This window comes from Lemur catta, chromosome 2, assembly GCF_020740605.2.
Source record: "Lemur catta isolate mLemCat1 chromosome 2, mLemCat1.pri, whole genome shotgun sequence".
Classification (NCBI taxonomy): Eukaryota; Metazoa; Chordata; class Mammalia; order Primates; family Lemuridae; genus Lemur; species Lemur catta.
The window spans coordinates 43,743,381-43,812,470 of NC_059129.1; the positions used below are offsets into that span (position 1 = coordinate 43,743,381).

Here is a 69,090-nt window from a genome sequence, read left to right on the forward strand (position 1 = left end):
TCATGCCGCACGTTGCAGGGCGGCTGGGGACTGTGGGGCCCGGGCTGAGGGGCAGCCCCGGCAGCACCACACATGGCAGAGGAAAAGAGCAGGCACGGAGAATGAGTTCTTGCTGATTCCATCTCACAGTGCTGTGTGTCACTTCCATGCACATGTCATTGGCTAAAGCAAGTCCTATTGCTGTGCCTGATTTCAAAGGGCGTGGCGGAAAGATCTAACCTTTCCTTGTGCCAGGAATTTTGGTAAATGGCCTCAGCGACTGCTCTGCACATCAGTTGTTCCTACCCCTCAGGGCCACCCAGGCTCCCAGGACACCTCTTGGGCACTCGATCTGAGTCCAGTGTGGAATGTCCCTCCACTGCCACCTGGGACCCGCGTGCCCGGGTTTGGCCTGGGCTCTCTCCGTCTGGTCGCAGCGCTGCACCCTGCCTTTGGGAATCGCTCCTCCCCCGCACCGCTGTGATTCTGACCAGCCATGAGCACCGACCGTCCTGTGCCCTGACCCAGGGGAGGCACAGGGCTCCGTCCTGACCCCACAGTGCTCCAGCCCCAGGCACTGGCCTAGCGGTGGGTCCTGGCTCACTCCGAGTCCTCCCCTTCTCTCCTCCCTCGGAGGTGTGTCCGCTGGAGGAGCCCTCTAGGAAACGTGGCCCTTAGGCAGCCCCGATGCCTCCCCTGCCCTGCCTCGCCGAGCCGGTGCATCCACCCCGTGCTGCGAGTGTCTGAGCTGCTTCTCTTACTTTCAACCGAACAGCGCCGAGCACTGCGCATGCCTGGCGGTCCCGTGCATTCACCCTGAAACTTAGTGTCTTCCTGGGAAAAAATTCCATCGAACTAGACACACACACACACACACACACACACACACACACAAGTGCGTGTAAAACTGGTGAAACCTCAGAAAGGCCTGTACCCGAGTTGATAGGATTGTATCAAAGTCAATTTCCTGGTTGTGACAGTGTGCTGTGGTGACGCGGGATATTATTAGGGGCAGCTGGGTGAAGGGAGCACGAAAACCCTCTGTACCATCTTCCCATCAGCTTGTGAGTCTTAAACTATTTCAAATTAAAAAGTTGCACTAACAATATAAAGTTAGTGGCTTAAGACAATGATAACCACTGTTTATTTGCTCGTGACTCTACCATTTGGGCAGGGCTTGGTGGGGACAGATTATCTGTTCACACGGCGCGGCTGGGGCTGTCGCAAGGTGGCTTCACTCACACATCTGGCGTGTCAGCTGGGATGCCTGGAACAGCTGGGGCTGGCCAGGCGTCTCTCCCCACACGGCCTCCCCAGCAGGGCAGCTGGCCTCTGGCTGTGGCGGCCTCGGCCCCAGAGGGAGGAAGTGGAGGCAACAAGGCCTCTCGATGCCTCGGGGGCAACTAGCCAGCGCCATGTTCCATTGGCCGAGGCAGTCACGGGCCGCCCTGACCCAGGGGAGAAGAAAGACTCCACCCTTTGCTGAGAGGAGTGGCGAGGACATGCAGGTCTTCAGCTCACTGTCATTGCCAAGTGTGTCGGAGGCTTCTGGGTTCGCCATCCTGGATCTAGTCCAACTTCTTCCCTTGGGATGAGGAGGTGGGGGCTGGAGAGGGGAAGAGGACCAGCCACACGGAGAGGGCCACGGATTTAGGGGCAGAGCTGGGCTCCCAGCCAGGGCTCGTTCACCCTCACCCCGTCAGAGCCCTGGCTCTGCAGGCAGGGCCACCTCACCAGCCTGGCATTGCTGCTGGGTTCTGTTTTGCACACACTGGTGTTTGCAATCAAAAAGTTCAGCGGTCCTTCCAGTGTGCTTAAATTAGTTCCGATGAAAACCAAATCATTTCATTTGCAGAGAAGGGCTTAATTGCAAGGGGAGCGAGGCAAAGGGAATTCTGCTGGCTGTTTTCATTGAAAGAAATTACTGTACTTTCCCGTCTCCTTCCGAAACAGAAGCAGCTTAGAAATTGGGCCGGAATCACCAGGGTCACCTCCTCTACCCTTTCTCCTCAGAGCCGGCGGTTCCACTCCTGCCCTGTCCTGAGACCCTGCCCAGGACTACTGCCGCTCACCTCCCTGGCCCGGGCAGCACTTTTGCGGTTGGCAAAGGGCTGTCCACACCTGGAGTCTCCCTTCACCCTGCGATGTGAAGACGATCGCCCTCGACTTCATGGACGGACCTCAGCGAAGAACCGGACTATGCCCTTGGCAGGAGAATCATCCCAGCCCTTTCCTTAGAGATCAGGTTAAATCTGCCCCAAGCTCTCACGCGCCAGGGCTGGTGAGAAATCACACTTCGGGGGGCTGCCCGACCAGCGTCTTACACAAATCCTGGGTGTGTCTGGTTTGGTGCCTGGTCGAGGGGAGGCCCTGGCCCCTAGACCGTCTTCTCTGCAGCTTCCTCCGTCACACGGGGCTGGGCGCTGGGCAGATCCTCAGGGCCCTGCCAGGTGTCCCACTCGAGGAAACATCGTAAACACAGCTGCTGCTGTCCCACGTCTCCGGCCAACCTGAGAGCCCTGCCCCAACTCAGTTCCGCCTGGTCCCCTCTGTGGCCAGAATGAAGGTTGTTTTCCTGGGCTGGGGACGTGGACCCTTCAGGGAGATGACCTGCAGGGAGAGGTGGGTGCTGCCAGGCAGTGAGGAGTGCTGGGGCCCATGGCAGATGGGAGAGGGTCCCTCGGGTCACTCAGATTGAGAAAAGAAAAAACAAGGAACAAAACCAGCCTGAACAGAGACCTTAGAAACGAGTGCCAGGCTCTCCTGGGATGGTGGTTTCCCTTTATCTATCTCTTGACTATTTATTGAGTGCCTGCTGTGTGCCTGGCACTGTTCTATGCTGGGGACAGCACTGAATGAGAATGGGAGTCAAGGTTCACGCCCTCGAGGCACTGGCAGGCGAGTGGGGGTGGAGGGACAACAGGAATGAGTAAAACATGTAGTGTGTGGGGTGTCAGGAGAGCGGGGGAGAGCAGGGGGGCGCTGGGCCCCAGAGGGCATGCGGGGTGGGGGTGCAGTCACAACTTCAGACAGGGCACCAGACCTGAAGGACAGGAGGGAGGGCGCCCATGGAGCTCTGGGGGAACGCAGGGCAGGCAGGCCGCAAGTGCAAAGGCCCTGAGGCAGGAGTGGGGCGGTGAGGGCAGGAGGGCAAGGGGCGTGGGCCCAGCAGAGCGGCAGCAGAAGGGCGGCCACAGGGTGGTGGTGGTGGGGGGTGAGATCCTGGCCTTCCTCTGGAATGAAGTTGTTTATTCAGGCAAATTACGGGAGCAGCATGAGTCTGAGAGCAGCCCCCTCCTTCCTTCGGGGAAGTGGAGCGTGCGAGGCGGAGGCAAGGCTCTGGAGCCAGGTGGCCTGGGTTCTGACGCTGGCTCCTCTCCTGACTCCCCCACATAGAGGGGATGACAGTGGCACCTACAGCATGAGGCCAGGGCTGTTCTGAGGAGTCCTCAAGCCGCAGCGCACTAGGAGGGAGTAATGATGCTGTCACGCGTGGGCTGATTTTACCATTTAATGCCTGCCCTGGATACAGGGTAAAGAGATTTGCCCGAGGCCCCAGGCGCTGAAGGGCAGAGCTGTCCTGAGGATGCTGAGCCCGTGCCTCCAGCCCTCCGGCACAGCCCCACCCCTGGGAAGGCCTGGGGGCACCAGGTGGCACAGTGCCCAGGGGTCCGGCCACCCCAGTGGTCACTCTGCCCTTCTCCTCCCTGGCACATCTCCTGTCTCTAGTGCTTTCTCTGGGGACAGCGTGGAGGGGCTGGCCTGGCTGCCCAGGGCGACTGTTTGGGAACAGTTGGGTGACTTGCCGTGGAACTGCTCCCCTGCCCCTCCCCTCTGGGGGAGGCCGACAGGATGACGGATTTGAGTCCACGCACCTGCCTCAACAAAGGCTTTCTTTTTGAGGCTCAAAGTCAATGGTGTATTAATTAAGGGGAGCAGCTGCTACCGCAGTTCTTATGAGTCAGTGACAAACGGCCGTGTTTACCTTTTTCCTGAGTTGAGACTCTGGAAGGTGGCCTGGAGCGCCTGGGTGCATGTCCATGGCTGAGATTTGTGGGGTACAGCCTCTTCCTCCCTCACCCCCGAAGCTTCTTCAGCCGAGCCCATGGAGGCTGGGAGGGCTATTTGTCAGCGAGGAAAGACAAGTCTGCCACTTGGGGAGTGCTCAGAAGGGATTTGGGCAGAACAACTGGAACTTAACAACAGCTCCAGCCCCAGGATGGCGCGGGCCCCTCCCTGGACAAGCCCCGCCACCCCCTGCTGTCTCTTGTGAAATAAGAGCTACTTAAAAGTGAGACTTGGCCCTTCAAGGCAGGGAGGCTGCAGGGCCTGATCTGAGCCGGCTGCAGCGGGGCTGAGGACGAGGCTGAGGACGCACCTTTGAGCTGAGGACGCACCTTTGAGCCGGCCTCTGTGTTCCAGAAAGGAAGGAGCGGGGCTGGCGGGGGCCTTTTGTTATTTGGTTTATTTTGATCTCTCTCCTGCTCTCCAAGCAGCTTCACAGAAATAGAGCCGCACCAGCTCCCTTCTGAGCTCAAGACGAAGCGTGGCCGAGGGAAGTTCCGCTGTGGAACAGAAAGGGAAAGATGGGCTCATTTCCCGCCCCCCACCCCCACCCCGAGTTGTTTCCGGGTCCTTTGCTGGACTGTGGACCCAGCTGTCTGAGGAGCTGGTGCTCGCTGTGGACAAGAAAGGCCACAAATGGGCAATGCAACCCCATGGGGCACAGCAGGGTTCACTGATCTTTGGGCCCCTGAAAAAGGAGGGCCCAGGCTGGGTGTTGGCGCTGTCCCAAATGCCTGCAGGGCAGGGCCGGCACTGGTGGGCAGGGCGGGGGCCTGAGGCACACGGGGCAAACCCTGCCTAGTCCTGCTGGGCCCTGCACATGGGTGGCCCCGAAAGCCACCAGGCTGCACAGGTGGGTGGTGGGTGGTCTCCTCAGCGGTTGGGACCCAGGGGAGACAGGATGTCTGTCTCCTTAAGGGACACAGCTGCTGGGAAGCGCCACCAAACTTTGCTCTTTCTTCCTCCGCCTCTGGGAGCTGGTGCTGAGCCCTCCAGGGGACTCTGTGGCCGCGGTGGGAGCCAGAAATGGAGCTGAAGGAAAAAGGCCCCATTGGCTCCCACTTCCAGCCACCCCTCGGGGCCAGGCAGATACCCTGCGAGTCGCAATCCTCACAGCCACCCTGCAGGCCAGGGTCATCACGCCGTGTCACAAACGTGGAAACTGAGGCTCTGGGGACTGGTCACTGAGCAGTGGAGGCCCAGACGTCTGGAGGAGCCACGGGGCCCTTGTCCTGCTCAGCCCTCTCCCCGAGCCGGGGCTGAAGGACTCCGCACACCGCCGTTCCTTAGATGTTGCTTTGGGGGAAGGGAAAGGACCACGGACGAGAAACCATCCATTTTTAATAAATAGTTTATTCATCCAGCAGTTTCAACCCTGATACTGGAGCCCGTCGTGGTGTTTCTTCCTATTCTGGCCGGAGCCTGACTGGAGGACGCGGCCTCACCGCGGGCGGCACTCGGACTCCAGCCCCGCGGATCGCGCCTCCGCCGACATCAGAGGAAATGAGAGTATTGCTCAAGTGAGGGAGACTGGAGCTTTATTACGGAGACAAAAAATATCAGTAAGACCAGAGAGGGGTGGCCAATGTCTTCCGGAGGCAGCCACGGCACCTCCTGTGTTTGTTCCTCCTCTCCCGCCTGCTGCAGATGAGGACATACGGGGAGAGGCTGGCCAGAGCGGCTTCTCACTTAACTAATAAGGCCCCGCCGCGGTGTTTCTGGAGCCTTCCTCCCGCCAGGCCAGGCGGGCTGGGCAGAGCCAGCGCAGAGCCGGCGGGAGGGCTGGCGGTCTGCGGCAGCGCCGTGTGGCCAGCAGGGGGCAGCGTGCGGCCACCGCGCCTCGCCCGCCCCGGAGCCGCAGCAGCGGGTGGCACAGAGACCGTCGCTGTGCTCAGTTCTGGTTAAACAGCCCCGGGTGGGGAGGCTGTGTCACAGTAAAACAAGGTGATCTTCGCACACGGGAAGCGCGAGGCTCCAGCTGACGCGGGACCCCAAGGTCCTGGAATGCGCGTCTCGGCCTGATGCGATGCCCGGCTGGCTGCAGGTCCTGTCTAAAGTCGCCCCCTGGGTGTGAAGCACCACTGCAGAGGGCCCACCCTGGCCCTGGAGCCGGACCCTTCCCTCTGCTCTCAGCCTTCCGGGAAGCCATGCCAACAGCTGCTCCTCCTGACCTGAGGGCCCCTCGTCAGGGCCTGGTGTTTCTAGACAGTTCCCCTACAGTCACTCATTCTAATTTCTAGCATCCTCCCCCTTCAGGATAAAGAGGCGCATCCAGCCAGAGGCCAGGCTCACCCCTGAGCTCCCAGGTAACGCCCCCTGAAGGCACATGGACCGAGCTGCTCCTGTCCCCCAACCCCAGGCCCTGCCCCACCTCCCGGGCCCAGCGGACTGGCCGAGCGGGCAAGCCCCGGCGCGTGCACCCACCCTCACGTGGCTCTGCTGGGTCTGACAGCTGCTGCTCTTTTGTCTTTTCTATTCATGAAAAACAAACCCTTCTCCCCTTTGCCAGCAAAACGGGGCAGAGGATGGGCCCTCACCCCTGGCTTCTCCCCTCCACCCTCAAAGGAAGCCCACGCTGCCTAACTAGCTGAGCTCCTCTAGAGTCTTACAGAGAGAAACCTTTGGAACTGTGTCGGGAGGAGGATAAAAAGTCAAGGCAAGTGTGAATTCAGCACCGGCAGGTCTTGTGACCCTCTTGTGCCCCTGGAGGGGACAGGCTGACTGGAAACAGGTGTCTGTCCAGGCTTATCGCTCGGAGTCGGAGAAGGAGGAGGGCTTAGTCCATCTCCACACCAGCATGTCTTCTCCGGCCACGCGGTGGGACTCGGTCTGGATCCGGGACTCGTTGGAGGCCAGGAACTCCACGGCGCGGTCCCAGACCCGCTTCATGCGCCTCCTGCAGTGAGAGGGGTGGGCTCAGCAGGCCAGTGGCACCCTCGCCAGCTCCGCCTGGCACCGCTGAGAGGCGAGCTGGCCCACGGACGCCCTTCTACAAAGGAGACAAATGTCCAAGCTCCAGCACGGAACTTATCTAGGGGAGGAAAAGCTGTCAGGTACTAAATGACAACTGCAGAGCAGAGCAATGTCTTGGGCCACGGAGAGATGATCCCTCACCCACTCTGCTCCAAAAGCATTCAAGTAAAGGGAGCTGCAAGGGGCCGAGGTGTCAGGAGCACCCCAGTCCCCAGCGAGAAGGGCCGTGCTGGGCGGGCCCCACCCCCAGTGCGGCTGCACCGTAATGCTCCGTGGGTGCTCATGAAGGAGAGGCCGCCGGCCGAGTCCTGGCTCCACAACACCACAGGGCATGGGGATGGGCTGAGCATCGGACCCAGAGGCCAAGACGGGGGAGCCACTTGAGGGAACCGGAGCTACCAGAGAGGCCCTTCCAGTGGCCAGAGTCTCTGCTCCACTGGGTCCCTAGGGCCTGCACCCCTCAGACAGCCCCCTCCTCACCCTTCCCTCCTTTCAGACTAGACAGGAAGGTTCCAAGGCTTCTGGGGAGGGCCGCTGTGACCCTCTCTCTTTGACGAGCCTGGTCACAGAGACCTCAGCCTTCTCTCAGCACCGTAGAGCCCGTGACGCCGCGTGTGGAGAGAGAGCGAACGCGAGTGTGTGTGGGAGAAGAGGCACCGGGGAGGACAAACAGAGGTGGCGGTGAGTCAGGAGGCAGGGTGGGGGTGTAGGGGCTTTCCTCCCCTGGGTCAGGCCCTGCCACCAACCAAACCCCACGGCCTATTCAGCAGCCCCCACTTGGCTGGTCTGGCCCAGGCCATACTCCCTGGAGACTGAGCTCCGAGGACAAGGATGCCCACACCTCAGGCTGGTGCCCTGAGGCAGGAGCACTGGGTGGGCGGCGCCTCACCCCAGCCCCAGGCTGCCCACCGAGAAGCCCACCGACAGGGATGCGCGAGCCAGCCCAGGGCCAGCTGCTCCAGGCAGCCCCCCGACCTTCTCCCCGCACACGCTCTTCACATCTCCCTCAGCCTTCCACAGGCAGGCCCTCCACCGCTGCCAGCCCCGACGATCCAGCCCACGTCTCCTTACGTGTCGCGTGGCCTGGGCTGACTGGGTGCCTTGGGGGATGAGTCGAGACTGACTCACGACAGGCTCGGACCCTGCAGGGTGGCCACCTGAGCACAGCTCTGGCGTCTACGCTAGAGCACAGGAGCTCAGGGCGAGTGTCCCTGGCTGTGGGCAAGCTTCGATGCCACCTCACACTCTTGATTTAAGTGAACGTGTGCTGGAGACATCGTTTAAGCCCAAGTAATAACAGCTACCCTTGCATGGGCACTCACGTGCTAGGCACTGACTCAGTGAGCTTCGAGGTCACCTCCCCAACACCCATCCCCCCTTCCTTTAGCACTTGTCACTCACTACCTGACATTACATATTTTCCTTAGCACTTGTCATCTGTCACTTTCCCTAGAACAAATGGCCCACTTTCCCTAGAAAACAGTGCCCACTTTCCCTAGAACAAATGGTCTGGCTGGACAGGGATTAGAGCTTCCTCCACTCCCTGCTGTCTCCTTGTGACCCAGGACAGTACCTGGCCTGGAGCAGGTGCTCAAGGAACATTTGCTGAGTGAATGAATGAATGAATGAATGACAGCTCTCTTCAACACAGTCCTCGGCAAGGCAGCAGTTTCCTGTGTTTGGGATGAGGCAACTGTGGCTCAGAGAGGTTGAGTGGGTTGCTTAGGTCATGACTCCCGTCAGGGCCAGGAATTAGGTGGGAGTCTGAGCACGTCCAGTGGCCTCCCCTGGGCTGGAGGGCTGTGTGACTGCCTCCTGCTGGGGACCAGCACGCGCCCTACACTGCTGTCAGTCTGCGCTAAGCTTCTTGCCTACCACCTTTGCACGGGGTGGGTGGGCATGAAAGTTACCAAGCACCTTCATGTTTAAAATAGAACCTTAAATGATCTCTTCTTCTGCTTCCTCTTGGGCTGCAAAGAAGGGGGTGATGTTGACAGTACAGCCTGGTGGCAGGAGCCCAGAAATGCCACTAGCCATGGGACTCTGAGCACGTTCCTTAACCTCTCTGTGCCTCAGTTGCCTCATCTGCAAAATGACGGCTGTGGGTGAGGACCAAGCGAGTAAGTTTGTACCTACGGAGAGCTCCAAGCAGTGCCCAGCTCCCAGCGAGCACTCAGCAAGAGTGAGCTCTTAGCACTATCTGAAGATGACAGCATCTGGCCAGAGACCACAGCTAGGTCTGCTACGGAAGGACCACAGTCTGAGCCAGCACTGTGATGGGCCCCGCTGGCTGCCTCCTGGGACTCTGCCCCTCCCCACCCGAGCCTGGTTTTATCAGGACCATAGCCCCAACTCCAGAAATCAGTGTGCAAGGTGCCCTCGCAGTTGTGCATGACAACGCCCAGCCACTGCTTCCCACTAAGCCCTGTGCCCTGGCAGCTGACCCCACTCACCACTGTGAAACTTTACTTTCAATTACATGCACACGCTTGAGTGTGAGCATATATGTGCAGGAACTGGACTATTATATTGTAGATAGTATATGTTTCAGACTATGGGTCACAGTTGAAAACTTTAAAAATCTCTTCTTCCTTGCCAGTGATTGATTCACAAATAGGCAAGTAACCAACTCTGGCCAACAGAGCCTCCAGGAGCGTGCCACTGGAGGCTACCAGGAAAGTTCTCTCTTGCTTGTGAGACAGCAACAGGAAGCCCACTCTCCCCTGCTGGCTGAGACAAGGTAGACACTGCTCCAGCTGTTGGCCACTATCTCGTGACCATGAGAATCACAAGAGAAATGGAGCCAGAGATCTGACAGTTGTGTGCCTGGAGCCCACACCACTCTGGACTTCCACGTATGGAAACACAACAGATCCTTCATCACTCAAGCTACTGAGGAAGGAGGACTCTATAACTTGCAGCCTAAAGCATCCCGATTGGTGTCACCACTGGCAGCACTATCCGTACAGAGGAGAGGGCCACGCTTTCACACGTCTTGTCTAGCTCATTCTGCTGTGAGAGCTGAGCACGCTGAGGAGCCACAGGAGGTGTGAACAGTGCCCTGATTTGTGCCCTTGGGGGCTGAGCTGCCCTCTACTGACAACCGCCAGGAGGCTCTGGGCTTCCTTCTGTGGAGCTCGAGGTCGGTGGGGCCAGACCTCACCCCACGCCCAGCAGCCCCAGCCAGGGAGGACTCACCGGCTCTGTGGAGGGATGAGGGTGTCGCGCACGTGCAGGATGCCCACGTACGGGTAGCGCTCCATGTCCTGCTCCCAGTCCACGTAATGGTCCTGGACCACATCTGCAGGAGAGAGCACGCTGTTTAGGGCAAGGACCTTCTGGCAGGTGTCAGGCAGCCCTTGTGCCTGGGCCACGCACCTATAATCTTCTTCACCATCTCATACATGGCTTGTTCCTCCTCTTCCAACTTCCTCCACCGGTATCTCAGGAGAATCAGGAGCCCCCACAGAAAAGCCAAGCCTGCGAGGGAACAAAACACCGTTAACCCCTCACATCTCCTTTGGCTGTCAGACACTCAGTGGCTCTCACTATGGGCAAGACACTGCTGGAGGCTGCAGGGCATCTGCCAATGTGCTCTGAGTGCCTACTGTGTGCCAGGCACAGGGCTGGCATGCAGGAAACAAAGGACGCAGAAATGCAGAGGGAGGACAGGCTGTGAAGTGATCATCCTCCTCCCACCGGCTGTCACCACAGAGGCAACCCCAGCCGTCCAGATCTGGGCTCCTCCCAACCTCATTCCAGGGCTTTCATCCCCTCCCTTGTGAACCAGAACACAGTGTTTCATACATATATACATGTGGGGCCCTTTGTATTCCGAGATGCTGCTGCCGATAATGATTTCTATGCCTGACTGCGTGGGGGAGGGAGCTGTGCACATCGAGGTCTGTGATTTGGAGCTCGGGCCATCTCTGGAGAGCCTGCGGTTTCTGTGACTTGGCCTTTCGCCTTCAGAGACACCCTGAGGTCTCTGCTCAAAGGCAGCCCCTGATGTCAGGAGATAGGACCTGTGCTCTCCTCTTCAGCCCAGCACCCTGGGTCCTTCTTGCTTTCATCAGGTATCTGTAACTCTCCAGGAGATGTTTACATTTTTCAGGAAGTAAAATTAGGCCAGGCCCCCACTGTGCCTCCTGCCTGGAGCCAGTCTGCATACTGGGATCCCCGCAGAGCCGCCCCAAGGGGCGATGCCTGGCTCTTGCCCAGGCCAGGTCCCTCTCAGGGAAGCTGACGGTCCCCTGCTCTGATTCAAGGACATTTTCTAGTTATCCTCCTGCTCCTGCCACCAATCTCCAAAGGTAAAGACAACCCAGGGCAGAGGCTGGCTTGTTCATCTCCTCTGTTTTATTAGGCAGACCTCAGGTTCACCAGACAGAAATGAACCATCCGGGCCTGGAATTTCTATAGCTCATCACTCATGCCCAGGAGTGCGCCTGACTGCACGGAAGGGGAGGGAAGGCAGCTGAGGACTTACACCAGAAGAAGATGAGCACGTTGGTGACAGCAGTGAGCAGGGCGCGGCTCAGGCGGCAGCCAACACCCATACGGGGACGGGCAGATTCCAGGCAGACCACCTTGTCCACAGTCGTCACCAATTCAGACTGGTCTTCCCCTTTCAACCTGTAACAGGACATGGGGCTCTAACATGCTGAAAAGCCCTGAGGAGCTGCAGTCTGAGGCCCACTTCAAATAGGAGCAGGCGAACGAAGGAGAGGCCTCGAGACCTCTACTTGCTTATGGAATAGGCTTGGTATCCTGGTTGCGCTCTTTCCAGAAATTTCCCACGTTGGCTACTTAGAAAGAATAAAGCTCTAAAGACGGCAGCAGGCTTGAACCCCTACTGATAAAGTGACGTCCCCCTCTGTCAGGTCTTTGACAGCCTCTCTCAGCGTGCAGAAGATTAAACTGTAAATTGGTTTCCCACCTCCCAGCATAGAGAAATGGAAATGTTTACTGAATCACTAGCTTTGCAATTGCGTGGCAAGAAATGAAAGGCAGAATCCGGGAGGTTGCCTTTTTCCTCCGTGACGAGGAGGCACATAAGCTGTTTAAGCGTAAAGATCACGGGGCATCCGGGAGGTTCACAGGGAATGAAAACTACCAGGCTCTCGAGGCCAGGCCCCTGCCACAGCGCCTCCATCCTGGTCCCCGCAGCAAGGCAGTGTCAGGACCTGTGGGGACGCTGATGCCTGAGCCTTCCTCCAGCTAGGTGACCCAGGGCACAGTGTCATGCTCTGGAAGCCGTGTGCTGGAATGGCTGGCATCAGAAGTGTCCTGATTTGGATTTCTCCCGACCCACTTTAGCACTGGCCATCCGAGGCTCGGCCGCCCCCAGGCAGCCTGCCCCCACAGGAAAAGGTGAGTGTCATCACTCCTCTGTGTTAGCAGCTTCGGTGAGCACTGCTGAGGATCACATCCGTATTCTCCCCGCCTTTTCTAACACAGGAAAATCACTCAGCCACTCAGGGCAGCTTTTTTTTTTAAGCCAACGAATTTTAATCGTGCCACGCATCCAGTTATCAAGCTTTAGGTTGAGCTGCCCGAGGGGCTTCTGCTGGATGCACTGCTGATGGAATTAGTAATTTGGGTGGATTAGAGAGGAAGAGAACAAAACCCTGGAGTGTGTTTTAATATCAAGTGCTGTAACCTGAACAGAGAGCCTGACAAACACCACCGAGAGCTGGGGAGGGAAGGGGGAGGGGCTGTGTGACGCCTGCTCTTCAGCAGGGACAGGTCTCTCGGACAGGTCTCTAGGGACTGCCGGGGCTGCCGGCTGGTATGCCCCACGCCCTGGGCTGAGCAGTAGACGGGCTTTTCAGCCTTGTGAAAGGACCTGCCATCTCTACTACAGTGCTCACCGGCTGACAAAATGAGGCGGCAACTGCCTGGTCAGAATAAAAATCCAGTATTTCCTTATGCAATTTCCAAACTGAGTAAAACCAACATATAGAATCATTTCCTCTGCAAATGAAAACTAGCACCGGAGGAGAGGAAATACAGAAAAATGCCTTCTCCAGCAAAGCAGGCGAGGTCAGTGAATTGCAAAGGCACAGGCTGAGTTTCTCGAGACAAGATTTAGCTGGAACACGAGGTGAACAGGCTAACACCTGGATTTTGTGTCGCATCTTGAAACCCCCCTTTCCACTGCATTCCAAATGCTTCCTCCTTCTGTTGCCCCGCTGCAAACCTAGCCCACACGACTCAGCTGGGAGGCCCGGCCTCCGACTGCAGACCTGAGACACCTCTGTCAGAGCACAGGTGTCAGCTGCACCGGAACGATGGCCGCGAGTGCCCATGCTGTGCTGCCCTCTGGTGCCGCCTTGCCCACACTCACCAGATGCCCACGTCCTTGTTACTGCTCAGTATCCAGGTCAGAGCAGCTTCAAACTTGGCAGAGGAGCTGCTGGTCACATTCTGTGGGAGGGCGCGGGAGAAGATTAGGTCTGCGTCTGGGCGGAGCAGCTGGGACAACATTATTCTGTTGCTGGATTAAGGAAGCCCTCGCCCGTGTCCTCCACATCCCCAAAGGTCCGTTCCGCTAAATGCACAGCAAACTGGCAGGAAGGGAATCTGGGCTTGATGAAAGCCAAGGAAGAGGCTGTAACCGGAGAAGGTGGTGCGGAAGCACACGAGGGCAAACAATGTGGGTCTGAGGAGGCCAAAGGAGTATAATTTCCTCAAGGACTGAAGCTTTAGGCTGGAGAGCTGGTGGTTAATCTTGGGGCAAAATGAAAAAGAGCGTTGGGGTTGGGGATGGAGGGCCCAGCCACCAGTCCCAGCTATGTGGCCTCAGGCAAGTCCTTGACTCTCTCTAGGCCTCAGTTTTCTCATCTGTGAAATGAAAATTGAACTAGATGACCCGTAAGGTTCTTGCCAGCTCCAAAGTTCCATAATTCCACCCCACAGTATCAAATGGACCGAGCAGTCTGCATGGCAATCAGAAGGGGAAAGAATGGACACGTTAAACATGAACCCTGAATGCTGCTGAGAGAAGGGAAGTGAACCATGGAAGGAGCAAGCACGGGGCCCCCCTGTGGAAGGGGCTAAAGCTAAAGCGTGAACCCCACCTGCCCACACGGCAGGCCCGACTCGGCACAGCCACCACCATGGCCGCCTTAACTTAAGGTAGCCCAACACTCCACTAAGTTTAAAGAAAAGGAAAAAAAAAAAGGCCACAAAGCAAACACAAAAGCAAAAGGAAAAAAAACCCTGTAGGGCTTGAAAGATCAATACGGAAGCACCAGGCTCTCCCGGGAAGGGATAAGCACCGGGCCTACTTACTGCTATGTATTCCTGGGCTTCCGTAACAGGAATGCATTTGCTTTTGAGCTTCTCTGGATTTCCACACTCAAAATTACCTAGAAGAAAAAGAACACATGTTCAAACACAAAGAAAAGGTAAAATCACTCTGAAACGGACTAAAACTGCAGCAAGAATCAAGCCATCAGCTCTGATAAGGAGATGTGGCTGGCGGCTCCCCGGCTTCTGTGGGGCATCTTCACTCCGCAGCAAGATCAAAAGCCACTTAGCTTGGATCGATTCCAGATCATTAAAACCTGACCTGCAAAGCAGTGCAGCGATTTGCATTAAATGACTAAAGAGCTGCCCAGTACCAAGGTCTCTTGGCAATTGATCCCTAAAAGGATCAGACAGATAGCTTCGGAAGATACCGGAATGGCACTATAAATAAACATGGCCTGGGAAAAAAGAAAGGCAGGGAGGCTGTGGGTACCACAGGGACAGTGACTCACAACACAGGCAGGCAGCCTGGAGCGCCGGGCCCATTGTTTTGAGGGGCGCTGTGGAGGAGGAGTGTATCTGTATGCTGTGAAGGGGGCCTCAGCATGGCATGCCAGGGGACAGCTCCCTCTGAGCAACCTGGGAGGACGGTGCCCATAGGATGGAGCTGGGAGCCTCCTCTTCGTCCTGCCGGCCCCGCAGGCCCAGCCCAAGGGGCACTTCCTCTGGGAAGCCCCCAGCCCATGGAGGCCTCTCACTTGGCCAGATCACTCCAGACTTGGTGGCCTGTCACAGCCCTCGACTCTCCATCACGTGCCGTGGTTTACCTGCCACGTGCTGATTGCTGTGAGTCCACCAGACTCCTGAGATCAGGGATAGCACAGGGCTGGGCACACACAACGTCATTAACACTCATGCATGGCCTGACTGCCCTCAACCTGGCACGGCTATTCTCTGCGCGGGCATGCGCATGTGTGTGTGTGTGCATGCATGCGTGTGTGTGTGTGCACGCACGCGTGTGTGCATGTGTGCACACATGTATGTGTGTGCGTGTGTGTATGCATGCATGTGTGTGCGTGCATGTGCGTGTGTGTGTGTGCATGTGTGTGTGTGTGTGCACACACATGTGTGTGTGTGTGTGCGCGCGCGCATGCTGGGGAGGAGGAATCAGATGAAGGTGATATTAAACAATCTGGGGAATGCACTGAAGCCTGTCCCTCTACCTCCAACAAAGCCAAATCCTCCTCCTTCAAAGTTGATCATGACCCTCTGGGCTCCCCAAGAGGATGCTTCTAGCATCCTCCTGCCCCTGCCTGGACTATGCCTGCCCTAGCTGGGCCTGCCTGGACCACCTCGACGGCCTCCTATTTGGTTTCTTCCTGTCCCCTTTCCAATCCATTTGTTTTCTCAATAAAGTTTTAAAATGATTCTACTTAAATGACACTGTGCCACTCAAGCTACTGCCACATTTGCCTTCCTGGCACCGGGCTCTCAGCACATCACTTCCCTGATGCTCACTGCCTGCCGGATCAAGCTTAACACCACAGCTGTCCCCGGCAGGGCCCGACCAGCATCTCCAAACTTCATTCCCTCTGTTTCTCCTTCCCCCATGAAGCTGGTGTTTCCCATCCCTGACCTGTAATTGTCTCCTTTTCGGCTTTCCCCTTCCCACCCCGCACATAACCAGTCCTATCCGGGCTTCCTGGCCTGGCAGATGCTGCCTCCCCTGCTCCAGCTAAAAGGCATTAGGCCTCCCAGAACGTCTCGCCTCTCGGTTCTTATCTAATTGCATCTTAATCACCCAGTGGTCAGGGAGGGAGGTGGTCTCTTCTACTGGACCCCAAGCAGAGTCATCTCACATCCTACAAGGGCCAGCACAGTGCCCAGCCCGTAGCTGATCCAAAACAGGGGGTGAAGGGTGATGGGGTGAAGGGAGCGTGGCCTTTCAGAAAGCGCACACTCCTGTCTCAGTGAGACCTGGACCTTTAGGGCTGCCCCCCACCAGGCTTGCCAGAGGGCAACACGTGCCAGGGCCCTCGATGGCGTACGCCAGGACCGCACATGGAGGGTGGGAGGGAGAAGTATCTACCAGGACCTAGTTTTGAGCAAAGCTTCTCAACTTTAGGGTACACACAAATCCCCTGGGGATCTCGTTAAAATACAGACTCTGTCAATGGGTTTGGGATAGGACCTGAGAGTCTGTTTCCAATAAGCTCCCACGTGATGCTGTTGCTATTGGTCCTAGGACCACAACTGAGATGCAAAGGTGTGGAACACCCTCTAAGGCCAGTATTTACATCCCAGACACCTGAGAACAGAGGAATTCCCACGACGACTGTGACACTGCAAGCAGTGGCCCCAGCTTCTGCTTCTCCTCCAAGTGCTCACGGATGCCCCCCTGACCATCTCCAATCTCCCACCTTCAAGACGGAGGAGGTAGGAGAGCTGATGCCCACGAGACTGACCCTGATGACTGAGGGCCCTGTACAAGTCCACTCAACTGTCACTTCCCAGTGAAACCTCAGACAAGGTTTCGCAAGCCTAAGACCTGCCCTCTGACGGCAGAGGTGAGGGGCACCCCTCGAACATTTGTTAAGACTGAACCACTCTGTCTGGTTCTTGTGCCAAGTATATTTAACACAAGGCACAAGCCCTAGACATTTACCTATGTTAGCAGCAAGTGATTTTGAGAGCCTGCTAGATGCTGGGGTGGGGGAGGACACAATAATGTAGGTGATCTATCTGGCCTTAAAAAACGAGTTCACCACATCAAACAGTAGAGGACCCTTCTGCATTAGTTTTCAGCAGGCATTTTGTGGGGGTGCTGAGAATGCCCTCCCCTAGAAGACAGCACTGACTTTCATTTTGTAGAGAAAAGACAGACCCAAGATCACTTGGTCAGATGGGGAGACAGAGGCCCTGAGAGGATCAGGGACTTGTCCAATACCCTGCAGCCAGATGGGGAGATCAGGACCAGGGCCCCCCACGCAGACCACCTGCTGCCTGCCTCTCCCCCAGCCGGCCGACTGTCCGGTTCAGGGGGGCTCTCCAGGGCAGTGGACACAGACTCTCACAAGACCTGGGGCCTGGCCCTTTCCAGGGCTAACATGGACCCCAAAGCATCAGGTGGTGGGCATCCCCAAGAAAAGCGAACATCTGCTGAAATGCCCGTGCACATGCCAGGATCCTGGAATCCTTAAACAGGAACAAGAACCAAGTATGTTTTGTCCGAACACAAGGCCTATCAAGGATGTCTGAGTGGGGAGGTGAGAAGGCTAGGTTCGGCTTTTGAATATGTGTTTAGGGAGACAACCAGGGAATGTCTCAGCTGCCTGCCAGCCACCCGCCCTAACCAATCAGCCTGACTGGTCGGGGCAGCAGCCCACACCTTGCTCAAGCGGAATCTCAGGACTTCTGCCACCTACTCACCAGCTTGGATGGCCAGGAAGTTGTACAGTTCATGCAGCAGCTCCAGCAAGGCCGCCTTCTGCTTGGCCTGGCAGAACTGAAAAGGCACAGGACAGCCAGTCAGCAAGGGGAGCGGGGAGGTCTGTCCACTTCTACCTCTCCAGCCATACTGTCAGGTACTGCGCAGCAAGGAACATTTTATACTTTTAAGAAACAGAAAGAAATTCTGCAATGTGCTGGCCTAGGGCGCAAGATGATAAATACCAAGCTAGCTGCCTGAGAAGGACACTGCAGAAGTGGAGGCAGAGCCGAACTAAGGGGCTGCATCCCAGGGGCTCCCTGCCTGTGCCCCGCAGCCCCCTGGAATAAAGGCCAGGAGGAGGGCTGTGGGGCAGAGGTGATGTGGTTGGAGGTTGAATGCAATCGCCCAGCTTCCTTGGAGGGAAGAGCAACCGCTGTCGGAGCTTACAGAGCTTGGAGGGGACAGCACAGCATGTCAGTGGCTGCTGTCTTGTCTCCCCCTTTAGATACAACCTCGGGGCCCTCATCTGGATGAGGACTGTGGAGAGGATTCAGTGCGAGCTCACACACAAACCACTCAGCATAGGCTAATGCCACCTAAAGGAAACAGGAGGACAGAAGGTACCAGATAAGGAGACAGCCCAATTAAGACAATACACCCACTCCCAGCCTGGCCCCACGTTTTCAGCAGGACAAAGGCAGAAAGGAAAAAACACAAAGTGTCACAGTCTTCAATGGCTAAAAAGGGAAAGAACACATATCTGAAACTCAAATGCCCGTCTGGGTTCTCCGTGAGCCTGGAGCTACATAAAAAATGAGACATTCTGCAGGAGCCTCACCAAAGCCAAGAAGCACATCCCAACCTGCTGCTCCGTACATGCCAAGGGCACCAGGAAATCTCAGCCTAACAAGCCTATGCTGAGACGGCCCGGACCCTGCTTCTGCTCTGATGCAGGCTTGAATGGTTATACATATCAAATATCTGTGCATGAAGCCTGCCTGGCAGGTGCCGGACGCCGTCTGCTCACTGAGCACATCTTTGGCGAGGACCTGAGGATGCCTGTCGGGGCTCACTCAAGTGGGGCGTGAGTGTGTCCAGCTCTGAGGAGGGCCAAGGAGCAAATGCATCATCATTCACCTGTGAGTCCGATACATTCAAAGATGTGAAGGACCCAGGAACAGAAACCAGGGAACCCTTTTCTAATTAAAAGACAAACTAACAGCACCAGAGAAGTCTTACAGAAAGCTATCTTTTCCTGTTTTTGTTTTCAGTCTTCAAAATTCTAGTTTCCCCTCTGGCTGCTTATGTTTCTGGGCTACTTCCTCTAAGCATCAACTGCAGTTTTTATGATGGAAGGCAGATTAGGCTTATTATGGATCTGTTTTTACAAAACAATTGGGAAGCAAAGACATTAGGTGGATGAATGCAATAAATGGCTATAATAAAACACCCCCAGCCATGACACACCAGGATCTGGTTATCTGCGCCAGGACGCCCCTTCATGAGCCTGGGTAAGAGTCAACGCAGGGGTGTCCAGATAACCATGCATCTTTTCTCTCCGGTCCCTGGGCTACCAGAGATGTTAACTAAGGGCTCAGGAGGCCTGGCATTGCACACTTAATAATCAGACTACTAAGTCATGCCCTCTGGCAGCACAAGACTTCTGGTAGGATTTATGACCTGAGAATTTACTGCCTCGTATCTTCTCCGGACTATCACCAGTGCCAGCACCCTAGCTCCGACCAATGCTGCTTTCATGATTCATGAATAGGTGGGACTGCTTGCCTTCCCCAAATATTATTTATAGGGAATGTCAGAGCTTCACAAAACAAATATAAACATGGACTAAGAGAGCTAATTCTACTTAAGATGTGTTTCAAATAAACTCCTATGATGTTTCCAATCAGAACACTATTTTCAGAGCCACAGACGTAGCACCGAAGAGGAGAATGTGGAATTGAGAACCTGGCCTCCTGATGCTTAAAAACCATCAGCCCTTCCGATGCAAGGGAGCTTGAGAGGTCCTTCAGCAACAACCCACTGCATCCCCCTAGACTGACTCAGGCAGAAGATCAAAGTCCCCAATGCTACAATTGATGGGAGAGCTTCCGCAACATGCCCAGGGGTTGGATCTGGGAGCTCAGTTTTCTACATTTTAAGCACTCCTTCACTGTCACAGTTGAGTCTGACACAAACATCACAGAACACAACATGATTCTGGTACATTATAGGAAGCATTCCCTGAAAAATGATCCTGTTCTTTCTGGGGAAGTTTACCTCCTAATGGAGGCTAATATCCTCAGGAGGAATAATAAAAGCCAGAGAAACTCAAACTCACCTCGTCTGTTTTTTCCTCACAGTCCACTGGCAATAATTTCACTGAGATCAAGAAAAGAAACACAGAGGAAATTAAAAGTGTGGGTTGAGGAAAAGAATACAGAGACCACTCTCAAAATTCAGGGGGAATAAAACATTACCGACCCAAGGGTAGGGATTAGAAACATGTCATCTAAATAGGTAGTTTTAAAATGTAGATGGTAAAATGTAAGGATTGCTAAATCCTGGATTAGGAATTAAGATAGCTGGGGCCTTATTCCAGCTGAAAATGATTAGTCAAAGGTTCTTGGGCAACTCAACCACTCTGAACCTCCGTTCCCTCATCTGTAAAATGGGTTAAATAGGCCATCCCTTCTTAACTCAGGGAGTTAGGCTCTAACAAGACAACATATACAACAGTTTTGTAAACTGTAAACAGCAATATGTTAAACGGGAATAACATCATCATGGGAGGGGAACTCCACGTAACTCCCAGTGTATATCCCAGAGCTGTGTCTTAAAGCAACTCAGCAGTGAGTTCGAATGTGATACTGTTTGACGTCACCAATGCAGTTATAGTACCTACAGTACCATCACACTCCCAGGTCTGCTTAATTTCTCTACTAAGTCAACAAACTATCTACACAGTTGACAAACTGCTCTCATAGTGGAGAAATTGTTTGGTTGTCTGCACAAGACTGTAATCCTCATGCTCACAGACTTGTACATACCCAAATAACCATCTGCCACAACAGCTAAGACATAATTTAGCTTTTCCCTCTATTTTGGTTGTTCCTGCTAGGCATGGAAAGATGTGGCCTTGGCTCAGGTCTGGGAACAGTATTAATCACATTCGTGCTTTGCAAAGAATCTTAAAAGCCGGTGAACTACAGTGTCACTTTATGCCTAAATTTGTAATGAAATGATCTCTATGTTATTTTCTGCTCAACTAGAGCCCAGAGTTAATGGAGAAGCAAACTTCCCTTTTAGAAAACACACAGATCCTCAGCTATTCAGGAGACATACTATATCCTGCAGACCTCTCATTGGCACGTTTAATCATGTAACTAAGGACGGCTTAGTGGACAGAAGGACGGCTGGGAGCGTCCTTGAATCACAGACCCGCTCCTACGCTCCATGAGGATGCTGCAACGATAAATGCCTCCCATTGCTATCAGTTTAAACTCTTCAAAATGTTCTTAAACACCTGTCTATACTAGTAGGTAGGGCTAGTATATTCTCCTTTTGCAAATGAGGGCCCTGTGGTCCAAAGAAGTGGAGAGCGGCCTTTTTAGTGCTGCAGAGTGGGACTCCAACTAGACCCCATCTGTGGGCCAGTGAAATCTGGGGTGCTTTCAAATGGGCCCTAACGTGTGAGTGAGCAAAAGATCAAAAGGGAAGAACTGAAAAGGGACGGGTGGACCTGTTTGTTGGAGAGAGGAGTGGCTTTCTCACCAGAGAGAAAACCAGAGGCTGGGGGGAAAGAGACTGCAGATGGAGACTGTTCCCTGCTTGTGGGTGAAAGGGAGACATCAGGAGGGAGGGCTAGGACAGAAAAGGACAAAATGAAGCCAAAACTTATTACAGATGCAAGGGCCCTGGCCCTCTCTTCCCACAGCTGGAAGAAGGAAAGCGAAGGTCTGGAGGTGAGAAGACGGAGGCAGCTGACAAGGCCGGAGTGCGAGGCCTGGCGCCGAGAAGAATGAGTGGTTGTCCCGGCGGACACACGCGCCCCCAGGGCCCTCCCCTGCGCCGGCCCGGGACGTACTGTTGTCCTCTGCCTCCTGCGGCGCCGAGGGCTTGCCCATCTTCACCCAGAGGATGCCCAGGAACGCGAGCAGCAGCCCCAGGCTGGCCCAGAGCAGCAGCCTCGCCAGGCAGCGCTCCAGCCGCCGCCCCACCTCGGGCCGGGCCCGCGCCGCGCCAGCAGGGCCCGCTCGCGTCGCCCGCAGGCCCGGGCGCGGGTCGGGGCCGAGGGGGGCGGAGGGCGGCCGCGCCGGGGCCGGGGCCGGGGCCGGGGACGCGGCCCACCAGCGGCGGGCGGCGAGGCCCTGGCCCTGCACGGCCCTGTCGAGCGTCCGGGCGTCCTCGTCCTCCTCAGAGCTGCCCCGGACCGAGGCGCGGCGCCTGAGCGGCGCAGAGCGGGCGGAGTAGGCGAGGCCGCGGCTCCCCACCCAGGAAGCCGAGGAGGCCCCGAGGTCGCCGGAGGCCCCTGAGGTCGTGCAGGCCGAGCCGGAGGACGGCTGGGAGAGCCAGGGCTCCGCCCGCAGAGAGGCCGCCGCGGGCCGGGCGCGCAGCGGCGCCTCCTCGCGTAGCCGGGCCTCCTCCCGCAGCCGCTCCTCGCCCCGCGCCCGGGCCTCCTCCCGCAGCCGCTCCTCGTCACGCAGCCGGGCCTCGCCCCGCAGGCGGCGCAGCTTGTTGCGGTAGACATCTCGAGTGGTGTCGGTGATGGGTCCTGGCTGGAAGCCCAGGGCCTGCAGCTCCCGCCGCAGCTCCAGGTCCGACAGGCCGGCCATGGCCAGGACACCGCCCCCGCCCGCCCCCGGCGCGCACCGCACCCGGAACTGCTCCCTCCGGCTGCCGCGGCTGAGCGGGCGGGGCCCCGCGCCATGATGGGAAGGTCGGCAGGGGCCGCCATGATGGGAAGGTCTGCGCCTGGCAGACGGGGCAGCCATGTTGAGGAGGTCGGATTCGGTTTTTCAGGGTTGCCACTTTGTGGAGGTCGATATTACTTTTTTATTTTTAATCTTCTCCTCTTGCTCTGTTGCTGCCCAACCGAGTTGTATTTCCCGCGGCACAGAAGAGGCAATACACTGAGGCAGTCAGGGTTGCAATGGAGAAAGGGTTTAATTCTGGGGGCGCTAAACTGGGAGACGGGAGGAATTTTTCACATCTTCCTCCCCCAGAATTTGGAAGACAGGATTTTTAAAGATAGTTTGGTGGGCAAAGGATTAGGCAATTGGGTTTGTTAATTGGTTAGGTTCGGGGCAAAATTATAGAGGTGTAGAAACCATCTTGCATTGAGTCAGTTCTGGGTTGGGGTCACAATTCCAATTGAGTCAGTTTCTTGGGATGGGCTGCTGGTCGGGGTGGGTCAGCCAGTCCCCTGGAATGGGGGCCTGGAAGGTATCTCAGAAACTACCTTTAAGTTTCTAGAAGGTGATGCAGCAATTATAGAGAAGCAAACAAGGACGGTGGCCCATAATTATCAATATTTTTAGCTAGGCCGGTCCCTTTGCAGAGTGTTAGGCCCTTACTGTAGTTCTCGCCTTGCACTCCTTTGTTGATTTGTAAAGGGCGGTTTCAGTTCCACCCTTCCGCTTCCCTTCCTTAGACCAAGCAGTGTTTACTTCATAATCTTCTAGTGCAGTCCCTGGTGCTGCACAGTAAGCATTTAATAAAGTCGTGTTGATTTAATGGATGAAATACTTAATGATGAAAGACAAGCCACTGCCACATTGGGGAGATGCTATCCTCCTCCTCTCTCTCTGCTTGGGAACTGGTGTGTGATCAGGTTTTATTTGGGTGGTGGAATAGGCCCCAGTGTGCTCCGAGCCCTGTCCCTAACTTTGGGCTGGTTCACTCTGCGGACACTGAGCACCAAGTGGGGGTGGGCCCTGCCCTGGGACAGAAACTGGCCCCCAAGGAGCTCCCGCCTGCAGGGGACACCACATCCACTGTGGAGGCAGAAGAACCAAAGGTGTGCGGTTGAGGCTTCTTGGAGGAGGCTGTGTGACTCCTGCACAGTGGAATTTTCATAAGGAGAGATGGGTAGGGGAAGACTCCAGAGACCCACAGTCTTGCCATCCCTTGTGGTTTAGGAGGTGGGCTTTGGGGCCAGACAGTTTGATTTCAAATCCCAACACCACAGCTATTAGATGTGCAAGCATATCCAATTGACGTTTCTAGCCTGTTTGCCAGTAAACCTCGGTAGGGTTGCTGTGAAGATTAGAAGAGGTAGTTTGTGTAAGGTGCTTAGGACAGTGCCAGGCACGTGCACACAGTGTTTGTACCTAACCTGCATCTTTGTCATTGCTGTGTAGAGCCCACACAGGGCAGGTGATTTGCCTACACAAAGGCTCTGAGCAGGAAACCCATAGGGTAAACAAGGGAAGTTGTGGCAAGTGAAAACAGAGCCATAGTTCATAGTCTTCCTTCCACCTGCCTCCCCTCTTTGTATTCCTTCCACATCCCTTCCCAGCATTTATTGCCAGCCTCGTAGTTTCTATCTCTCCCCCCAATTCTGCTGCCCTCACCTGCTTCCTGGGATCTCCCTGTAGCTTTACCCAACAGCCCCATCACCCACCCCCCACCTGTCCCTCCTCTCCCTGGCACCCTGAGCGATGCTTCTCTGTTGGGGTTTGGCTGCCTGCCACTTGCTCTACCTCAAGGGCATTCAACACTGGCCACAGTTGCTGGGAAAATTACAGCCTCAGCTTGGTCAGGCTTCCGGTGTTGGGATCCCCATCTCCCCAACTTAGCTGCTCCCATGTGGTGCGAGTTCTCTCACCAAGTGTTGTTTTCCTTTTCTCTGCCTGTGTTTGCACGGAATGCCATGAATTTGATATAGTGATTGCCTAACACATATACCACATAATAGTATTTTATTTCTTTCTGAAGCACTGTTTGCATGACAAATGAGTTGGTAACATTTGTGCAACTCCTTGCAGCTGTGCAGTTCAATATATAAAGAATGAGCCTTTCGGCATCAATACTGGCCCTGTGTATTCTAAGAGGGCTTGAAACTAATGCTTAAACAAAGTTAACATTACAGCATTTCACTGAGTTATGGTCTATTTTATCACAATGGATCTCAGGGTGATTTAAAAATATGGACTGAACTGGAGCCACCCCCACCGTGGTACGTGGTGTGGGCTGTGGCAGCCTCCCTGTGTTCGGGGCTGCTGGTTAGTGCTGCCGCTGCGGCTGCACACACGCGGGGCCAAATGGCCCAGCCCCTTCCCCTGAGCCCTCTTTCCTCCCTCTAGCACAGAGCCCATTGTATTTGCAGCTGTGGCTGTTTGCCACCCACGGTCAGCCCCCTACCTCCGTGGTGGCTTCTGGCTGCAAATGGCCTTGTCCTGCTGGGTCTGACAGGCCTTTAGTGTGTGCACCAGTAGGCACCCAGGCCCTGGGCCACCTACCGCGTGTTTGCAGGTTGATGCCCCCTTCCCCACCGCCTCTGAGAAGAAACCTCACACGTCAGTCAACTGCCGGTCGTTCCTCCCAGGTCTCAGCCTTTCTGTTTTCCTCCTGAACTCCCTGCTCTAGTCTCGCCCCTTCCCTGGATTTATATCCCCGCCTCGTCCTCCGTCAACATTCTCTGCCCACAAGGCCTTTTTGCCCAGTTTAGTAAAATTGGTTTGTTGCTTTTTACTTTCCTCCGCACACTGCCCGCCCCTCGGAAGGGCTGGGCCTCAGCCTCAGCGCTGCTTTGCCACTGCCGGCCCTTCGGGAGCTGCCCACCAGGCCCCAGGCCCCTCAGTCTGCCTTTCTGTGTCGTCAGCGTGGCGCTCCTGCTGGGCCTGTCTGAGCTGGGAAGGCCTGTTTTAAAGAAAAGGGCATATTGCAACGTCAAAGCTGCCCTGCACGCCCTCCTCCCTCATCACTTCCTTGTGGGTTTTTTAAAGGTGAGCAGCTCAGGCTGTGGTCGCTCTTCCTGATTTATTAAAGGCAAGAGAGGAAAAACAAGCTCCAGTGTCTCAATCTACTTAGTAACCACATCCACACCGTTAGCACAGGTGAAGGGCTGCTCGGAGCACGTGCCGGATTCCCGGAGGGCTGCCACGCTCCCTTCCGCCCCGCTGACCTCTCTCTGTCTCCGCCAAGCCGTGTAATAATAACGGCCATAAATCTTTTAGTGGGTTCCACTCTCCTCCTGCTGCAAAAAGCCCTGGAACAGGACATCTGTCAGGTCCTCAAAGATGCTCAGCGACCGTGGACTTGTCCTTGACCCACCTCGTCAGGGCCTCTGGGCTCCTCGGGGCTTCCTTCAAGCCACGTCGTGGGTGGCATCACAGTGGGGACGGGGCACTGGGAGAGTGTGGCTGAAAAAGGGGTGCCATTTTGCACCCAGATTTTGACTGGAATGATCCCAGGAGCACGAGGTTTCCTGTTGCCTCATCTCAGGCCCTTGAGGAAGAGGAGGTCACCTTCCTCATCGCTCTCTAAGTTTGGGGGTATGTCAATGTTGGGGGTCAGTAGAGTCACAGAGAAATGCCACAGTGGGTTTAATGGGCAGTTATGCCACCTGCTCTTCATAATCTGTTAAAAATTAAGCAAAACTCTCACTCTTTTGACAACTCTCACACTTTGATATCGGTGGGTAGGAGTTCCTTTAGAGACATGGAATACATTACCCAATGTCAATAACAAATTGTGTATGAACAGAAACGTAATGCTTTCAGAACATTTTCTTTTGGTCTTTGTTCATGATTAGATTATACTAAATTACAGCGTGCAGATATCAGGCAATTACTCTTTGCTTTTAACTATTCAATTTCATGGCAAATCCACATAGCTCAGTAATTCTAAAATCACACCAGTGTGTTTACTGAGAAAATACCTCATCATCTGCATCTTGTGAAATGAAGTTCGAGTTGCCCTGCGATTACCTTGGTCCTGTTAAGCATAAAGAGCATTCCGAATGCAGACAGGGTGATCTGTGCCTCTCTGTGCTTGCCGGGTATCTGCAGAGATTCTTGCAGATTTTGCTGGATAAGCCTCAGTGAGATGTGCCCTGCTGTTACTCTGAGCACCCTCCCTGTCTCTGATCCTGGCTGGTTTCTGGTCCCCCTCATTCTATAGCTTTTACCAGGAGGATGTCTCTCTTTTCTTCTGTTTTGTGAAAACATGGTCATTTTATCTTGGCTCAGCTCACAGAATCCTCACCAACCTCCCCCCAATTTCAATTTCTTCCAGGGCTGTGCATGTCCCGTAAGCAATCGAGTCTGCTGTCCTGGAAACTGGAGGAGCTCATTGGTGAAAAAGAATTATTTCAGCCGATTGTGAGAAATCGAACAGCGGCAGGAGGAGGAAAACGAGAAGAAAGGAACCGACACATCTAAACAAGCGCCGGGGCACTGCGCATACAGATGTAGGCGGTAGCTGGGTCTCTGTTTCGGCTCATTATCTAGAAGCACATCAGAGGGGTGAGGGTCAGGGACACTGGGGCTGTGGTGGGGAGCTTTGAACGGGCCTTTTCTGCAGAAAGGACAGTACCCACACCCTTCCCCGGTGCTGTGGTTGCTGCACCGATTCCCATTTTAAAAAATGCAGACCACCTGGAGCGAAGTCTCCTGGGAGCCCCATTTCCCTCCCAGCAGGTATTTCAACACTGCTCTCCAACACCCAGGATCTCGGGAAACTCTCCAGCCCCAGAAATGGGCACCCCCTGCTGGTGATGGGGGAAGGTGGTCTCGCTACAGGGGCAGGTCGCAGCAGAGGGTGAGGGAAGGACGCTAAATCTGTCTTCCACAGGAAAGAGACTGTGAGCATCTTGTTTTTCTGCTTCTTGTAATGTGTTGCAGATAATGGGGTGAACTGGCATGGGGGGCGCGGAAGGGCCAGGAGGAGTCTTGGCTCCCGCTCGCACCAGCAGCATGCGTTACAGATTTCTGTGTCCTTCCCCCCCTTTCCTCCCTGCTGCCCCACTGCAGCAGCCCTCTCTCTATTTATTACTGGACGTCTTGGCAGCATTTCCCGGGAAACTGCAGCTGCTCTTGGTTGATCAGTGTGCACACTGGAAATGTGTGTGAACGTGCACGTGGCAGGGTCTCGGGCCCGTGGAAGGTCTGGGTGTTCCTCAGGAGAATTCAGAGCACCCCAAATGAGGGTCCTTTTTAAGGGTTAGAATGTTATTCTGGCAACTGCTTTCCGTGGCTAAGGTCTGGCAGCAGTTGGGGTGGGTGGAAATACAGGTCGGACACTGTGTCTAATTGGTGACCTACGGATGGAGGGAGCTGCGGTTCCTGTATGGCCCCAGTTTATAAATAAATGAACATTCATTAATGTAAAATTAAATTAGAATGAAATTCTCCATCCAGTTTTGTTTAGAAGGCAGAAATCAGCGGGCTGGCTGTGTAACCTTGCTGTGGATGCTGGAGCACGTAGCCACGAGGTGATAATAATAACAGTGATCTGCTCTTTGCTGGTACCTCAGTCCCCAGGTCTCCGGGCAGATATCACCACCTGCGTTCGCGAAGCCTCATTGAGGTTAAAGGGCTGGTTGGAAGTTGCCCAGCAAGGGCTTGTGGGCTTAAGGCCCTCTGGCCCGTTAGACCTGCAGCACATCAGTGAACAGAAATCCAGTAAACAGGAATCAGACCAGGATTCAGGAGACCCGAATTCCAGCCCCTGCTTTGCCACGGACTCCGTGTGAGGGCAAAAAAGGCCATTTCTCCGAGGCTCAGATTCCTCTCCTGTATTGGAAGGGCCAGTGAGAATCTTCCATTTGTCCAGATCTGAGTTAATATTGGAACGTAGGACTCACGAAAGCCACACGCTTTGCTACCGTGTGCTCCACTGTAGCCAGCTCCCTCCGAGCTTTACTTCCCCCCTTTTCCTCATGACCTGAGTTTGCCCTTTGGAAATTAAAATATTACATAAGAGTCCTTTCTGTGTATTTCATGCTTTATTTGCTGGAGGGGATTTGCTCTGGAAAGGGTGTTTCCTTCCCAGCCCCGCTGGTGGGCGGTGCGAATTTCTGCAGCCTGGCTCCGGCGGGAGGGGCTCCCAGACCTGTCCAGGGATCTGTGCCCCTTCGCAGAGCAGAGCGGGGCTGTCACTTGGCTGCTGGGGAAAAGCCAAGGGTTGCAGCTTAGTACTGTCAGCAAGTTTGCTCATGAAACTGCCCTCTAAAACCTGCCTGCAGGTGGGGGAGGAGGGGCCATTCAGGCAGGCTGGGGGCCTGGGAGGTGGGAGGTTTTGCAAGGAGCTAGGAAACTGGCTGCAGCCCGGGGCAAGTCATTTAACCTCCCAGTTTCTCCATCTCTGACACTTCCTCAGTGTCTCTCTCCTCTCCTCCTGGGGACTGTGAGAAGTAATTAGTGGCCGTTTGTCAGAGGAGATCTGGCTTTGCACAAGTAACTTGGGCAGACCTTGAACTCTGCAAGGCCAAATAGGGCTTAGGACTCAGGGTTTCCTTCAGAGCAGCCACCCAGCCTTGGTGGTGTTGGGAGGGAATGGAAAGATCTGGAGCAGGGAAGGGTTGGGTGGGTTGCTGTTGATTTGTGGTGGCCCTCTGCCAGAAGGGCCTCTGGGAAACGGGTCGGAGACGCCCCTCCCTGCAGACATGGGAGCCCACCCCCTGTGATTAGGTTCCTCTCTGGGGAGAAAGCTCCACCGTTCTCAAGTGCAAAGCAGAAAAACAAATCGCAGCCCTCAAACGCTGCTCAGGCTGCTGCTGGAATACTAACCCCGGGTGGGCCACGGAGACACCCCCGCCCTGCGAGCGCCGTTCTGGGTGGACAGCAGCTCCTCTCTCAGCAGCCCTTCCAGGGCAGCCCGGTACTTTTCCAGCTGCCTGGAATTCATCCTCATTCCAATTTCCACAGGAGCAGTCAGCTGTGAAATAAGGCCAAGTTAACAAGAAGGGAGAGGTGTGGAGAGGGCCGCTGGGCCCCGGGTGCCCTACAGGTGGTGGGAGGGATCCGGCCTCTAGGGCTGGCTGAGAGTTCTGGCACCTTCCCCCAGTTCCAAGCAGAGGGCTGGATCCTGCAAGTCTCGAGGAGATCAGCACACCTCCCCTAATGGGGAAGCTGGGACAAAAGGGGTGGGGGTGGCTGGAACCCCCTGGGTTTTCATGTGGGGATGGAACTTGCTCCCCGCTCAATGGTAACAGCCAACATGGAGGAGCCTCACCATGTGCCGATGTCATTCTAAATGCTCTATGCAGATTAAGCCTCTCAATAGCCTAATATAGAGACTATTAGTTTCCCTTTTTTACAGATGAGGAAACTGAGGACAGAGAGTTTGAGTAACTTGCTCAAGGCCGCACAGGTAGTAAGTACCAGCCTGGCTCCAGGGTCTGGGCCCATGACCACCAGGCTACCTTTTCCCTCCCTGTCTGGAGGCTCTCCCCCAAGAGGGGTTCTTGCGGCCTCAGGGCAGAGCCCAGGGTACAGACTGACTTCCCTGTCGCCCCGGAGCGTCCTGGCTCGGTGGTCTTGCTGCACAAAGTAGCTGGCAGACCCGGAGATTCCTGCCCCTGTGGAGAGTTGCCATGGAGGAGTCCCAGCGCCCACTGCCCCGCCTCCCACAGGGCTCCCTGGGTGTGGGGAGTGGGTCCTCTAGGCCCTCGGGCACTCAGCGTGTGAGTCCTGCCTGTGCCACCCCCTTGCGGTAGTTCTGCCTCTCCCTAGGCCTCCGTGTCCCCACTTTACAATGGGGGGCTGGACTGGGTAATCCAGAAGGGACCTCCCCGCCCCGTGAGTCATGGCTCTAGGGAGATGGAAAGGGCACGAGAGGTACCGCTCCCCAACCCCCCCCAAAAGATGACACTGGGTGTATCATGTCCCATGGAAACCTTGGAGTTAGTGCCTCAGCTCTGCCCCAGGTGAACTTAGAGGGCGATTCTGAGGAGCTCCCCCTTGCCGGCTGCAGGACTCACTCCCAGCTCCCTCCTCGTGAGCCCAGGGAGGTCAGGGCGGATGTGGGGAGGAAAGGGCCCCACCCCGCTGAGTGCAGTGACGGCACCGAGGTCACTGTCTGTGGCCTGAGTGTCCAGTCGGGGGAGGCAGGAGTCCGGCCTGGCTCTGCCCTGGCTCCTGTGTGGCCTTGGCAAGGTCCTCGATCTCTCCGGATGCCAGTCTTCTCACCCCCAGGCTCTTTCACATGGGGGTGCCCACACACAGGCCTGGGGGCTCTCCTTCTCCACCTGCACCTCCTCCCTTCAGTAGCTCACCCAGTCCTGGCTTGAAACTCCAGCCAATCGCTGGTGGCTCCCGTATTTACACCTCCAGCCCTAACCTCTCCTGAACTCCAGACTTGGATGTCCACCTGCCTGTGCAATATCTCCACCTGGATGCCCAAGAGCATCTCCTAATCCACAGGTCCAGTCTGACCTCCTGATCTTTTTCCCAACAACCTGCAACCAACCACAGACTTACATTGTCTCTGTGTCAAATCCATCCTTCCAGCTATTCCAGCCAACACCCTTAGAGTCAATTTTTGCTATTCTCTTTCTTCATATCCTATATCCATTCTTTCAGCAAATCCTATGGGCTTTTACCTCCAAAGTATTTCTACAATCCAACCACTTTGCCCGGCCTCTACCATGACCATCCCAGGCTGGGCCTTTCCCTCTCTCTCTCTTTCTCGCTGCCTCTTTTATACTAGAGCAGCCTCCTCAGCGCTTTCCCTAATTCTGCCTTTATCCCTTCAGTCTGCTCTCAGCACAGCAGCTGGGGAGACCCCTTTAAAATGTAAATCAGATCATGTCCCTCCTCTGCTCAAAATCTCCCAAGGACCCTCACCCCAGCAGAGTGAAGTCCACAGTCCGGCCTTCCCCCAGCTCCTGGCTCCCTCTGCTCCAGCCTCTCCAGCCTCCTCACTGCTCCTGAATGCACCGGGGCCCTCGTGCTCCAGGGTCTTTGCACTGGCCGTTCCTTCTGCTTGGAGTGCTTCACCCAGACGTCCTTCTGGTTCACTGCCTTGCTCTCTCCAGGTCTTGCACTAATCCCATCTCCCCGTGAAGCCTGCGCTGTCACCCTGTCTAAAACTGCAGCCCTCCTAGTCTCCTGTCCTGGGCCTGCTTTGTCCCCTCCATGGCACCTGTCACCACCGGCCATCCTACAGAGCTTGCTCGCTCCGTGTACCTTGTCCCTGGTTTTCTCCTGCTCCGGGATCCTGTTTCTGCTTCCCCACTGGAGCGTGAGCGCCACAGGGGCAGGGATTTGGTCTGTTTTGTTTACTGCTCTATCCCCAGTGCCTGGAACAGTGCATCGTACATAGTAGGGACTCATTTGTTCATCACTCAAATAAATGAGTGTGTGAAATAAAAGAGCTGGACGGGACAAACTCAAGGCTCTGTCCAGCCCTGACAACCCACATGTCCTAACGCGGGTCCTGGGCGCTGAGGCCCACAGCTGTCTCCTGGGTTCCAGTCCAGGAGGGGGTCTGGTGTGCTCACCACCTCTCCCAAGCACCGTGCCTGCCTCCTGCCTGCTCTCCTGCCTCCACTCGTGCTGCCCCAGGCCTAAGTCGAACCGGCAGTTTCCCTGCTTTGGACCCGTGGTGACGCACCAGGCCCTGCCCACGTCTTGCCTTCTCTTAGCAGCCCTGCCACCGGGGCCTGAAACCCACCAGGGCTCCTGAGCACAGCCGCTGCACTCACTGTTCCTTCCTCCGGAAGGCCCTTGCTCCAGTCCTTTGCACAGGTGGCTCCTTTTCATTCAGGTTTCAAATCGAACGTCACCTCCTCCGAGAGGCCTTCCCTGACCACTCCCCTGGACAACGCAGTGCCCAAACCCCACACAGTCTCCCTCTGTCCTACTTCCTTCTTTGGTGCCTAAAATGACCGATTTGCCCCACTGTTGGCGTCCGTCTCTCCCTCCTAGGATGGCGCTCATTGCCTGGGCGTCTCTCTCACAGCTGTGTCGTAGGAAACCCCTGGCTGACGGTGGCTCGTGGGCCCTGCCTCCTGGCCAGGCCGGGGAGCCACGTCCTACGCCCAGTTTCTCGCCATCATCCCCATTGTGCTCACCTTGATCACCTTGTTTCCTTCTTCCTCCGTGGGCTCCATGGGGCCTGCAGGACCTGGCTCCTCAGACCTCTGCCACACACTCAGGGACTTCTTGTGCCCTTTATTCCGCTCCCTTTCCTGGGGCAGAGCACAAAATTGCAGGAAACCGCCCTCCCTCAACCCACCGGTCGGCCCCTTGCCCGTCTCCGTCCGCCCAGGGTGCTAACTGCATGGAGCTCCCCGTAGGCTGAGGGAACCCCCTCCCCAGGTGCCCCCGAATGAGGGGTCTCAGACACCCACTGGCTTAAGGATGGCCTTGGGGTTGCCCACCAATGGGCCAACTTGAAGAGGAACCCGTTCCTTGAACCCAGATTGTTCCTGTTAATTAAGTTAAAAAGCTGAAAATTATGGCCACGCTTCATGCATATTAAGTGTGAAAATGCGTCTTAGCAGAGAGCCTATAAAAAAGGTAGCGAGACAGCCTCGCCTGTGAGGCGCCGTGGGGTGGCCTGGGAACTCAGAGTCCCTGGGAGGTGATTTATAAGAGGCAAGACAGGAGATGAATTATGGAGGAAGGAGTTTGCAGCTTCTTCATAAAAATCCCCGTGCTTGGCAATTACGAGGAGCAAAACCAAGGAGCAGATTAATGCAAAGTGTCCTTTGGTTGCCATTTTGCCAGTTTATATTCCACTGAGCTTGACTGTCCCTGTCCAGCCCCAATCTTGCCTGGCATGCTGCTTGCCAGGTCCCTGAGCACAGAGACCAGACACACCCTATTCCTTTGGTTTCTCTAGTGACAGTCTTGGCATTCTGCTGTGGGCCTGCCCCAAGACGTGATTCTGCTGGGCATAGAGAGGCAGTGGCGGGGGGAGAGGCGCGTGGGGCCTGCTGCGGCGGCTCCCCCAGGCCCGCGTCTGCCCCTGAAGCAGAGGGGCTGGGTTCAGCCTCTGAGGAGGGCCCTGCTCTCTGGGAAGGTGGAACCCGCCCATGCCGCCTCCCAGGGAGCTAACTCATGTGCTCGACCCTATTGCAGGCTGGGTCTCAGGCTGGGGGGGCATGACAGTCCCGGTTCTTCATCTCTTTGGGTTAAAGGGAAACAAACGTCTGCACAGACACTCGGGATCCCCTAAAGCCTAAAGGAGAAGGTGCCGGGGAGACAGAGCCAGCAGCCCAGTTCCCGGGAGGCCGCGCTGCCTGAGTTCCAGCAGGCCTGCCTTGCTTTGCTCTGGGCTCTGAAGAGGATGCTTTTGCCACTGCTACGTGGAATGCCGTCCTGTGTCCCACCTCCAGGCGCTGGCTCCCATTGGCCCCTCACTCCCGGTCTCTCAAGGGCCCCCGCTGAGTGTCACCTTTCCCCTACTGGCTTCTAACAAGCTCCAGCCCCCAGTGACTTCTCCCTCCTCTGAACCTGTGTGCTCGCCATCAGCATCACTGATGGCAATTCGTCGTGTCCTGTTGTGACATCTCTCTTTGTCTTGACTGTTAGTTAATTTTTCATATGCTTGTGTCGTGGCACCCTAGCCTGCTCCTTGGAGATGGGCAGGTGCTGAGATTTCCGTGCATGCTCTGGCCCATCACCCAGGTGGCCCCTTGTACTGCAGAGAAACTCGGTAAATATTTATCAGCTTGTTAATTTAAAATTTCCTCCAAAGAGTGGGCAGGGGTGAGAAAGATGCTGCCACTGACAGCTCTGAGTGATGGGGGTGAAGGAGTGGAGGCGGCCAGAGTGACGGCTGGAGCCCGGGGCATCTTGGGTCCTGGTTCTTTGCGCTCTCCTTGGTGTCACTGGCACAGGTAATCAACGCGGGCTTACCAAAGGAGCATGCACGCTTCAGAGACACCAGTCACTTCAGCGCTGAGTGGGGCTGTGAGTTACCCCAGCCGTGTCGGCGAGGTGGGCAGTGGGGGTCTCTTACCTGCATCCTCTGGAGTTCGCCGTAGGTGAAGATGGGGACAAAGGCTTCTGTCTGGGAAGCCAGCATGGCGGCTGCATGCACCACCAGCAGGGCAGCCACAGCCTTGTGGGACACCATCTTGGAGCTGGACAATGACAAGGAACTCTTGTCACCAGGTTTAGGGCAGAGTGGGGGACGGCAGCACTGGAGGCAGGAGCCCTCAGCTCTGGTCCATGCCCCACCTACAGCTGTGTGATCTTTAGCAATACCTTGGCCTCTCTGGACTCGGGTCTAGTATCAGGGCTTTACCAGATGAGCTCTGAGCACCCTCCCTGCCCCAGAGCTGTGACAGCTGACCAAGCTCCTGGGAAAGGCCACCCAGACCCCCACCACACACCAGGGAAGAATCATTCCACTTGTCAGCCCTTCCTTTTGTTACAGGAGAGGTCTTCTGGGGCCAGCTGGGCTCATACTCCAGGAGGAACCTCATCCCTCAGAGGAAGATCTCTTAGATTCTCAACAGAATCATGCTCCAAGACCCAGAGAGAACTCCCTGCTCCATACACTGATTAGAATGATGAAAGGTATGGACCCACGCCAGATGACCAGGGCTCTACCTGGGAGCACCAGGCCAAGACCCTGTGTCTGTAGAGGGAAAATTCTGAGACCCTTTGCCCATGTGGAGGAAGAGCAGATGGAGAAATGTAGTGTGGTGCTGCGTCCTAGAGCCCCCACACCACAGGGGCTAGCGCTGGCTCTGGAACAAGCCCCTCCTCGGCTCCAGTGTGTCTAGCTGCCTGCTGGCCACTGTCCAGACACAATAGGCAGGAGGCCTCCTCTCTGCAAGCCCGCCGATGCCCTGGGACATGGTGAGTACCGACGGGGTACTGGCGTGTGTGGCTGTGTCTGGAATGGCTGGCAGGATGGCAGACCGTGGGGCGGTTTCAAGGCTTGGGTCCTGCCAGGGAGCACATTGGCACAGTGACTGCAGGCTTGAGAGGGGGGGTCTGTTGGGCAGATTTTGGGCAGGGACAGGGTGGTCCTGGGGAAGGGGTGGCTCCATGTGGCTAGGTGCCAGCCTCAGTTGACTCACTCAAAGGCAGCAGGAGCTGGAGCCCTGGACTTCTGAAGCCTGGCGCATTTCCCAATACCCAACTTCCCTTTGTCTTTGTCCAGGAGAAGGAGAAGGAGGGCGTCGAAGAGGTTAGGCCTGTTGAATGCATCTTGGGCACCGTTCCTGTTCTGGGTGGACTGCTGAGTGCTGGGTCAGGCCTCCAGAGCAGGGAGGAGAGACCAGGCGGCCTCCATGGCAGCAGCGGTGGGGTGGAGGTAGTTACAGGGTTTCGGATAAAGAGCTCTCCCAGCCCTCGGGCAGCCTGGATTCTGGGGGTAGGAGAAGGCTGTGCTCTGGGCTGGCCTCACGGCTTCTCTGCAGGTCTCAGCCGGGCTCTCCCTTTCAAGAGCACCTTCCCAGCTGTGAGCTTGCATCCTGCCTCTCAGCCAGGACCTGTCTTCTCAGCCATCCGAAACCACTTCTACCGAGCAGGACAAGCCTTCTGCCTCCTTGCCATTCCTGCTCTCTCCCCCGCACCCACCTCTCTTCCTACCCCTTCTGCTTTCTCTCTCCATTTTGTTCAAACTCCATAAGCAAGAACACGAGAGCTCAGGCAGCCAGAGTCCCCCCATCCAAGCCGCACACAAATTCCCGGCAGGTTGGAAGGACCACCTGCTCGCCTAAGACCACCTGGGAAGCCAAGGCCCTGCGCTGGGTGGGGCCGGCAAGCCCCAGCACCGTTCTCCCCTCCTTCCTGTCCTCTCCCTGCGGAGTCTCTGGGGCCCATTTCTGCCCAGAAGAGACGGATGTCACATTTATGGCATCCCATTTCCTTCATGGACATGCTATAGATCCCTTTTCATTCTGGTGTATTTAATTCACTTCATAAGAATCAATAAAAACTTAAAAAAAAGCAAAATCCAATTGCTGCTCATTTTCTTGATCCAATCGGCAGTCGGCGTGTCACCTAGGTTCATTTGTGTTCTGGCGAGCTGGGCATGGGAGAGGCAGCTTCCTACTGGACCATGAGGTGCCTGCGACCTCCCTTTCCCACCGCCAGAGCAGGGCCCCAGCCCTCAGGTGCTCAGCTGTGCTGGAGGGGGCTGCTTCCCTGCGCCTCAGCAGCACCAGGCCAGGCCAGTCTTGCCTTGCCATGGGATCCTCCTTGGGACCTGCTTTTCCTGAACTTTCCAGAGCCAAGCTGCCTGCCAAGTGGGGCCCTGCATCCTGCTGAGCTCTGGTTGGGTTCCTGGCCTGCTGTCGGTGAGTTGGACCACACACACAGCCTCTGCTTTGCAGGGATTGTACTGCCTGCCTCCCTCCAGCCTCTACGCCTCAGCCCTTGGCCGGGCACGGTGGCTCACGCCTGTAATCCTAGCACTCTGGGTGGCCGAGGTGGGAGGATTTCTTTAGCTCGGGAGTTTGAGACCAGCCTGAGCAATGGTGAGACCCTGTCTCTACTAAAAGTAGAAAAAATTAGCTGGGTGTGCTGGCCTGTGCCTGTAGTCCCAGCTACTCGGGAGGCTGAGGCAGGAGGATCACTTGAGCCCAGGAGTTTGAGGTTGCTGTGAGCTAGGCTGACGCCATGGCACTCTAGCCTGGGCAACAGAGCAAGACTCTGTCTCAGAAAAAAAATCAATCAATAAAGATAGCCTCAGCCCTACTTCTGCTCACTCTGCAACTTTAACTGATTCCCCTGTTCCCTTGGGAATTAGCTCGGGCCCTCAGTCGGAAGCCCAGCTGGGTATCAGAGGTGGCAGAGGGACACAGGAGCGGGTCGCTCGCCCCAGAGAGCTCTGGACTGGGCTGGCTCCGGCTGGCTGCGTGGTTCTGCATCAGGGGCCGTGCTGATACCGCCCCCGCCCGCTTTCTGCGATGGCTACTTACAGCGTGAGCGTGCTGTGTGGGCCTGGAGGAGCCTCTCTGCTTGTCCTCTGGTGTCCGGCTGCGCTGACGGGCCCTTATATACCTCCCATCCCTTGGAGCTCCCCTCTGACCCCATTAACCTCTGGCCACACCTTTGGGGGCCCTGGGTGGGGGAGCCTGGATTCCTGAAGCTCGTGGAAACCACGCTATGGGCTTCCAGGGCTTTTTCCTGGAAGGTCTGTTGTGCAAGCAAGTCAGGGACCAGCAGAGCCAGCCCCATCCAGGCGGCATTCTCCTGTCCGCTGAGGACTCTGCTGTTGCTCAGAGGGTCATTTTAACGAAACCCTTTTCTTTTTTGTTCCTTAAATTTATGACATCGTGTAGCATCTCCAGGCCAACTCTTCAGTGATCAGATTCTCTGTAATCCTGTCAGAGCTCTGTATTAGAAAGATAATTTCTCTTCACTCTTCCCCTGAAGCTCCTCACGAGAGAAAGCGTTCAGGAGAATGTGGCAGCGTTTCAATCGACTAATGAAAAGAAAATGGCCCAGGGGCGCACAGGGCCAGACTGCGCAAGGGGGCTGAGGAACTGCGGGAGGGCGGCGGCACGGCCGGGCTACACATTTGGGCGCCTTCTGGGAGAGGTTCACGGTGATACGCGAGTCAGTGAGGCTGAAGATTCGGAGAGGGCAGAGGGGAGAGGTGCTGCTGCGGGCCGGTGCCACTTCCAGAACACAGCATTGCTCAGGGAATGCTTGACACGCACGTCCCAATCAAACTCAGCAGCCCGGGAGGTTGCTGCCTCTGTTTCCCTCGCTTAACAGCGCTCTCCTGTTAAGAGTGCCATTTAACAGACAGAGACAGAGGCAGAGTGACGTAGCTCATCTGTGACCCCACTGCCAGGTCTCTCCATGCAAGGGTCAAGGCTGGACATGGTCAGCTGCAGCAGCGGTGGGGGGGAGTTGGGGACACGGGGCACAGATGGCACGGAGGATGGGGTGTCACAGGAGGCCCCTGTGTGGGCTGGGAGTGGCTCAGTGGGGTTCAATTGTGGGGCCCTCAGGATCCAAGCAGAAGGATTTAGATGTGGCAGGGGAGTAGCAGGTCCTCATGACACCTCGAAGGTCATGACATGGCGAAAACATCATGATGGAAGCTCGCTGGATGGCGGGGTGCCGGTGTTGCAGCAGGGAGGCCGAGGCAGGAAACAGTCCGGGTGTGAAATCCCGAAGGTCGGGCTGGGCGGCGGCTGACGGCGCCCTCTAGAGCGGCTGCCCAAACGCGCAGGCCGGGCTGCTTCTTGCCCAGGAGACCCCACCCGGCGGTCCCTTGGTCTGCCGTGGCCTCTCCCCTCAGACAGGAACGAATGTTCGCGGTGCTTCAGCCCAACACGGATGACCTCTAAATTCCCTGCGCGGCAAGGCTTGAGAACAGACGGCAGCGCGGTGTCCTCGCGCCCCGCCGGCAGGGCCTGCGTGCACAGCACAGCTCTCCACGACGCGGAGCTCCTCCCTCGCTGCACCGGTCACTGCTGTCACACGTGCAGTGTGGCTACGAAGTCTTTGAGATTCATCTCGAAGTTAGAGCTCGAAGTGCCAGGGCTTGCTGCTGAGCTGCCATCCCTTAACCTTGGGCCTCACTGGAGTTTCGCTGCCGGTTTCAAGAGGGGCTTTGAAGTCTAGGTGGGGGCAAGGAGGCTCGGGGGTCGGGAAGCGGCCTGGGCCTGCCGACTCCTGAGGCTCCGTGTGCACCGCGGGCTGCTGGGGCGGGCGGGCTGTTAACACCCGCATCTCTAACACCTGGACCAGGGCAGGCAAAAGACAGCCGTGGTCAAATCTGGCCCACCACCTGTTTTTACACAGCCTGTGAGCTAAGAATAGTTTTTACATTTTTTAATAATTAAAAATATGAAAAGAATAATATTTAGTGACATGCAAATTTAATTTCCGTATCCATAAATACAGCTTCGCTGGGACGGAGCTCCTCGCGCTCATGTACGTGCTGCCCACGGCTGCTTTGGGGCCACAGCAGCAGAGTTAAGTAGTCATGACAGAGACCTTCCGCCCACAGTGCTGAGAATATTCCTTATCTGGACCTTTACGGAAAAGGTTTGCTGGCCCCTGACCCCATCAGTGTCTGGAGCGTGTAACAGCAGCCACCTAGTGCACACACCAGCTCCTTTGGAACCGCAGCACATCGGGTGGTTAGTATCCCATTTTACACGTGGGGAAACTGAGGTAAAACAACCGGTCCAAGTCACATCTACTACAATGGCTGCGCCAGGATTCAGACTCAGAGAGTCTGGCTTCAGAATCAAGCTTTTCGCCACTGTGCCTTTCTGCCTGTCAACCTTTGGTGAGTGACAGTATGGGCGTCCCTAGCTGGGGAAGACACAACACAGTGGCCTGCTACAAATTCCACCAACCTGCCACTCGCTCCTTAGTCACCCCCTGCAAGGTGTCTGAGCGTGACGCAGTCTGAGCTGCCCAGCTGGGACAAGTGCAGGTTGCTCTCGTGTGTCCTTAGGTTTGGAGAAGCCAGACCTGGACTGGGAGGAGGGCTGCAGACGGTGAACCAGGCCTGTCCACTGAGCACAAGGAGACATTTGAGGCCCCTTCCTTAGGCCTCCGCCCCACCCTCGCCACACTCGGGCTCTGGAAGCCGTGTCCTGCCTCTGCTGGGCCAGTCTGGGCTCTGGTCCAGAGATGCCCTCAAGATGCTGTCTGAGAAATGATTAGGAGCCTCCAAACCCGAGACAGGTCAGTAGTGAGGGCCGGAGAGAAGGGAAGTGTGGAAACAGTAAATAACCCAGGATCAATTTTCTGGGCATGAACAGCACCGTCCTGGATCCTGCCCATGATTCAGTGTTCCTGACCCAAGGAATCTGCAACACTACCGCATGGTATCTGCAGTTTGGTGCGGACGGAAGGCAAACCAGGGTTGACCGTGAGCTACTCCTTGCAATGCAAGGGGGTGGGGTGTAAGCTACTGGGAGGCTCCGGGTCTGCTCTGGGGTCTCAGCTGCTGGGATGAAGTGGCCTCCCCGCGTGTCCCCACAGGCTGCAGATCTTGCGAAGGGTCAGCCCTTGAGGAACCGTCTCACCAGGCATGTGTCTCCTCTCCCCTCTCTGCCACGTGCCTGGGTCCTCCAAGGGTGTTTTCCACGGCCACAGCCAGTGCTTTAGAAATGGAGAGATGGGCAATGACAAGCCTAATAATGACTGCTTCATCTTTACCACGTACATCGGCTCTGCCTACAAGTGCTCAATTAGTGGCTGTTTCTCCTGCTAGAAACTGGACAAAAATAAAAGGCAGGCAAAACCTGGCATTCTTCCGTTTCCAAATGGAAATGGCTGTAGATGTGCCGCAGCTGGGGCAGAGGGAGTTGTGAAGAGTCTGGGAAAGGAAGTTCGCAAAACTCAGAGGAAACGGCTCAAACCACATGTGGGCCCTTGCTGGCCTCCTTCCCCCTGTTGGGCAGAGGTATTACCAGTTTTGCTCTCTTCTCCTCATGACCTTGAAAATATTGCTTGCTAGGTACTGCTATAACGTCTTCATTAATGGCCTGGAACAGGGAGGCAACGGCATGTTAATTAAATTTGCAGATGATACTAAATTGGGAGATGTAGCGAACATCAGGGAGGACAGAGACCTAATACAAGACGACGGTCGGGAGGTTAGAACTACGTGCTAGAAACAGCCAGGTGAGCTGCTGGACATATGTCACCAAGGCCCCGAGGACACAGGACGGAGGATGTGGGTGGGCGAGAGGGGCCAGCGAAGAAGGAAGGCTGCAACTGGGGGCCCCAGGGGTGGGGGGCCGCTCGGACACTGCCCTGTATTCCAGATGGCTCCCTCGGAGAGGCAAAGGACGGTGGCTAAAGGAAGACGGAGTTCAGATAAGCTGAAATAGCCCAGGGATTTCTGGGAGTGCCAAAGCTGAAGGAATAAAAATGACAAATGAAAGGTTTTAAAAGGCTGGCTTGCCCAGAACGCGGTAAGAATTAAATGTGTGTTGCTCGTGGCGAGTGAGGGCCGAGGAGAGGCAGAGAACCAGCCTCCGGAAGGAGGGGCCCAGGGGAAAGAGCTGCTCCTAAGCCCCATGTTTAAAGTCCCTAATGTCCCTTACAGAGGCCGGAAGTGTGCGACTGCACTCGTGAGCAAAAACACGAGTCGATGGTGACGACATTTAAAACTAGGTCAAGCAAAGCACTGAGAGATGTATTTTGGGCAATGACTGTGCCCCAGCCCAGGGGACAAAGGCTTTGGTGACCTGTGGGTATTTATATTCTTTTCCTTCTGTGGCTCAGTGTCTTTTATCAGAAATCAGAAATGATTTGTTGAGAAATGATACACAGCAGAAACCATACACTGAGAACCCCACGGTGCAGACAGTGCAAGTGGAGAGGAAAATACAGACACACGGCGGGTCCATCCAGAATTAACTTCCAATTTGCCGAGCTTCTTGCTTGTGTGTTACATCTGCTACTCAAATTAACATTCCTCCATCTCCAATTTCCTGTGGCGTCCACTCAATGCGCACCAACAACCTGGACCTGAAACAATCCGATAAAATGCTTTCCTTTTCGGTTCAGCCGCGTGGACTATTGACAGTGTGCACACAGCACGGGGACTCGGCTGAATTTTACAATAGCTTCCCTGCCAATTTCCCGGTCAATGTTTCTCCGGGTGGTTAAAATACTCCCAGAAATGTCCCCATCACCAAATTGCTTCTGGGTTTCCTTTCTATTTATGGGGCTTTATCACAAAAGCTGCTGCTATAAAACTTCAGGAAGAGGTCACATATCTTTATTCCCAGGGCCAGGGTGTGGGTGCTAAGAGCAGGGTCTGTGGGCTGGCCTGTTCCTTTGTGAATTGAGTGTGTGATACCAGGTTTCCTTTTAATTGAATTTTAAATATACGTACTTATATTTTTATGGAGATGATGGATGTGTGTGAAGAGAAAGCAGATGGCTTTGGAACTGATGAATTAATTCCAAGGAAGGGTTGGCCTCTCATAAGCCAAAGCCTCCCCTTTCTCTTCAATCCCTGCAAGGCAGGCAGCTCCTGGCTCCCTGATCCGAGGGCACCAGGCACTAGAACAAGGAGGCAGGGACAGCTGACACATTTTCATAAATGATTAAGGAAGTCTGTGATTGAAAAAAGTTTGCACTTTCATCTTTGAGAAGGAAAGAAGTCTTGGTAGAGGTTTGACACCACGTGGATGGAAGCCAAAATTGCTTCACATGTCAGCCTTATCCAGGGTGGATTCATCCAGGGTGGATTCAGGTAAAAGGTGCTGGCTGTCTCAACTTTTTCTCTTCCATTGCGTCAGCAACCTCAGCTGTTGACTTCCCTACATCTGCTGGGCTGATGGCTTTTGGATTTGGGGGGCTGCCAGCAGCTGCAAATGGAAGCAGCAGGCCACATGCAGCCTCTGCCGGTGACGGCTGTGGGTGGCAATCCCTGGGGCCTCCTTCCACCAGCCCACTCTGGAGCGGCAGGGGAAGGGGGAGGTACCTGCTTCCTGTGGGGTCCAGGGCTAGGGCTGGGTGGCTGGGTGGGGTCAGGGGAAGTGTGCGAGGCTGGTGAGGAGGGTGAGTTCACCCAGAAATTCTGGTCAGGTCTGGTGCCCAGGGGCCATTCACAGCTCCAGCTTGTTGGGGACCTCAGGCCCCAGTCCCTTCTTGGGCTGAGCGGAGGCCTGGTCTGCCACCATGAGTGAGCGTGCTGCTCAGTCATCCCTGCGCTCTTGGTGTGCCGCCTCTAACTGAAATACGCACCGAGTGGGCAGGTCCTAACATCTCAGGCAGGATCGTAGGGTGGAGCCAGAGGCATGATCTTGTGTTCACACCACAGCATGCAGGGCGTAGGCAGGATGGATCTGGAAAGTGGTTTAGATAGTGGCAGGCCTCAGCTACCTCGCCTAGATCTAAAACAAGAAAGAGCTGCCCAGAGCAGTTCCGAAGACAGGGGGCATTAGAGCTCACCCTTCCCTCCCCTGACAGCATCCATTCCTTTTCTTCCTTCTCCACTTCTTAGAATAAGATTTTTCTTGAAAAAAGCAGCCAAGTTATTAGGAAACTACAGCCAAAAACACCGCAGGATTTTGAGAGAGTATCTGCAGCTCTCAGGCAAGACCCCATCACAGAGATAATTCATTTAATCATTATTCACCCAGGGCACAGTCTTATGAATGTTTGACTGTCAGAACTGAATTCCACCCCAAAGAAAAGCTCTCCTCAGAGAAGATTTGCAGTTGTTCTTTGTAAAAAGGAGAGAAAAAAGGGGGAATTTATTTAAAATAGACACGTGTAAGCCCTCAAGGGATAGGAGGCATAAATTGCAAGAACAGCTCCAATCAAACTGGAATCCTCCCGGTTTCAGATTTTACTAAGAAGGGTGGAAAATGAAAGGGAATGGAGTATCCCCACTCCCTTCCAAGTCACATCAAGGCAGTCAGCTTGTGACAGGAAGATTACCTGCAGGAGGACTTTATTTGATGTGAAAAGGGTTAACGTCATCCTAGTAGATTAGAAATTCTCTGGCTCTCTTAGGAGTAAGAAGCAAATTCCAAGCTTTTACACGAAGGGATGAGCAGGAACCCTTTATAGACACTGGAAACAAAAGGGGGAATGGCCAGGTTGGTGTTGGGTTTAAAACACAGACTCATGAGGATCATGAGTTTTGTGGTCCTCACTGGGGGACAGCCTTGTTGGGCTGTGGAGAGGGAGTGCCAGGCAGGGTCGGACCGTGCTAAGTTCAGGGCAGTATGTAAAAGCTGCAGCCAGTGAACCCATCGGTAAGCAGTTAACAATGACCTACCCAGTGTTCAGCCAGGTGCTGGACCCAGGATGTGCACGCCAGTGATGGCCCGCCCTGCAGGTGCGCTTGCTCTGCCTGAGAGGGAAAGAGGAACAGCCAGGAATCGATGCTGAATGCCACGAGATGGCACTTAGCATGGGCAGCAAGCTCTGAAGGACTCCCCAGAAGAGAATATCCGGAAGGCCAGGGTCACGGGGAGGGCTCGTGAGAGGGGGTGGATGGGCAGCCTTTAGCTACATGGTGGGAAGGTGTGCAGCCTCAGAAACCTCCAAGCCTCGGCCATCCCTTCTCCCTTTCTGCCTTCCTCTTCCCTCGTTGTCGCATCCCTCTGCCCTCAGCACCTCCCACACCCCACCTCCACCCTCCCCAGAGACTGAGGACACATTTCAGGCCAGTCGTGTTATTGGATTTTAAATGATGCAATGGCTTTTTAATTCTTGCTTTAATTGCCTTTCCATGCAGGGCACTGAGAATGGTTGATCACCAGGCAACTGGGCCCGGCGGTGACATTCCTTATTCAATGTCCCTTCAAGCTGCAGTGGAAAGGACATGTTCTCAGGGTCTCAAGAACGGGGGTTTCTTAGGCCTAGAGCCACCCCCTTCCCAGCTGCCCGCCTGCAGGCACCTGGTGGCCGCTTGGGCTAGGGTGCGCTGTCCGTGGTACTGATGTCCCCGGCCGCCCTGGGGCACTCCTTCATGCAGCTTTGAAACTTGGAGGGCTGAATAATTTAAACAAATAGACTTGGACATATTTCCCTTTTCCCTAAGGGCAGCAAAACGTCCCCTGCTGAGCCTCTGGAATGATTACCCCTGATTCAAGGGCACCCAGCAAAACAAGAGATTCGGGAAGATGGAGAGAGGAGTGTGGTGCTTAGCAGTGGCTTTCCTGCTGGGGGCAGGGGCTGCTTTTAGCTCTCAGGGGAGGGGTAGCCTGAAAAGACAAGCCCAGCTCTCCTTCCCTCAGCCACTAGCCTTGTCAGGTCTATGTGGGGGGCCAGTTTGCCCCCCGACTGTTTTTCCTCAAACTCCTGATGACAGGCCCCATGCTGTGCCAAGGACAAGGCCCAATTTGTCCTAAAAGACTCTCCCAGCCAGCTTAACGTGTGGAGGCGCCACATGGAACCACACGGGCAGATGCTGCTCGGGGAGAAGACAGTTCGCAGAGGCCAAAGAGTCTGGGGACAGCGTTAACCACGCGCAGGGGCAGCAGGACTTTCCTTCACCCTCCACCCCACAAGCTGCCATCCCTGAGGTCCTGCACGGCCCCTTCAGGTCTAGGTCCAGCTCAGGTACCAGGGACGGTACCCACGGCCTCGCCTCTCCCCCCAGGGGACCCCACTCCTGCGGGCTGCCTGTCTGGGTTCTCTTATTTGCTCCTCCCTCACACCCCGTCTCACAGCCTGGCACTGAGTAGCTGCTCCCGATGGGCCCTCCTCACAGGCCCCAGCCACCTCCTTTCTGACCTTTCCCTTCCCCCGCATACTTAGCCGGCTGGAACCCTCCTGTCCAGCAGATCCAAGGTGGCAAGTGGCTGACCAGGGCGCTGAGTGTCAGTACCCTGAGAGACAAGAATGCAGTCTACCCCCCTGCGAGCTAAGCTGGGGGGGCGGTGCTTCCCCTCCAGGAGGTCCAAATGGAGCGGCCAGTTGTGGGGAGCCAAGGAGGCCATCACCTCATGGCGCGAGTCACTGAGGCCAGCAGCAGGGGGCACTCTCCTGCACCACGGGTGGGGTGGGGGACTTAGTTATAACTTGGTGGCAGGAGCGGCTGAGGCAAGGGAGCTCCCCCAGACCACACTGTATTGCCAGAGGAAGTGAGACTGTGAGAGCCCAGGGGTCAGGGGCGTCAAGGGGGCCGCAGGGGGGCACTCAGGCCCCCAGCATGGGTGCTGACGTCACATCTCGTCACCCCCACGGTCACCACCCTGCTGCTGTCAGAGCGCATGTGACAGGCCCCACCCGGCCTTCCTGCTTTCATCTCTGCATTTCAACTCGCTGATTTAACATTTCCTCAGAACACGGGGCTGTTTTTTTTCCCCACTTGATTTCCTAGGGTTTGACTCTTCATTGTTTTTCTTCTTAAAAGAGTAAAGCCAAAGACAAGCACCTGTCTTTTATGCTCGCTACTGAAATTTTGCAGCTGTTGGTGGCAAAGGAGGTGGGGGGAGGCAGGAGGGGACGCATTGGGGAGATGGGACACAGAAGGACAGGATTTCCACCTCCACTGACAATGGGTCTGCATCTGGGAGAAGCCCCCCAGGCAGGTCCCAGACCTGGGGGTGGTGCAGCTGGCACCAGAGGACGCTTCCCCGAGGGGAGCAGCCAGTGCCCTAAGCTGCCCTGACAACACTCAGGCTCCACACATGTGCTGGCCTTGGAGGCTGGATTAGGGTCACCCCACACAGCTGACTGGAGCATGGCCTGGCCCCTATGGGACGTGGGTTAGCTCTCCCACCCCTCCAGCTGGAAAGGTGGAGTGAGCAAGAGAAGACTGTGGACAGCCAGGGTCGTGGGCATTGCTCCTTTGCCAGGGGTAGCCCCATCAGAGACTGTGCAGACAAGAGAGAGTTCGGTTGTGTTCCAGAAACTGACACTTCAGCGTGGCATGGAGTGAGCCCGGGGCTGGGGTAGGTGGATGAGCTGGGGGGAGGAGGAGAGAGAAGCAATCACACAGGATCCTGAAGGCCACATGAGGACATTTATCATGCTTTGACTGTCAGCAGCCACCCTTCCTTCCATTTGGGGGCAGAAAGAGGGAAGACAGAGGGACAGGTTCATTTCTCTCTCCCTCCCTCTCTCTCTCTCTCCCTCTCTCTCTCTCTCTCTCTCTCTCTCTCTCTCTCTCTCTCTCTCTCTCTCTCTCTCTCTCAGCTAGGATTTGGCTTGTGACCTGGCTTGGCCAACTGCTCACTCCTGCCCTGAACTTTGAGTTTCAAGTGGCCAATGATGGAAAGAAAGTCAGGCTCCCTCTTGGTGGTGACAAGGGATGCCTTGGGCGCGTTGTGCCGAGGCTGTTCCTGCCCAAAGATGCGTCTCACCTGTTTTTCAAATCAAGAGACTCCTGTCATCAGTTTGAGGGCCCCAATATCCCCAGCAGAGCCCCTTTTTTCTTAAGTAGCCAGAAACAGGTGGTGCTAAACAGGGATGAACATATCCTGACTGACCCTGGATGGGAGTTTGAACGGGACGCCATGGAGGGACGTTAGGCAGGGGAGGACATGGTCTGAGTTATGTTTTTAAAAGATCATGCTGGGTACTGTGTGGCAAGTGGATTGTGGGGGGCAAGAAGAGAAGCAGGGACACCGGTTGGGAGGCCACGGGCCAGGGGAGGGACGGGGGATGATGGAGGCCCAGGATTCAGGATACATACGTGGAAACGGATTTGGTGATAAAAGAATCAAGGATGATGCTTGGGTGTCTGACTTGCCCATGGTGTGGATGGTGGTGGTAATACTGAGCCGGAGAGAACTGAGGAAGGAAGAGACACGTGTTGGGGGAGGTGAAGTCAACAGTTCCATTTGAATATTTTAAGTGTGAGGTGTCATATCAGTGAAGGCCAAGCAGGAAAACCAAACTTTTGCCGGGGAGTTCAATAAGGAAATATAATACGCAGAATGAATTGCCGAGGTGCTGCAAGAGCAGAAACGGGATGAGCAGGTGACCCAGAGACTGCAAGTGGCAGGAACCTGCTCCCCTGGGATGGAGGAACATAGGCCAGGGGCCCGGAGCTGGCTGCCCGGCGGGAGCCGGGGCGCGGTGAAGGGGCTGCCCGGGGCCTCCCAGGCTGAACTGGAACCGTGGAGGGCAACCCGTGGAAGCCGGCAAACAGCCAGATAAACAGCTTCCCGTAGAGACAACACAAACCAGAGAGAGAGGAAGACACACCCTGGCTTCTCTCCTCTTCCCGCCCACGGGCCTCAGCCACGGCTCCCATTGGTCCAGCCTGACAGGAAGCCAGCAGGCGAGGAGCCTGGGAAATGTAGTTTGCGGGGGCAGCCCCCGTGACCCAGAGCAGAGCGGGAAGAGCGGGCAGGCAGGCAGGGGTCAGCACACACGCCTGCCAGAAACCACTCCAGGAATGTCTGTATTTTAACAAGTCCTATGCAAAGGGATAAATCTCTAATGAGGGGATTCGACATCAGGGACAGGGGGCCATCGGGTCATGAGGTCCTTCTTTGTTCCCCTGCAGGGTGTGACTTATTCCTTCTAGGCTGGTCTGCCCTGGAAGTCAGAACCCACCTTGTCCATGTTGTAACAAAGCCACCCCCACCCCTGCCACCTCCAGGCTCTGTCTCCAACATCCTTCTGCTGTTTTCAAAGGGAAATGGAAGCAGCCGACTTGTCAGAAACCTGCCTCCAGGATAAGGAGGAGGAGAAATGTGATTAGGCGAGCTGTGAAATGGCGATGACAGCAGCTGCTTAACATGGAAAAGGAATCCTAATTATTGCTTGGACAGGCAGGGCAGGGAAAAGTCAATCAGACCGCGTGGAGGGCAGACAGCGTGTCAGGGCTGGCTGCCCCCCCCAAGAACCCCATCCCCTCTCAAGGTGGAGGTGCTGACTGAGAGACAAGGGGAGCTGGCAAGCTACCACTCAGCTGGGGGAGGAACTGGCAGGGCTGAGGCAAGAGGGCAGGGGCTTTGGGGGAGCCTTGGGCAACCCACTTGCCCTTTCAGGGCCTCAGTTTACTCATCTGTGGTAACTCAGATGCCTCCGGCTTCTCCAACCATGGGGACTGTGCTTCCTCCAATACGGCAGTACTCCGAGCCCCTCTCCTTCCTGCTGTCTGTGAGAAGTCCAGTCTTTTCCAGGCTCCCCTGCAAAGTAGTTCTTGGAATCCTCAAGGAATTCTTGCACATCTCCCAAAATCCGTGGTGGCGGCTCTGCCAGCCTCTTGCCCCGGCTGACAGCTGTTCCTGGGCTCCGCCCGCCACCTCCTCACTGTGGGCATTTTCAGGCCAATTCCTTCCTCCTCAAACCCTTTCCTTCCAAGCTGGAACACATGCCTAATTCCCTTAATTTGCAAAGTCTGGCTAAGACCAGGCTCTGGGGTTTAAGCAAGCTTTACTTAGGGCTTAGCTAGCGTAAAGAAAAATTGGTTAGCAGGTGCCCTGATCCTGGGGTCTGAGGGCCTTGTGTCTCCACGGGCATCTCCCAACTCCTCTCCTGCTGGGCAGCTCTCACCTTAGGTTGGACCTGACACCGAAGGGCCGCTCACACCTTTAATGAGAGTGCCTTGGCCATAGCCCTGTGACCCGCAGTCCAGGCCCCCTACCTCTGCTGAGCTGAGAGAGGCCACATTGCCTCCCAAAGCACGTGCTTCTCATCAGATCCACCCGCTCCAGTCTAGAAGAGGAGTTTGGCTATGCTTTTGCACAAAGAAAATCTGCTAAATTATTTTTCCCAGCACAAAAGAGCTGTCTTTCCACAACATGAATTAGAGAATTGCTGATAGCTTTGACACAGTAGTTTGTTCCCACTTCTGGTCAATGAGGTTGCAAAAATATTGGAGCTTGGCTTGGTTGGAGCCCCTTTTCCTGTGAATAGTGGTGTCATAAGGTCTGCCTCCCCGGGGCACTGTGGGGATTGAATAGACAATGGATGCAAAGAGCTGGTGTCTACGGTAGGTGCTCAATAAATGCTGAGGCATTTCCCTATCTTCGGTTACTTCAACTGTGACCTAAGGAGCTGGCAGGGGGCCGGGGGGGTAGGCCACCCTGGGGGCTTTAGAGGCCCCTCCTAACTCTCTGAGCACTAGACACAGGGAAGAGGGAGGTTTTGCAGGGTGACAACAACGGGCTTGGAGGCACCAGACCGAGCATCGTGGACGTGGGCTCCTGGAGGTCAGCTCCTTGGGCCGCTGACATGTGTTGAGAGCTGGGCCCAGGCCCAGGCCGTCTCCCTCCTTGCTGTGCCGTGTGCCCTTCGGACAAGGCACAACCTCTGTGTGTCAGCACTTTCATCAACTGGGTATGTTAGTCCTACCCAATCCCTCACCTCCCAGGTTGGCCTGAGAATTTAATGAGCGATTATGAAAATTCTACTCCAATTTAAGTGTCATCTCCTCCAAGGATGGGCCTAAGTGTCTGATTCAGGTCTGAGTTGCCACCACCTGGGTGTGAGGAAGGCCAGGCTTCCCGGGGTTGTGGGGCCCATCTGGGTGTAGCCGGTTTGGAGAAGTGGCCCTCACCTTTATGCTTAGCCCTGTACCTGGCACACAGTGGTGCTCATTAAGAAAGAGCTTGAGAAATAAATGGATTTGTGGGGGAGAAGCCCAGGTTTAAAAAGCAAGAAAATAACCAAAGGAGTAGAGTGAATCAGTAAGGCTGTGAGGGAGAAGGAATATCTCAGAGTAGAAAGATGGTCCACGCCTGCCCAGCTATAAGCAGTTACTGAGAGCTTACAGTGGAGGATACAGCTACACAGGAGGGGAGGCAAATGGCCCATGGCCTCAAGAAAGGGTGGGCCAGGCAACATCTAGAGGACAGAAAGGACAAAAATCCGGGGGCCTTCAGTGGTAGGTGGGCTCCGGGGGGGGGGCTCCCTGGAGGAAGTGGCATTTAGGTGCAGAGTGGAGAGTAGGGTGCACAGAGACAGTTTCTCACAAGACCTGACAGAGCTGGAGGGAGGTCCGGTGGGCAAGGCCCCAGCAGAATGGCTGGGGGTGCGGGCTCTGCTCTGGACAGCTGGAGCGGGAGGGAGGCCGAATGCCCCACCCCAGTGTTTGGACCAGACCCCCTCTTGCTGGGTCTGCTCCTGCCGGGGGTGTGGTGCCCACTGCTTTTCACTACCCTCCGAGCTTTAAGGCCTTGGATCTACACCTGTGTTCTAGCACAAACATGCAGCTCGTTTGAACTGAGCATATTTTATGAAATAGCCACTGTGGAGTCCACAGGTGCTGGTCCTCACTCGCTTCTCCCCCAGGGGTTTGGGAGGGAAGAGGCTTTTGACCTGGTTTCTGGCCTAAGATTTTTCCTACCTGCCATGTAGGGGAGGAGATTGAGTGGAGAATAAGAGGCAGGCACGGTTACAATCACATGAGGGGAAGACGCAGCCCAGTGGCTCCTGCCTTTCTGAGTATAAGGATGCGTGATTGACATAAACCTCTCAGCAGCTTTGAACAACAACTGCACGTGAATTACCATGAAACATTTTTTCTTGAAGTGTGATAATGGTATTTTGACTCTGTTTAAAACCAGACAGTCCTTATCTTTTAGAGACCTATAGTAAACTCTTGTCGTATAAAGTGATACGTGAGCTGGGGCTCGCCTCAAGTTAACAGGGGAGGGCTGTGGCCGGGGGTGTGGGTGCAACGAGATGACTGTGATGCTGGGGGATGGGTATCTGGGGCTGCCCTAGACTGGTCTCTGCACTTTTGTCTTTTCTGGAAGTTCTCCATAATAAAAATGTTAAAAAGAAAATTAATAAAAGAATAAAAACCAGCATCATTTTGTTTGAAAACAAAAGCTTTCAACTGCTCTTTTAGTATCTGTCACTGTGTAGGAAATTCAGTGATGAAAATCCACTATGGACTCAGGAACATTCTGGATGAATTTGCATTCACAATAGCATCTTCAGACATTTAAAAAATGGCAGAGCAAGTGTGTGGGACAATATGTTCAGTCTGTTGCCTGTGCTCGGTTGGCGTGCGATGTAGGAAATCTCTGACAGTGCGAGAGCCGTCTGGGGGCCGGCTGAGGACGGCACTTGGAGAGTGCACAGTGCTGACCCAGGGCTCCTTGGGTGGGGGCTGGGTTCCCAGGGTTCTCAGGGGCGACGGGGCAGTGGACCACCCATCCCTGCTGAGGACCTGCTGCATCTGGTTGCTGTGCACCCCGTAACCCAATTCCGATTGCTGCATCCCACTAGGCAGGTGACAAGTACTCTTCAGGCCAAGGGAAGAGCCAGGGATGAGGAGAATTATGGCCCTACCAGGTCCCTGCCCCTGCCAGGGTGGGGCTCTGGGTACTTCTGGGGTTGAAATTTGGGGTCAGCCCAGTTTTCCCCCTGCCTGCCCCCACCCCTCCCTGGGCAGGTGCTGACACTTTCTCAGCTTCTTGGCCTCACCTTTCCTGCCTGGCTTCTCCTCCTGTCACTGCAATCCCAGTGGGTTCAAGGAGGCCACGTGGGAACGGGGCGGGGGGGGGGGGCGGGAGACACTCCTCATCCCCCCCGCCTTTTGTGTTTTCATTTGCCTCCTTTCAGGGAAGTCACTGAAATACCCCAGTCCTTCCCCAGGGGCCTTTAAAAAGAGGACACAGGAGGAGCAGAATGCTTAACTCAAAGCAGTAACAGCTCTGGGGGAGGGAGGGGAAAAAGGAGGGCAGGAGGGAAGGAGAGGAGCCAAGGGAGGAGGAAGAAGACAGGACGGAAAGAAAAGAAAAGAGAAGGATGGAATGTGTGCTGGGGGGAGAGCACAGTTTGACACAGACCACAGACCGAGGCAGGAAACGGAGGAGCTGGGGTTTCCTGCTGCCACCCAGGCCTGGAGCTGTCACAGGAGCAGGGTTAGTCCTGGTTTGGGGGCCTCCAGTCGTAGGGACATCCACATCCCCCTGCTGCTGTAGCACACTTCTATCCATCTGTGTCCCGACGGATTGATCTGCGGGTCTGGCACCTGGTGCCTGTCACTGCCATCTCTTCCGCTGGGATCCCTGCCACTGAGGAGCGTTCCACAGGCACCTGGCCTGGCACCAGCAGAGCCTCTTTTCTCCCTGCTCCCACCTGCCCTGTGTGGCCTGGCAGCTCATGGCTGACGCTCCAAGGGAGGGTTTAGCGAAGGCTCCAGGCCAGAGGGGTGGTAGCTAGAAGAGGGGCAGGAAGGCATCAGTCTGAGGCTCTGAAGCCACAGCACTGCCAACCTCCTGAACACCCCGCCAGGCCCAGCCTCCCCTCCCAGGCTGGAGCTTAAGGAATTTGGTGGGGGGTGCACGCCAGGTCTGCAGAGCCCTCCCAGGCTCAGTGCCACACCCGGCTCTGACTCAGCACTTCTGGGCTAGCCCTCCCTGTCCCATATAGGCCGGGAGATTTTGCCGCAGGGAGTTCTGCCCAGCCCAGTCACCTCCCCAGGAGAAAGAGGCCTGGATTTGGGGTCCTGCAGGGCCACTGACAGGCTGTGCGATCTGAGGCAAGTTGCTGCAGTTCGAATGTGTCCCCCAAAGTTCATGTGTTGGAAATGTAATCCTCAATCCAAAAGTGGGAGGGGGGCCTAGTAAGAAGCCATGGGGGCTCTGCCTCACACATGGATTAATGCTGTCAGGGCACGAGGAGGACAATTGCCTCAGGAGTGAGCTTTTCCTAGAGGTGAGCTCAGCCCCTCTGCTCTTGCTCTCTCACGCTGCCTTGCCCTTCCTCCCTCCACCACGGGGTCAGGAAGGCCGAAGGCCCTCATGCGATGCCAGCACCTTGATATTGGACTTCCCAGCCTCCAGCACCGTGAGCCAAATAAACTTCCCCTGTTTATAAATCACCCAGTCTGTGGTACTCCGTTGCAGCCACACAAACGGGCCAAGACACTGCGCTCCCGGGCTCACTTCCCCAGGGCTGAGAGGGCACACGCTCCCCACCACGGCCACGCCCCGGCACCCCAGGCCAGAGCGGCGGGGAGAGGGGAGGTGCAGGGCTCCCCTGGGCTCCTCTCTGAGGAGGGCTGCAGGGGGAGAGCCGGACTTGAACTGCCCCCCTGGCCTGTGCTCCCGCCAGGGCTTCCGCCCTGCCCTCCACCATCCAGACCCAGCTCCCCCCTCTGGGAGGTGCCCAGGACTGCACCTGCCCTTCCGCCCTCCTTTTCTCTGACTACCCGGCTGAGTGCCCAGTCCTGTGCGGGGACAAGGACGGTGGGGACATCACAGCAGAGTCCTTAATTACACATACTTTGCAAGGAGTCCTGTAGAGCAGGCCTCCGGCAGAATCTCAGCACCCCCAGGCGCGATTGGATCATGTGCCTGGACATGGACCAATCAGCTGTGGCAAGGGAATAGGGACAAGATCACGTGATCTGGGACCACGTGGTCTCGATCCCAGTGCTGCTGCAGCCTGTGGCCAGGCAGGGACCCTAGGGCATAGCGGCCGCTCCCCCGGCCAGGTTTCAACAACGCCCAGCCTCTGTGCTGCTGCCTCACTGTCCCCAGTCCAGGACCCCATCACCCCTCTCTGGGACATCCGCACCTGCCTCCTCCCTGGTCTCCCGCCCTCCCTCTCCACCTCATGCCACACCAGCCAGCCTCAGTCACCAGGCCGCCCTTGGGATGGGCAGTCGCTCTTTCTGCTTCAGGACTTTGAGGGCTTTGTACGAAGTCACAGCCCCTTAGGGACTTTCGCCACCTGCCCACCTCCTGCTTTTCCTGGCCTGCCTCCAGTGCCTTCCCAGCCTCTGTCCCAAGGCCGCCCAGCACCCTGGGGTTGTAGTCTGGTTCCCCACAAATGCGGATATGGCTTTCTTCAGGCTCTGCCCCCTCTTGTCCCCTCGGCTGGGGTCCTTCTAGGCAGAGTGAAAGTGCTGCCTTCCCTCTGGCTGTTTTTCCTGACTCTTCAGGTGGAATTAATTGCCACCGCGTTCCCATTGTACCTATAGACACCTCTAGTGTGCTTCCTCCTCCTTCCTCGTAATGCTATTTTATCTGTCTAGCTCCCCGTTGTGGCCCTTATGTGTCCCGACAATGGGGACTATGTCTTATTCATTTCAAACTTTGCCCTGCACACAGTAGGCACATAATAAATGCTTGTTAGGTTGAATAGATAATTGCCGTTCACACCATGCATGAATTGCTCGTTTTCTTTTAAAACTTTAAAAATTATTACAAAAATAATCCCTATGGTTTTTAAAAGTTCATAACAATACCTGGGTGGATAAATGAAAAGCGAACATCCCTCACACGTCCCCCGCTCAGTCCAACTCGGCAGCGTGGGGCCGTGAACAGCTGGGAGTATTTTCTCTAGGCCGGTGGCCCTCAAAGCGGGTCCCGCCACCCCTCGGCGTCAGCATGTGTCAGATGCTGGTTCTGAGCCCCACTCCAGACCTACTGGATCTGGCACTCCGGGGCCAGTAGCCTGTGTTCTAACGAGCCCCCAGGAGAGGACCACTGGACCAGGCGGTCCGGTTCCCCATCGGAGAGCCAGCGCCATTAGTGCCCAAGCTCATGGACCTGGGGCCGTCCCCAGAGCCCCCAGCCCAGCCAGGAGGGGAGGTGTGGCAGGTGCTGCCTGCACCGCAGACTCCCGAATTGTGTTTTGGAGCAAAACTCCAGCGTTAGCTCATTTCCTGGCCTTTTGCCTTGCTCCGTGTCAGTGGGTGGCAGAGAGCCAGCGTGGGCCGTGGCCAGTACCCTTACCCGGGGTTAGGGAGTGGGAATCTGGCTGGGCCAGTGACTTGGTGAGTGACATCAGGCAAGTCACTGTACTCTCAAAAAGGTTATGTTCTCTGGGTGTTCTCCAATGTGTCCAGGCAAGATGCATGAACAAAAAGTATCTGTTCTCTGAGGGCTTGTGCTCTGGATAAGGAGAATTACATGGGGAGATGCTACCAGTTTTCAGATGTTTCAAGGGCAAGGGTTGAGACCCCCACCTGGAGTGCGACCTCGCTTCGCCCCTGCGCTTTCCCTCCCGTCAGCCGCTGCACGTTTGTGGGTCAAGGCAAGGAGCAACTCTGATGCATACATTCCCTCGTTGTAAAGAACTGGGTGTAGCAAACATTTATTAAGCACCTACTATGTGCCAGGCACTGTTCCAGATCCTGGTGATACGATAGTGAAGAAAACAGGCAAACATAGCCAGCCGGTGGACTTTACATTCTAATGGGAGAAATGGACAATAAACAAAAAAAGAACTAAACTATATAGTGTCAGAGGGGGACAAGGGCCACAGAGTGATAAAGCAGTGGCACTTGGCACACCTGGTTGTCAGGCCCCTCCTGTGAAACAGGAAGAGGCGTTTTCAAAGGTTCTTCATGGAGCAAGGGCGAGGGCCCGCTCTGTCGTTAAGGGCTTCTCGTGTGTTTAGAGAAAGAGACCAGCCCAGCCGCGGGGCGCAGTGTGATTCTTCCCCGGACAGGATTCTGTTTCTGGCTGGCTTCCGGCGGTCAGGGAAGGTGGGAGACAGTAGGTTGGAAGGCTCAGAGTGGGCTTCCAAGAGGAGGTGGCATCTGTGCTGGGCCTTGACGTGTGAGCAAAGTCACAGCTGCGTGAGAGGGAGAGGGCACTCCAGGCCAAGGTACAGTGCGAGCCGAGACGTGGCAGGGGCTGCTTCCGCTTGGAGGAGGGCATGGGCTGCCCTGGCCTCCAGCCAGAGCTTGGTAGGCAGTGCCTGGTCAGAGTCTCTTAATTACACCCTGTGTGTACGACACTGCACCCTCTCCACCGTGGGGCCTTTTAAAGGCCATGACGCCAACCTCTACCCTTGTCAGCATGTTGACATTGTTCCTCTGTTTCCTCCAAGCACCTCCATCCCCCCAGCCCTGCCATCCCCTCCCATGCCCTCCCAGCCTTGCCCAACAGAGAACTGTTTTGGGCAAAAATCAAAAGAGAACATCTTTATTTTGGGGCGGATGAGCTACAGGAAGGCACAGATATTAATTTCTCTTTTCTTCAAGGAGGCCCCAAAACTGTCATTCCACGAGCCCAGGGACAGCTGTGATCCCTACAAGCCTCTGAATGGCTGGAGGACGCCAGCACGAATGAGCAGGTGTGGTGGTCCAGAAAGGGGTCGAGACTACTCCTATGCCTCAGTTTCCCTGCGTGGGGCTGTGCTGTAGGGCTGAGGTGGGATGGTCCTGGATCTTGTATCAGAAGGGCCAGGCTTGCCCGCGAGATGCCCAGCACCGGGTGTCTCACGTCTGCCCTGCAGCGCACTGCGGGGTTACGGGCATGTCTGCGCCACAGGGCCCTGGGGTGAAATTAGGCCTGGGGAGTGAGGCTTGCGGGGGCCGAGCCTGATGGATGTGGCCAGGCCGTTACGTAACCATCGTGATGGGCTTTACGCTCCCAGTGGAGACATTTTTGCTGCAATTGCCAAAAAAACCAGTAGTGGCACCTCCCCCAGTCATTTTTCTACTATTCCCTGTAAATGAAAAGGCAGGACGTGCCCCAGAGGGTTGCAGCTAGAATCTCATTTCTCCCCAGTACCTTAGAGCTTGGGACAGGATGAGAGGCCGCAGCTCCCTTGGGCCCACCTCCTGCCCCCCCAGCCCCCAGTCCCTTCCGCACACTCCTCCTCAGTGCTGCCTCCCAGCTATGGCTCCCGCTAAGCCCCCTTGGCCTCAGGGTTCCTCGCTGCCCTCCTCTACTCCACCCTCTCTTCCCTCCCTTCTTTTTCTACCCTCCCTCCTCCCCTCCCCTCTCCTTTTCAGTCCCCCTCCTGTACAATACTCCTCCCCATCTCTCCTCTCCCTTCCCCGCAACCCTTCCTTCCCTCTCCCACTCCCCAGGTGCCTGTCCATTTTGCAGATGAGCAAACAGAGACCCAGAGAGATCGAGGAACTTGCCAGAGGTCACACAGCTCATCCGCCTGGGTGGTCTGGCTGCAGAGCCTGGCTGTGCTCTTAGTGGTGACATTATAGGTGCTCAGTGTGCTATGGCTGCTGTCCCATCATCTGTGACATGTGGGGCTAGACAGTGGTCCCTTCAGCCAGGTTGTCTGTGTTGCAGTCCCCTAGGGTGACCACCTGGGAAGCCACAGATCTGGCTAGACCAGACTTTTTCATTTTCTTTCTTTCTTTTTCTTTTTTTTTTTAATAGAAGGAATCTCACTGTGTCACCCAAGCTGCAGAGAGTCTATCACAGCTCCACTGCAGCCTCAAACTCCTAGGCTCAAGCAATTCTCCTGCCTCAGCCTCCCGAGTAGCTGGGACTACAGGCATGTGTCACCACGCCCATTTAAAAATTTCTAAATTTTTTTGTAAAGACAGGGTCTGGATATGTTGCTCAGGCTGCACTCAAGCTCCTGGCCTCAAGTGATCCTCCTGCCTCAGCCTCCCAAAGTGCTGGGATGATGACGTGATTCGCCATGCCGGCCTAGACCAGACTGTCGCTCTGTGGACCACAGCACCCTCATCACCTGAGAACTGGTTAGAAATTCGGAAACTTTGAATCACATTCAGCATTTTAACGACTTCCCCTGGGAGATTTGTGGGCACATGAGAGTTTGTGTTAGAGTGTTTTCTTGGGAGTGGAGGGGTCCACATTCTGCTAGTCCTGCCTCCAGGAGAGGGACTGTGTATCCCTCGGCCATCCCAGATGTGTGTGCAGGGTGACGTACTAGACAGGCTGGAGCTGTGTGCTCACAGCCACCGGCAGCAACCCCTCGCCCACCCTCTCTGTGTCCAGGAGAGCATGTCAGAGCCCCTGTGCAGGCTGTGGGCACAGGGGCCGCAGTGGGCAGGGGCTTGGCCGACTTTGGGTATCCCGACCCTTGATCATGCCCTGATAGATACAGGCTTGGAGACACCAGAAACCACAATCTGGCATTAGCAGGCTGGTCCTGTCCACCTCTTTCCTGAGTGTAGGCTACCATGGTGGCTCTGGCCTGGCGCCTGGCCCATTGTGGTGGGGGAGGGATGCATCCGCGTCCAGCCTGGAGGCCAGTGTGCCAGGGCTGGAAGGGACAGCTGTCTTCTAGTTCAAACCCTTTATTTGACAGGAAGAAACAGGTCCAGTGAGGGACGGGGCTTGGACAAGGCTACCCTGCTCCGTCTCTGGAGGGGAAGGTAATTGGGACGCAGGTGACCTCGCCAGTGGCATGCACAAGGATGTGAGTGTCCCAGGCCAGAAATCCTGGAGTCACCCTTGGCTTGCTCCCTTCTCTCACACCTGTGGCAGATTAATCATGGCCACAAATTCTTAGCTACCCTCCCCACTGAAAGATGGTGGAGTCTGATCTCCCTCCCCGTAACTCGGGGCTGCCCTTGGTGACTCGCTTGACCGATAGAAGGCAGTGGAAGTGATGTTCTGGGACTTCCGAGACTAGATCCTAAGAAGCCTTGCAGCTTCCACCTTGGTTTCCTGGCGTGCTTGCTCTTGGAACCCGGAGCCCCGTGACAGGCCCACGTAAAGAGGGGCTGAGACCTCAGGTCAGTAGCTGAGCCCCCAGCCACAGTCCGTCTGCACACACCTGCCGGCTGTGTGGTGACCCCCCCCGGAAAAGTGGCCCTGCCCCTCCGTCAGCCACCCCAGCTGACGCCACGTGGAGCAGAGAGGCGCCCTCCCCGTTGAGCCCTGCCCACATTTTGCAGATTCATGAGCAAAATAAATGACTGGTCGTTTTAAGCCGCCAAGGATTGGGGGTGGTTTGTCGTACAGCAATGCATAACTGGAACACATCCCAAATCCAATCTGTCAGCAAATCCTGTCAGCTCTGTCTTCTAAGTATATCCACAATCCAACCAACATCATAGCTCACTTGAAGATTATAATGGCCTTCTACTGAGTGTCCCTGCCTCCTGCCCCTTGCCCACAACTGTCTGTCCTGGTAAAGCCTAAGTCAGCTCATACCCTTCTGCTCAAATCTTGGGCAGGTTCCCCTTTCACTCAGACTGGAAGCCAAAGTCCTCTCCATGGCCCAGAAAGCCCTGTGGGATCTGATGCCACTCCCCTGCCCACCCTCATCTCCTCTTCCTCTCTCATTGCCCCCTTTCACCCCAGCCCCTGGTCTCCTTGTTAGTCCCTGACCACCCCAGCTTCATCCTGCCCCAGGACCTTTGCACATACTGCTTCGTGAGCCTGAAGCACCTTTCCTGTAGATATCCTCGTGGCTCAGTCCCCCATTTCATTTAGGTCTCTGGTCAGATCTCTCCGGGAGGATTTCCGTGCTCACACTGTGGGAAGCAGTATTCCCACCCCTCCCAGCCTCCTTTTCTGTGGTATTTTTCTCCGTGACACCCAGAGAATACCAATGTCATCCTATATGTTTGTTTTGTTTAATGTATTTCTCCCCTGACTAGACCATAGACTCCTTCTGAGGAGGGATTTGGGGGTGTTTGTTTTGCCGCTCGGTACATATTTGTGGGGTGGCAGTGCAGGCAGCAGGCATGGGCTGACTGGGAGCCGGCAGGGTGGGGGCCGCTGCCTTGCCCTCCTGCCCTTCTGCAAACCACGCTTCCCAGAGCCCCTTGCTTCTGCTCGGGTTGGAGGAGGAGGATGGGCAATGTCTGGCACAGCGGGGCTCTCGGTCTGCACTGCAGGGGGGGTCCTCAGCCTCCTCAGCCCCTGGTCTCCCCCTCTGGAGACACCTGCTCACACCCACTCCTGCCCCTGCACCTGGGGTAGCTTCTTCCTGTCTCTGCTGCTTGTGGAGAGAAGCTGGGATCTCAGTGTCCTTCTCCTGTCCCCTCCTCCCCCAGGAGTCTGCCCGCATGGCTGTCTGGAGGGCCACCAAGGGCTCCAGGGCAGTGGCAACAGTGAGCGCCCGGGTGCAGAGTGTGGCCGAGGCAAGGATGCCATCCCCGGGGAGCCTGGCTCAGGGGGCTCCCTGCTGCCCGTGGCCGGACAAGGTCCAGAATGTGCTTCTCCTCCACTCTGAGCTCAGCACCCCAGGCTCCACCACCCTGGCCGCTCCTCCAGTCCGGCATTTTCTCCCTAGATTCCCAGGCTCCTTACACTCGGCCACCCCACAGGGCTGATTCTCTCTCCTCGAGACAGAGTCAGCCCCACAAACACTTTAAAAGGCCCCCGTTGGAGCTGAGCCCAAGCCCATCTGCACCCACATTCGCATCTCTGACAGCCTCCCAGCTGCAGGGGCTGCACCAGCTTCCAGCCACTTCTGCTTCGGCTTCAGAAGGAGGGCTGTGTCCACCAGCAGATGAGGTTTGCAGGGCACTAGAGGTAAACCTCTGGCCTGAGTCTCCAAAAATAATTTTCTATTTGGCTCCAGAACGTGGTTCTGCTCTTCATCTGCCTGCAGGAGGCCTTGGAGGAGCCAGATCCCAAAGCGTCGCAGTGAAAACCTGACTCGGGAGGTGCTGGAAGCAGCCCGGCCCCCATCCCCTCCTCTGACCTCCCTCACCTCCCAGGTGGATGCAAAGTTCCAAAGTACCATTGGGTTTTGAAAGGCGCCATTACTTTAGGTGCCACCAAGGGGGAAAAGCTGTGGAGAAAACTAGGATATGCCATCAATTGTTAGATCCCAATTTCAGGGACATTAACGTGTGAAAACAAACATGCACCTTAGGACAGATGAAATATAGGCTAGGCGGGACAGCCCCTTCCTCTCAGAACTAGCACCCTCCAGCTCACACCTTCCCTGGAGAAGAAAAAAGGAAAAGTTTCCTTTGGATCCAAAGGCTTCCGGCTCCCACCCCCTCCAGGGCCATCTGGGTGTGAGCAAGCAGAGGTGGCGGGGAATCCACCAAGGCCTGAGGTACGAGGTGGGGGGGGGGGTCCTGTCAGCAGAACATGGAAAGTCTCTGCCACCCACAGAACCTGCTGAGTCGGAAAGTCACAAGCCCACGCCACTGTCTCGTCAGCCCACAGCACAAGGGATGCACTTGGCCGCTGTCCCGCTGATCTGATTCACGGAGCTCTCGCAATCAGAGGGGACGGTCCCGGCCCCTTCCCCAGACAGCTCAGCACCCCGAGTTCACAGATGACCCCAGGCTCCAAGAAGGGAGCGGGGGTGGGGGGTGCTGGACGGAGCCCTGTCCTCAGGCTTTCTGAGAGGGACACAGAAGCCTGAAACCGGAGCTGTGATGCCGGTCCAAGGAGACGGGATGCAGCGAGAGGGACAGACAGGGGAGCAGGCCCAGGAAAACATGAGGGAGGAGCTCCAGCTGCAGCAGGAGGGGCTTGGGCGAGACCTGCAGTGGGAGGGAGTCGGGCGTCTCATCGTTTGGAGACACGTGGACACAGAGGTGCTGCCCCCTTACCTCCCAGCGGGACCCGAGCACCCACTCTCCCAGCTGGGGAAGGTTGCGGGCGGACAGTCCAAGCTGAACCCGCTTCCCTGGGGGTGCCCTTGGCTGAAGAGGACCTCCTCCTTCAAGCTTAGCCCAGTGGCTGGTCAATGCGCAAGTGTAAAGGACGGTCCCCTGTGTCCCATGTGGGATGGGCTGCAGGGCCATCCGCCTCCTCAGCTGGCCCTGGGGTGGCTGAGGCCTTTGCTGTGCTCTCCCCAGGACCCCTCCTGCACACAGACCTCCCTCTCAGAGGTGGCTTCACAGGGTCCTGACCTGTCACAGGGCCTTTGAGTAAAAAAGAGTGAGGCAGCAAGTGGTCGCCAAGGGACAAGGAGAGTCCTGCTCTGAGGCTGAGGAGTGGCCCAGACAATCCCTGGAGACGCCTCCCCAGCTTGTGGGTCCCCTGGGCAGCAGGCAGCCTAGGAAGCCCCCTGTTCGCCCACAGAGCTGGAGGCGAGGCAGCAGGTGTACCAGAGAGTGGGGCCATGGTAGGGGCAGGGGATGCAGACAGAGCCCAGGCAGGGGGCTCAGGACTTCCGCCAGGTGATATAGCTGCTGGGGAACCGCAGGCATGGCTGGGGCCGGTGCAGCTCCCGAACTGTGTGCAGAGCAGACCGTACAGGGTGTATTTGAGCTACATATGAAGCCTGGGTCTGGCCAGCACGTAGGTCTGCATGTCATTGCGTGTATAGGTGCATGTGCATGAACACGTGCATGTATGTGTGCACGCATGGAGGTAGGAGAAAGCTCGTGTGTGCTTCTGCGTGGTGCGTGAGCTTGTTTTTGAGTGTGCATGGTTGAGTATGTGCAAGTAGGCGTGAGTGTGTGCACAGGCCAGTGTGTTTATGTGTGTCTGTGTGGGCACAGGGAACTCATCGAGGACATTCACCCCGTGTCTCTTCTCCCTCACCAGCTCTAGCCTCTCTTGCCGTGAATCCTCTGCCTAAGCTGTCTTGAAACTCCCTCATTGTCCTTCCTTCTCAGCCTCCTCCAGGAAGCCTTCCCTGGAGAAGGCAACACAGATTCCAAGCCAGCCTTTCTTGTTCTCACCAAAACAATTCACTCGTGGACTTGGCCATCTGTACGTGCCTGTCCGCCTTCACACGGGGACATTCCCAAGGGTAGGGTTGTGTGTCTGTCATCACCCTGGGAGGCCCCAGGGCATGGGAACTGCCTCTCCCATCAGGCCAGGATCTCCCCGAAGACGGGGACTGGGACTCCTTCCAATTCTGCCTCACGACCGAGCTCACTAAACCTGACAGATGACGCCCTGAGAGAAGGTGGGAGCCCAGGACCACACTCCCAGCACCACGCTCAGCCCTTCCCTGACGCTGAGCCGGGGCCGGGCGTCGGGAAACCTGCGTTCCAATCTTGGCTCTGAATGTGACTTTAGAAACCTTTTGCTTTCTGGGCTCCAGGTGACTCATCTATGACGGGAGGCCCTGGGGCACCTCCCTGTCCTTTGGTTTCCCTACACAGCTCCAGCGACGTTCAGTTTGCCCCTTGTCATTCCCTGCGACTGTGGCCCACCTGCCCGTCCATCCCCATCGTAAGCTTGTTAGTTGTCCTGGCTGCCAGCGGCACCCTCCCCAGCGCCGTGGAGGGAACGAGCAGGGTGAGCAGGCCACATGCCCCAGGTTAGTACATCCAGTAGGCTGACAAAAGCCATCGGAAGATGTATCGTTTAATAGGAGATTAAAAACCAACAAGAGAGGCCGGGGTTCTGACCTGAAGCCTCTGCGTTTTTAGTTTAATTTAGTTTGCCGCTCAAATCACAACATTCTAAAATGATAAAAGTAGCTGTGTTTGCTCAAGGGTTTTATCATTAATTGATTTGGCTGAAGTTTTCCCATAAGCCACGTCTTTTGGAACAGACTTCTCGTTTTAAGCCTCCAGATTCAGGGGGAGGCGCAGGACGCGTGGGGGCAGGAGCGGACGTGCAGGGAGGCCTTGGCCGCACCCCCACAGGTCGGGCGGCCCAGCCCTGCACAGGAGCCCACGGGAGTTGTCGGCCTTGCTGCTGCAGCTCGGGAACAGGCTTCTCTGCAGCGCTGGGGCTGAAGAGCCAAAGCCGGGGCCTCTCGCGACCCTGGGCGGGTCGGAGCCTGGCAAGCGCCCTGCAGAAGGCTGGCGGCCCTTGGTGGTGGGGCAGGTCCTGGCCAGGCCTCGTCTGTCCCCCACGTCCGTGTCATTTAGCAAAGGTCAGAGCCGCGTGTATGTAGAGTCTGGCAGGTCTGGCTGCCCACAGGCCCTCTCCACTTTCACTGCGTTTCTCCCTCGATGTTTCTGTTTCTTGGTCTCAGGCTGCTTGTCTCTGTGATGCTGGAATGTGGCCTCACGTCCTCACGCCTTCATGATCAAGGAAGAAAGAGCAGGTCTCTGCCAGCTCCGGTTTAAAAAACCCCAGGGAAGGGTTCTGATTGGCCTGGCTTGGGCCACATGCCTAACCCTGGACCAATCACTGTGGCCTGTGAGGCGGGATCAGGCAAGAGCCTGGCCAGAGCAGGTGGGGCTGTGGGGGTTGGGGTGTCTCCAGACAGAAGCCGGACAGGGCCACCGCCCCAAATAAAGGGTTCTGTTACTGTAAAAAAGAAAAACTGTTAAAGCACTGTTGACATTTGAGTGTAGTTCATGAGAATGTATTTTTTTTCAAAAGGCAAACACCTTAGTAGAAGACTAGGCAGACAGTGAACAGAAGAGCACACGGGAGGGGACATAAACACACGGAAAGGTGACAGACAGCACCGTTCACAGGGAAGGCACATCACAGCCACATGGTGCGTTACAGCTTCCTACCCATGGACTGGCAAAAATGAAAGCATCTCCCCGCTGCAGACGTGGAAAACGGAAGGTCTCCCTCGCCCTCGGGACCACTCCGCAGGAGCACAACCCAGCAGCGCCTGGTGACAAGCTGCGGGCGGCCCGTGCCCCGGCTACCGCGCGTGTGTACACGAGGAAGCGCAAGAGTTGCCGCATTTTAGAGTAAAAATATTGCCAATAATCTCAGCACTTATTAAGCAGAGAAAAGACAAATAAAATGTGAGATACTCAAATGAAATTCTTGACAGCAGTTAAAAGTAACAAACTATAGTTACATGTCACCGAAATGGATTAAATCCACAAACCTATTGTTGGTTGAGGAAAAACAAGTTGCAGAAAGCCTCGTGCTATTTACTGAAAAGTAAAAACGTGCAAATATCATGTGTTACTTATGGATACATAGGTAGTAAATATTTAAAATTATGCGTGGGAATGGTACCAGCTTAGCTAGAGTGGCTCCCTTTGGGGAGGGAAGGAGGAGGAGAGGTACACAAAAGATTTCAACTGTATGCATAATGCTTTGTGTTTTTAAAAATGATGTAAAACAAAATTTAAAAAAATGGGAGATCATCCTGTTTATGTACAAAATTATAGAGATGTATGTGTATGTGTATATGTATATTTTTTAATGTCCTGCTTTTCACTTGCCATTTTATAATGAGCATGAACACATAGTTTTTAATAGCTACATAATATCCCCCCAGATGGTTGTTCCATAATTTATGAACGCATGGCCTGTGGTTGTGTATATAGGTTGTTTCTATTTTCTCTCACTGCAGTGACTGTCCTTAGAAAGATTATTTTCTTAGGGCAGAAAGCTGGGATCACTGGGTCAAAGATTTGAGCTATTTTTAAGGCTCATACTAATTATTGGGTGAGGGCATTAGTCGGAACTCTTTGGGTTGCAAGTGACAGAAAACCAGTTCAAATTGGCTCAGGTAAGAAGGGAAGAGTTGGCTTATGTTGCTGAACAGGCCAGAGAGGGAACGCTGCCTCCAGGGTGATCCAGTGTGCTCAGGGCTCTGCCGGCCCCGTGTCCCTCTCTGTGCCTCGGCTCTGCCCTCCGCTCATGGGTCTGATGGGTCTGCAGCCCTCTCCACCAGGCACAAGAGGGCCCCAGCAGCTCCAGCGCTCACTGCCTGTATCCATTTCCTGGGGCTGCTATAACAAATTGCAACAAACTTAGTGGCTTCAAACAACAGAAATTTATTCTCTTACAGTTTTGGAGGCTACAAATCTAGTCCAACTAGTCCTAAATCAAGTTGTGGGCAGGGCTGTGCCCCTTCCGGAGGCTCTAGGGCCTTTCTCAGCTCCAGGTGTCTGCGGGCACTTCCTGGCTCGTGGCCCCATCTCTCCGCTCCGGTTGCCGTGGCTTCTCCTTTGTGTGTCTGCTCTCCTCTCCACGTGTCTAATCTCTCTTATAAGGACACCTGTGATGGCATTTAGTGTGCCTCCCGAATTATCCAGGATAAGTTTCTCTTTCTGGGATCCTTAATCACATCTTTTGCCATCTAAGGTGATATTCACTCCTTTGGCATCTAAGGTGTATTCACTCCTTTGGCATGGAAGGTGATATTCAGAAGTGAATGTATCTTTGGGAGGGAGGCATTTTTTTTTTTTTTTGTCTGTCTACCGCACCATCCTTACAGCTCGGAATCCCAGAGGACCAGCTCAGGCAGAAGTCCCAGCGGAGGGCTCTAATTAGTCAGCTTGCACCATGTGCCCACTACTGGGGAAGTGATAAATAATGTAGTTTGGCAAGAATGTGGGGAGACAGCCTGGAACGGCTTGCTGGGGTGAGCAGTAGAAAGCCCCAGAGACAAAGCAGAGGCACTGGGTTGGCAGGTCCTGGGTGCAGGGGTGTCAGAGCAGGGGAGCTCTCGGGACAGGAGAGAGGGGAGCTTCAGGCACTGCTGGGCAAGGTGGCCTGTGTGGTGACAAGGGTAGGGGACAGGAGGCCCGAGAGAGGGTCCAAAGGCAGGAGTGACAAGAAAGGGCCACATTGGAAAGAGGCCTTGGGGAGGAAGCAGCAGGTCTCTGAGGGGGGGCTGGGAGCACTGACACAGACAGGGAAGCTGGGAGGAGGGAGCAGTTTGGGGGAAGAGGGAGGAGGGGCCTGTCCCTTTGGGACAACCTGAGTGGGGGTGATGGTCCTTCTTTAGCTTCTGGGCCCCTCCTCTGCAAGGCCTTGGCCAGGTCGGTCCTGAGGCTGAGGCCGTTACGGGCTGAGCACTTCTCCGAGGGAGGAGGGTGGAGGCAGGTGTCTTGTCTTTCTGCCACACTGAGGAAGGCGGCAGGCCCTTTCTCATAGCGGGTTACATTCCTGGGCAGCCTGGAGTGTGCCCTCCCTCCTGCCTCCCCGACACTTCTGGAGTGGCAGCTCCTCCACCTTTCCAGGGAGCGGTGAGTGGCAGATGAACTATTTAAGTGCAGGGCAGAGAGCGGTTCTGCCCACAAGGGCTTCAGCAGAGGGGGCTGCAGCCACACTTGGCTCTGGCATTTCTCGTTCTCTCAGTCCTGCCCTGGGCCAAGTGGCCTACAGACAGCTGGCCACTGTCAGAGGGACCTGAGCCTCAGGGCTGGTGTGCCTCACCCCAGCAAGCTCCCTCAGGGAATCTGCATCCACGGTGTTTGTGTCACGACAGTATTTTGAAGAGAGGGACACTCTGGGTACCCTGTTTTGAATACCAGAGGCTGGGATCCCCAACAAATGTAGGTCAGGGAGAAACAAAGACTTCAGACTTCCTGGGAGCTTCCCAGAGATCCCTATAGTGACCCAGGGGTAGAGGGAGCCCTGGGAGTTGCTGAGGGCCACCCCATCTCTGACTTCCCCACTTGACTTTAATATCCCGGCTGCTCCTGCGATCAGAGTCCCGGTGAGAATGTGGGTGGGCCGGGCTTGGTCTCCCAGCCCTAAGGTCCCCTGTACTCCTCTTTCCAGATAGGCTCGTGCAGGCGCCTCCGTGTGTGCACGCTCCAAGAGCAGCGCCCAGCCTCCCGGCCCCGCCAGGCAGACCCTCCTGTGCTCACACAGCTTCCCCTAGGCCAGGCCTCAGCCAAGGGCAGCCAGCCCACACTGGCCATAAAAGATGGGCCGAGTCGGCCTGTGGGGTCTCTTGGGAATTTGGAATTGGGCTCTGAGGTATGTGCTTGGACTCAGTGTGCACTCCGTTCCTTCCAGCGCTGCGGAGGCTACAAAGCTAAAAACCGTGTTTCTCAGACCCCTGTGCACCTCAGGTTTTAGTTCATGAGTGGGGTCCTGCTGAACAGAGGCATCTGCGTGAGATGCGGAGGGCAGAGGTGACAGGGGCCAGCTTCCCTGCCCTTTGGCTGTCTGCTGGTGACAGGCAGGGTCATGGGCTTGGGGGTTTCCCTTTGGAGCATTCTAATGTCCAGTCACTAGCTTTGTGGGACCCAGATGCAGGTATGGTGGTGACAGTGGCTTCCGGAGCTTAGATTGCAGCTACAGCAGTGTGTCCCAGTGGTGGCACTTTCCTGGTGGGGCCAGGGCAGCCCCTCCGCAGGTGGGCCAACCCAGTAGGTGCAGACTCATGGCTGACACGGCCTACAGCCACTCCTGCAGCACCTCCGGTGACTTTGTGCGTACCTAATGCCCCATGTTAATCCCTCTCTGCTTCAAATCCCCGTGTGCCTTCCGCTTCCTGCACAGAGCCCTGATCCACACAGACACAAATGCACTTTGTGCAAACAGCCCCGACTTCCAGCATTAAGCTAACAGGTCATGAGGGGCCCCAGGGCCAGGGCAGCCAGGGAGAGCCAAGTGAGAGTGAAATGGGAAGCACAGAGGTTGGCAGGAGGGGCGCACGCGCGCGTGCGTGCACACACACACACACACACACACACACGCATGCACACACACACACGCACACACGCACACACACACGCACGCATGCACGCACACACGTGCGCGCACACACGCACGCACACACATGCGCGCGCACACGCACGCGCACACACGCACGCACACACATGCACGTGCACACACACGTGTGCACACACACGCGCACACACACACGCACACACGCACATGC

At 55.7% G+C, this 69,090-nt stretch overlaps 2 protein-coding genes across 3 annotated transcripts; both read right to left on the reverse strand.

The window, feature by feature from the left end:
- Positions 1–1,087: 1,087 nt before the first annotated feature.
- On the reverse strand, positions 1,088–22,578 carry LEMD2 (LEM domain nuclear envelope protein 2). Of its 2 annotated transcripts, none has more exons than XM_045543511.1 (9): positions 21,786–22,578; positions 20,040–20,080; positions 17,701–17,776; positions 14,314–14,390; positions 13,367–13,446; positions 11,507–11,652; positions 10,396–10,497; positions 10,216–10,318; positions 1,088–4,544 (listed from the first exon to the last, which is right to left on the reverse strand). In XM_045543511.1, exons 1-9 carry the CDS (start codon positions 22,531–22,533, stop codon positions 4,514–4,516), a joined length of 1,404 nt encoding a protein of 467 aa, XP_045399467.1. In that variant the 5' UTR covers positions 22,534–22,578; the 3' UTR covers positions 1,088–4,513. The 2 variants fall into 2 exon arrangements, with proteins under 2 accessions (XP_045399467.1, XP_045399466.1); XM_045543510.1 differs by lacking the exon at positions 1,088–4,544 and adding an exon at positions 5,380–6,940.
- Positions 22,579–27,080: 4,502 nt separating this feature from the next.
- Positions 27,081–37,586, reverse strand: MLN (motilin). Its single transcript, XM_045542198.1, has 7 exons — positions 37,536–37,586; positions 34,616–34,739; positions 32,721–32,837; positions 29,434–29,581; positions 27,698–27,758; positions 27,366–27,438; positions 27,081–27,149 (listed from the first exon to the last, which is right to left on the reverse strand). The coding sequence occupies exons 2-7, from the start codon at positions 34,730–34,732 to the stop codon at positions 27,081–27,083; spliced, it is 585 nt and encodes a 194-aa protein (XP_045398154.1). The 5' UTR covers positions 34,733–34,739; positions 37,536–37,586.
- Positions 37,587–69,090: the final 31,504 nt, after the last annotated feature.

Bases quoted from the DNA above. Each gene is read 5' to 3' on its own strand.
- MLN (XM_045542198.1), bottom strand. From the start codon at position 34,732: ATGGTGTCCCACAAGGCTGTGGCTGCCCTGCTGGTGGTGCATGCAGCC. The intron at 27,759-29,433 runs GTTAGTATTCCA...ACACATTTCCAG, and splicing joins GTCTCCGTGGCCCACCCGGG to TGTGCACACTGATCAACCAA. The intron at 27,439-27,697 runs GTAATAAATAGA...CTGCCCCTGTAG, and splicing joins AAATGCTGCCAAGACGTCCA to CGAGACCACCTTCCCCCATC.
- LEMD2 (XM_045543510.1), bottom strand. From the start codon at position 22,533: ATGGCCGGCCTGTCGGACCTGGAGCTGCGGCGGGAGCTGCAGGCCCTG. The intron at 17,777-20,039 runs GTGAGTTTGAGT...GTGCCTTTTCAG, and splicing joins GTGAGGAAAAAACAGACGAG to TTCTGCCAGGCCAAGCAGAA. The intron at 14,391-17,700 runs GTGAGTAGGTGG...TTTTTCTTCTAG, and splicing joins CTTCCTGGCCATCCAAGCTG to GTAATTTTGAGTGTGGAAAT.